This window comes from Caretta caretta, chromosome 8 (genome assembly GCF_965140235.1).
Source record: "Caretta caretta isolate rCarCar2 chromosome 8, rCarCar1.hap1, whole genome shotgun sequence".
NCBI classification, from domain to species: Eukaryota; Metazoa; Chordata; order Testudines; family Cheloniidae; genus Caretta; species Caretta caretta.
Window position 1 is genome coordinate 41,860,837 of NC_134213.1, and position 60,948 is coordinate 41,921,784.

Below are 60,948 nucleotides of genomic sequence, written 5' to 3' on the forward strand. Positions count from 1 at the left end.
GGCTCAGGGAAAGGCTGCCCCGGCTTGTCTTCTGTGGCCTTGTGCCAAAAGAGTGACTGTCAGGGTGACTTGGTTCCTGTGTGGTTTTCTGAAGCCCATTACACAACAGAGGAAGCATGTGCCCTGTAGGCTCTAGCCTCTGCCCTGCCGGCTGCATGCCCTAGCCAGCTTCAATCAGCCAGCACTCCAGGGAGAGCCACACAGGTGGCTCTAGCTGCTCCCACTGAGGACAGTAACTGCCAGAGAGAAGTAAACAGAGCATGCTTATGTGCCCCCTTCCCAGCACTGCTACCACTGAGTAGTGGCTCAGGGGTACTAGTGGGGTGGTCTGTGCTTCCTCTTTCTCCCCGGACAGCACCTGTGTCCGGGCTGCAGTGGCAAAGCCCTTTCCAGTTGAGCAAGTCACATAAGTTATTGCCTCCCGGTAGATTGCTCAATCCTGCCAGCTCCACCCTCCTTTCACTAGAAGACACATGTTGTGCTTTTCTGAGGCCCTTTCCTCCTCAGAGCTGCCCCTGAAACCCAGCTCCCAGGGCTCTTTATGTTCAGGTCGGCATGCCTCAGGGAGGGAGACTTTGCCAGCCACAGCCACGGAGCCAGACTCTTTGGCTAACCAGTAGCAGCACATGGAGGTCCCTGGTTTAACCCCAGGAGCTGGCCAAGATGGTAGCAGCTGGCCCGTTTTCCCAGCACTGGAGTGTCTCCAGCGTGCTGCTTGCTCAGCTCTGGGCACCTTGATGGTGCTAATGGCTGAGCTGCTCTCTGGCTGTTCTCCAGCCTGGGGGCAGGGAAGGGCTGGGATTTCCCAAGGGCGTTGGGCAGTTGGCTCCTGTGAAGATTTGCTGGGTTTGGGCACCTTGCTGGGCTGCTGGGGGATCCCCAGCCCTGCTGCGTTTGATGTTTTACTAGGCTGGATTGAAAAAGCACTGTGGCTAAAGTCAGGGGAGCCTGTCCCTGCCCAGCTCAGAGACTGACACCAGCCCCTCTGCAAGGAGCACCCAAATCGGACAACGGGACACACGTTCTTGCGGTGAAATGGGGATGGATGGTCTGCTCTACTGCAGCCATTTTACCACTATGTGGCACAAGTGGGCTTCCAGCTGTCCAAAACAGGCAGAGGCCTCCCCTGTGCAGAGCTGGAATAGCACCCCCTATGCCAGATCCCCCCGCCCTACCTAGTATAGGGGGAGGAGAGGAACTGGGGGCATCCCAAGCGGGGAGTGGAGTTTAGAGTGGTGCATGAGAGTTGGCAGTGTCCCAGAAGAGACTTATGCTTGAATCTCCTCTGCCACTGGATCCAATGCCAGCGGCACAGGTGAAAGTGGTTTTCTTGCAACGCTAACTTGTGCCAAGACTAGGCAGCTCAGGATCCTGGAGCTTTCTGACCGGTCCTCCTCCCTCACTGCATCCTCAGATGCAGTCAAGAGTCTGGCCCTGGGAGCCAGATATTTGCAGATCAGGCTTCCAGCTTAATTTCAAATGCTGGTTCTTGGTAGATTCAAAGATCCCAAGGCCAGAAGGGACCATTGTAATCATTTAGTCTGACCTCCAGTAGCACACAGGCCAGAGACTGCCCCACTATAATTCCTACAGCAGATCTATTAGGAAAACATCCAATCTTGATTTTAAAATTGTCAGTGATGGAGAATCCACCACGACTTTTGGTAGATTGGTCCCAAGATTAATTACCCTCACTGTTAAAAATGTACACCTTATTTCCAAGTCTGAATTTGTCTAGCTTCAGCTGGCAGCCATTGGATCATGTTCTACCTTCCTCTGCTAGTCTGCAGAGCCCATTATTAAATATTTGTTCCCCAGGTAGTTATAGACTGTGATCAAGTCACCTCTTAACCTTTTTGTTCAGCTAAACAGATTGAGCTCCTGGAGTCTCTCCTTATGAGGCAGGTTTTCCAATCATTGGATCATTCTGGTGGTTCTGAACCCTCTCCAATTTATCAGCATCCTTCTGGGCACCAGAACTGGACACAGGATTCCAGCAGCGGTTGCACAAGGGCCAAATACAGAGGCAAAATCACCTGTTGAGAACATGCCTCCGGTAGCCCTCAGAACATCAGTGCTGATGGCTGCTCACCGTGCAGTTCTGGAATGGACAGGCGCGTTGCTGAAGCCAGAAGCCTAAGGATACTACGGTTCCAGCACCAGCCATGCCTCAGCTGTCTCGCTGCACTCCCTACCTTTTGCTCTCAGGGAAGTGGTAGCCAGTCCTGGAAGGCAGACTGTCACACTGATTGTCCTGTTAAGGACTGCACCTTCAAGGGCTGAGCTTCCCAGTCTGGGCGGAGCCATGTGCAGCTCTTGTTCTTAGGCACAGACAGTTGGAACCGGACACAGAATAGAGCAGAGCTCTTGCAAAGTCCTTAAGCACTGAGTGATCACCAAAAATCTGATGGCCTCTGTGAAGGTGGAACCCCTTTTGGAAAGCTGCTCGTGGGACAGGACACAATGAGATAAGTCCCTCCCTTCACTGGACAAAGGGATGCAGGCCTGGTACATGGTCAAGCAGCACCTTCAGGGCTCCTCTCCCGCTCTGGTTCCCAGGGTAGCCCTTACTCCAGAAGCCCTTTCAGCAGGAACATCCAGAACAGGACTCAATAGACAAGCTCCCTCCAAAACCCGTTCACTGCTCGTCTGTCCAAGGACACGGGGGCAAGACTGATCTGCTTCCTGACCCCAGGGGTCATTTCTACTTTGGACAGATGGATAATGGCAGCTGTGGACCAAACCATTCCTGAAATTCCCTCACAAAGATTTCTACCTTCCCTGTCCACAACCAGCATCTTCCAGGTGGCCTATTCCTTGCCTAAACCAAACAGCCTGGGCCTAGGACTATTGCTGGGGATGTTGTAGACACAGGTTTGAATTGTTGCTCTGGATCTGGATCAGGGCCAGGGCCTGGGCTAGTGGCTATTCTGGGATGAGTAGCTCTCCTGCTGAGACTGTTCACTTGGCATAAAATGCTTGAATAGTGACTGGGTAAAGGGAGCAATAATGACTCTACAGCCCATTTCTTAGGGCACTCACCTGGGACGCGGAAGACCCCACTTCTACACCTTATTCCAGAGTTGCAATTTGAACCTGGGTCTCTGATATCAGAGAGCAGTAGTCCTAAACAGTGGGCTAAAGGTTACAAGGGAGGCGCCGCCTCCTCTGCCAGTCTGTGACTTTAGCTCTTCAAAAATGCTCAAAAATTAAATGATTTGGGTCAAAATGGAGTTTTTTGATTTGCCAAAAATTCTGAAAAATTTTGGATTCGTTCTACCGAAACTTCCCTGCCCCCCTCCCAAAATGGCTGCCAAACTGAAAAGTCAGTTATTCACCCAGCTCCACCTATGACTCCGGACAGGCGGCACTTAAAGGCAAGTCTCCTCTATGCTGCCTACTGACAGCATTGTTAGGGGGCTTATTCCTTCACCCGCTTACTTCCCTGGTCCTTCTCGCATGAACAGAGAGCAACAATACCCAAAGTCCAAAGGTGGAAACAATTCGATGTTTATTGGGGTAAACTTCCAGCAAGCATGATTTCAGTTTCCTTCCTTAGTGTCCCCCTTCCCAGCTCTGACACCACAGAGCCTTACACCTGTGTCCCTGTTCCCATTCCCCCCCCTTTGCAAAACATGATTCCAATTTCCCCACCCCCATTCCGTTCCCATTCCCTCCCTTAGCAAAACATGATTCCAATTCCCCACCCCCATTCCCTGTTTCCATTTCCCCCTTACTTCCTGACTGACTGCAGACTATATAGTAAAACTTGAGTTCTGCTTAGCTATACAGTGACACTTCTAGCAGCACAACCGATTTGTGCCCAGTCACTCTCTCCTTTGACTGCCCTGAGCCAGGCACTATTTACACTATTTACTATTTGCCTCATTTATTGGGAAGTCAGAGAGTCTGATGTGTGGAAACTTCTTTCAAGTATAGCCCTGACTGTGTGATCGTCAGCCTTGTTTTCTTTGACTCACAGAATCATAGAAGAATCATAGAAGATTAGGGTTGGAAGAGACCTCAGGAGATCATCTAGTCAAAGCAGGACCAACACCAACTAAATCATGCCAGCCAGGGCTTTCACAAGTTGGGCCTTAAAAACCTAGAAGGATGGAGATTCCACCACCTCCGAATCCACCACGACATTACCCTTGTAGCTCACACTTCTAAACTTAATCCAGAGATTCTCAGGTTTTTCTGCAGTTTCATCCCGGAGCTCTGTCCAAATTTCCACTTCTTGTAAGCTTCCTTTTTGAGTTTAAGATCACTGAGGATTTCACTGTTAAACCAAGCTGGTTGCCTGCCATATTTGCTATTCTTTCTGCACACAGAAAACTACCTGAACAACTGCCAAGTTGGCTTTGTGGCCTGCCAAACAATACTTGCATTTCTTTCCTTCTTTTAATCCCACACTCCCTATGCATTTGATGCCACCAAATTACTGGGAATTAACACAGCCTCTCAGGCCGGCCCCATTGGTGTATATTTACTCCACTAAAATATACAATTCTACCTAAAACATTTTGCAAAGGGAAGATAACCATCTGGCACACAACTCTAGGTTTGATTTACATTGGCCAAGTGCCTCTTAGTTTTTACTGGACTGCACTGCAGGTTCCTCCTTTTGTCTGGTATTCATTCTTCTGGAGCCAAGGGCAATTCTTTGGAATCAGAAATGTGTGTAGCTAAGGGTGTTCTTATTTTGCTTTTGGTTGGAAGTGGGCAGAGTAATTTCTGGCAAAAAAAAAATCCCTCCAGGGCTATTTCACCTGGAAGCAGGACAGAACAAAAGACTCCAACAGAGTACAGAGCAATCCTAGATGAGACAGAGACAATGGGACCTAGTTTTGAAGGTTTAATGAGAGATAAAAGAGGAAATTGGAAAACTTGAGGAAATGTATTCACTGTCCTACCATGAACCCTTCATTCTAATGGCTGTGGGAAGGGGGAGAAAAGGACACCCACATATCCTATTCCTCTCAAGTACAAGACAATAGTTATCTAACCCATCCTAAAAATGAACACCCTGTAATTAGCACAATATCAGACAATGCTTTCCATCCTGGGAGACTGCTCTGTTAAGTCATCATCTGATTAGGCTCCAGTCTCCTAGAGTAATAACACCTGGCTCTTATACAGTGTTTTCCACCAGATAATCTCCAGGAGCTGTGCAAAGGAGCTCAGTGTCCTTATTCCTATTTTACAGATTCAGCAGCTGAAGCACTGGGAGAGGAAGGGACTGTTAGAGCACTTTCCCTTCACCCGTTTTCCGAGTTCTTGTCACACAGACAGAAAGCAGAAGACCAGAAGTCCGAAGTGCAGGCAATGTGATGTTTATTGGGGTTAGTTCCAAGCAAACATATCCATAGCTCTATACACCAACAGAGTCTCTTCCCCAGTGTTCAGTTCCCAGCTCTGATGCTGCAGAGCATTTACCCCAGGTCCCCTTTCCCAGCTCTGACGCTGCAGAATGTTTACCCCATGTCTCCCTTCCCAGCTCTGATGCTGGAGAGGCTTGCCTGTATCCCCATTCCCTATTCCCATTTCCCATCCCCCACCTCTTCCTCATTAGCAGGCCCAAATATACCTGCAATGCATGCCCTCGGCCCCACCCCTTATTACTTATGGTCATGTTCCGTTTCGGAGGGTTGTGAGTCTAGGGTCTTCGTCCCACCTCTTTTGTATCCCATGGGAGGGGGGAGGAGTGAGGTTGTGCTCTGGCCAAAGCTAGGCATTTCTTTGGCCTTTTAGTGTTTCTTATGCCTCCCAGCCCCATCCCTCCTTGCCCCTCCTAACTGGTTGCTTGACCTTGGCTTGAGAAAGGAGCCAGGCAGCCTTTCAGTGTATGTTCATATATTACACTCCCACTATGCCCCATAACACTTTAGCTCCATCATTTATCTTTTCTCATTGTACTAAAAGCCCCATCTGGTTGTGGGAAATGCAATACACAGTGTCTTTGTTCATTGTTCTTCACACATATTAGATATAAGAGTATCAAAAAGTCAAATCCAAACTTCTATCTCAGGCTGACAAACAAACCTATATACTAACAGGGACTTGCCCAAGATCCCTCTGCAGCCTAGCCCAGGTCTCCTGAGTCCAGTCCTATGCTCTGTCCACTAGACCAGCTCAGACATATTTCATTTTGTCCATTCAATTTAACGTATCGCAGCCAGTGTGCCAGGGATAGCTGTTGTGGGTCTGCTTAAGCATTTCTAGTCTTGCCCCACTGTGCTCTGGCTTGGTGCTTTCTCTCACTCCCACCTTCTGGGACGATGTTTTTAGCCTGTCAACAAGACTGAGGAAGCTGGGTCCCAATGCCAAAAGTGACTGAGACACTGGGAGCCTGGGTCTGCTCTGGGTCCCCATGGACATCAGTGACTAAGGTACTAAGTCACTCAGGTGAGCCGGGCACAGTCCTTCATCTGGTAGGGTTCTGGGAGAACAGGGCTGGATGACTGTGTTCCTGGCATGGATGGGTGGGCCCATGATGGACTGGAAGGGGCAGCCTGTATTCTGAAGGGACTTGAGAGACTCTATTTCTGGGGCCAAGAGGCTACTTCACCCCATCTCAAGGTGTCACTTAGTCTAGGCAGGTTCTTATACTGCACTCATCTCGGAAGCATCCATGCAGCATCCAGTTGGGAATTAAGGACTGGGACTGACATCTGTCATGTGGTGTTTGTTCTCTCATGCTCTCCATGTGGCAAAAGCGTGTGGAGGGCGTGTCTTGTTTTGGTAAGGTTTTATACGTAGATAGTTACACGCACTGCTCTGTATTTCCAGTAGAGAAAGCAAGTCCAACCCAGGCTCCTGGTCCTTGCACCGGGAATGGGGACATTTGGGATGGGTCTGAGTTTTGTGGGGAGCTCGTTCCACTGTCTGGGGCCAGCCGCTGAGTAAATTCTGTCTCTTGCACAGCTGATGAGCTTTACCCTGGTGACAGAGAGAGTCCACTGGGCCAGAGCAGCAGAGCTGTCACCCACGGTCTCATCCCTGGGCCCAGGCCATGGAGCGCCTTGAAGATAAGGGCTGAGTTTCCACCCAGCCTGTCCTACTGGCTGGCACTTGGGGTCCTAGCAATAGATCCTCCCACTCCCTGCCCCATTGCACGTAGAGAGGGAGAATCAGAAGTGCAGCCCCTCTTCTCCACTTGTGCCGGGATCTGCACACTCTAGATGGCTGTGCAGGGGCTGGCCTTCCCCCCCCCACCCCACCCCGCTCCCACATCCCACTGTATAGAGGCCTTGGGACTAGGGACTCACAAAGGTAATTAGATGCTGTGACACTCAGGCCTCTTGGCAAAGGGGCCCTTGTTCTTTGCAAACAACTTTCATCTCAGACCTGACAAACTCACTATACCAATCATGTATTGCAGAGTATTTATCCATAAGGGGTAACATGTAAGGTATCTGCAGAAAGCTCGTAACTTGTCAAGGCTCAGAATCATTGTGAGATGTGGGTAAGGTAATATTTAAGGAATAATGTAACTATATTGACAGTTTGCTTGGCCTCAGAGTAAAAGTTAGTCCCCAAGGGGGTAATGTGCCTTAGTGATGGCTGTCACCTCTCCCTGGTTAGCTGGTGATGTAATGCCAGGCTAAGTTGTATAGTCTTGCTCCATCCCAAGACTTTCAATGGCAAACCCTCAGAGACAACTGCAAACAATCAAAACCACTTGGAAGTAAAAAAGGAACATTACAACAGACAAGGGATTGCCCTGCCTGGGAATAGAGACAAAAGACTTTTCAGTATAACATTGAAGGGGAGAGGCCCCCTGAATCCATTCATTGAGGAGACATCTTGCTGAATGGGGGTGTTTCATGAACGTTTGGATCCTGGTTCCTGTGACACTAGCCAATTCTGCAACAGACTGCACTCTTGCGGGGGGGGGGGGGGGGTATTTTGCCAGCTAGGAAAGAGAACTATTGATACGTGTGGCCCTAGTTTGCATTTTATGGTTTGGTTTTGTATCGTAACCACTGGTTTCAACTGCTCTCTTCTTTCTAGTGGAATTCCCTCTTAAATAAACCTTCTCTTGTTTCACTACAAGTGCTGTGTGGTTTACAGGAGCAATGATTTAAGGTGAAACTGGTAAAGTGGGATATGTTGTTCCTTTGGGGACAGAGGATCTGGGCTTTCTGGGAGTAGCCAGAATCAGGGGCTGGATATCACAGGGGAATGATTCAAAGGGACTGGGGGGTACCTGTGAGGCAGACAGGGCTGGCCTAACCCATAGGAGAGTGCTTGAGTGGCTGATGGGCTGGTGGGATTAGGGAGCTGACCCCAGCCACCACAGCAAGGCTTCCTCTGGCTAGAGGGTGACTCACAGTCCTGGGTACCCCAAGAATATCACAGGCACCTAAACCCCAGACTTCGGCGCCTAGGTCTGGGGTTTAGGTGCCTAAGTCTCACTTTAAGGCTTCACTGAGATCCACAAAACTCCCACTGGCCCATGTAGGCACCTAAACTCATTTGGCACGTACGTTTTCAGGGAAAAGTTCCCTCCACACCTAAGTTTGTGCCTCGAGGCATGTGCCCTGCTGCCTCCCTCTAGGCACCTGGGTACTTAGCTCCTGCCTAAACCCCAGTGCGATCTGTGAATCGGGAGAAGACAGGCCCCATCTGACTTGCATGCAGGGCCCGATCCAGTATGCATGCTCAAAGGCCACCTACTGGAGCAGGTCCCATCAGAGTCTGGCTGCCAGAGAAGGAGGTGACGGTGTCCACCATATGGCTTCTAGCCCACGGGTTAGCACACTCAGCTGGCCTGTGGGAACCCCAGGTTAATTCCCCCATTTGCTTGCAGTGGAGAAAGGATTTGCACAGGGGTCTCCCACCTCTCAGGAGAGGTTTCCTAACCACTGGGCTAAGGGCTATTCTGATGGAGGATCCCTCAGTTTCAGCTGTTGTATTCTGGATCAATATCAAATCATTGGAGCAGGGGGACTGGGCCCTGGATTTCCCACCTCCCAGGTCAGTCCCTACCCACCAGGCTTCACAGTCACTCTCTCTCTGGCCCAATGACTCTTGAAGCTGTGACTCAATGTGGGGGGAGGAATAGGAAAGGGATGAGGTTCTGCACACATGAAAGGAAGTGCTGCAACACACAGCTAAGCAGAGGGACGGCTTAAGTCGTCTCCGGTCCAAGGATTGAGCGAGAGGGGAGGAGAGTGGAGGCTGGCAGGTCGGCACTGGAGATGGTAGGTCTAGCACTTTCTTCTACCTGGGGACATGGTTGGCTTCACCTGTGCAGTGTTTAGGAAAGAGTGAGGCAGGCAGAGGAGCTGCTGCTCACAAGGGAGAGCTACAAGCTGGCTCCTTAGCGACAGCCCTCACCCTCCGCCCCAGACACCTCTGAGTGTGGGTACAGGGGACAGTGCCAGGAACAGAGACCCCAAATGGCCCCCAGAGCAAGACCCTGCATGGGCAACAGGGACGATGCCCTGACAGTGTCTCACAGACCTGTGCAGAAGGAAACTCCAGGTGGTGAGGAGGGTTGAGTTATCTCCTATGCTCAACTTTCCAATATTAATTGAAATGAGACCACCCAGCTTCAACCAGCAGAGCCCCACTGCCCAGCCCTGAGCTGTCAGGGGAGCTCCCCCACCCAGCTGCCCAGCCCTGAGCTGTCGGAGAGTCCCCCCTCGCTGCCCAGCCCTGACATACCCAGAGGAGCGCCCCCTCCAGCTCTGAGTGAGCAGAGGATCCCCGGCCCCCACTGCCCAGCCCTGAGCTGCCAAGGAGAGCCCCCCCCCACACCCCCACCCAGCCCTGGTCTGCCAGGGGAGCCCCCAACACCCAGCCCTGAGTAGCCAGAGAGAGCCCCCCCCCAGCCCTGCTGCCCGGCCCTGAGCAGCCATGGGAGCTCCCCCGCCCCAGCTCTGAGCTGCCAGGGGAGCCCCCGCTCCATTGCCCAGCCCTAAGCTGACAAGGAGAGCCCCACCCCCACCCCCCCACACTGAGCCCTGAGCTGCCAGGGGAGCCCCCACCATCCAGCACTGAATGGCCAGGGAGAGAACCTCCCCTGCACTGCCCAGCCCTGAGTGGCCAGGGAGAGGCCCCCCCACCCCACAGCCCAGTCCTGAGCTGATAAGGAGAGCCCCCATCCCCATTGCTGTGCAACTGGGATTTCACTCAGTCACCTGAGCTGGGCTGCTCTCTCTCCCCCAGTAAATCCATGAATATCCCCTGCACATCAGCTGGAGATCCCAACCTGGGAAGCAGAGCTAAAGGTTAAAAACCGCATGGGGGGGCACTCTTCCCCTGCTTTTCCCTTCCCTTCCTTTCTGCCGTCCCTCTAGAACTCCTACATTAATGACTTCACTGAATGCTAGCCAATGGCTCCCTGTGCCCCCCAATTCCAGCCAGGTGGCTGGTACAGCCGGGCTTTGTGGGCATCACTGGGAAGAGCTGGTGCACAGACGGTGGAATAGCAGCAACCCCAGCATGAGGATTGGTTGGGAAAGTGGTGATGGGCTACCATAGACGGCCTCATTCAAAGGCTCCTTGCCAGCCAAAAGACAACATGGAGCCTCTCAGGCCTGGGAGGCTGCTTGGGGAGCCAGCCAGCCCACCCCGGGAAGCTGAGACCTGGATCAGAGGAGCAGCCTACAACCCTTGCCACACCACCACCCTAACTTAACTGGCTCAGACCACACCCCTCCTTTCCCCCAGATCTCTGGGCAAGGCTGGGCTCAGCCCCTGTTGGTAAGATGCCAGAGGGTACATCTGCACTGTGTTTTAAATACACAGCAGTGCGTTTCACAGCCCAGGTCTACAGACTCAGGTTCACAGAGCTCACACTATGGCCCTACACACAGCTGTGTAGACATTCGGGCTGATGCTGGATCCCATCCTCTGAAGCCCAGGGAGAGGAGGGTCATGATGATGCAGCTTGCAGCATTTCAGGTTTAGACCCATGGGTGGTTACCATTTTTTCTAATTCTAATATAACTCTATTACACCTGAATATTGCTCTGATTGACTGAGATGCTCAGCTGTTTATCTAATTTATGGACAAAAACTGCCTCCATCCTCTGAGCTGAACTCATGACACTGACCAACAACATCTCACACTCATAGTCACCTTCTCCAGGACGTACATTAACAACCTGTTGTGGAGATGATGTTGCTGAATCAAATCACTTGCCTAAAATTCCAGCTGTTCCTTCTTCCCCTGTGGAGGCTGGCAGCTCTTGCCCTTTGAGATTTTGCATTTTATCTGCATTGTGAATATGAACTAATCAGAGATTGTGTCTGTGTCAGCCAGGTGTGTCCAACAGTATCTGTTTCAGCTCAGTGTGTCAAATATGCCTGGACCTGCCTGCTGTGAAGTACTGAGGGGTTTATGGACATGTTTTTCTGACCCCCAGGGCAGCGCTGTAGGACTCTGCTCCAGTCCAAGGGCTTGGGGATGTGACTGGAATATCGCCCGACTCCTGTGCTTTGCTGCCATTAGCTGGGGTAAGCCTTCCTGCAGCTCTCTGATGGCCTGCCGCTGACCTTGCCAGGGGAGAATTCACAGACGTATCCCTGGGAAAGCCCTGGGAGGGAAGTGGTATTGTTGTGGCACCAACAGTCACACCTGCTCTGCACAGGGACATTTCACTGGCAGGCACATTGAAACAATTTCATTTGGGCCAGAATTCCCATCCTGAAGTGATTATTTAGGGACCTAAATCCTATTCCTCTTAATCCCTTCTTTTGGCCCCTCCTGTATCCCAGAAACCAGTAGAGTCCCTAGAAATTATCTGAGAAACACAGCCCCCTGAGTCTGAGGGAGCCAGGCACTTCCACCCTAGTTACGTTGGAGAGGCCTTCTCGGCCTCCCAAGGCAGCTCACAGTTCCCCAGCCAGGCAGGTGCCGATGAACTCCTCTGCAGAGGCATGGTCCAGGCCAGCTCTCTCCTCTGACTGCATTTAAAATGTCTGGACCCCATTTCCGGCACCGGCACCAGCAGCAGTGCGAGTGTTGGGGCAGACAGAGTGCAAGGGGTTGGCACCTGTCGTGAATTAGAGGGTCTGGTCCAGGGGGGTAACCCCTTTAGTGTGCCAGACTTCCAAGGACACGCCACGTGACTATTACTGCAGGCCTGGGCCTTCAGATTCCAGCACCCCTATTTCTCACTGTGGCTAACTGCAGCAAATCCAGCCGAGTTTAGACACCTGAGAGAGCTTGTCCCATTTTAGGGAGCAATGCACCCATCAGATTATTTGGCAGCCTTTTCAAAACTAGGTAGCTTTGATTAATTACCTGGAATGCAGCATCAGTGAGTCCTCAGTCAGCATGAGACAGCCAAGCTTCAGAGTCCATATCAGGAGGAGCAATTGTTTTGCCATGCCCTGATTCTCCAGGGTCCTTCTTCACTCTCTCTGACCCTGTCTGTGTGAGTCCATCTGCTCATCGCAGCAACTTCTACAGACAGCCACTTGCCACCTCATCCATTTGTCTCCACATATAGCCTTTTCACTCTGATTCCCTGCAGAGGTTTGGAGGAAGTTAAGCATTAATGGCCCAATACTTGGCTCTTCCATTATCAATTCAGGGTCTCCAATTCCTGTGTGTAGATTCCAGCCAGTTCTTGCTAAGCTGTCTGGTTCCAAGGAGAAAAACCCTTTCTGCCCAGTGGGTAACAATACAAAGTGGAGACACGCCGAGGTTTATAACAATTGTACAAAAAGTCCCCACATTTCTCATAGCACCTCTCAGAAAAACTGCTTGACACTGTGACTGTATACAATTGTCTCCTTCCAAGTAGCCCCTCCAGTCATGCCATCTCCGGCTGGCACCCAGAACCCAGTTCAGGCAGCAGCTCCCTGGTGCACAAGATGATTGCTCCACACCTGGCCAGCTTGTGCTTGGAAAGCCCAGCTATCACATCTCCTCCAAGAACAGGTTGCTACTCGCCTCTCCTGTATGGATCCTTCCCTACCTGTTGCAGAGAAAGGAGAGCCCTCCCACTCTCAGCTCTGCTCTCAGGTACACAGGCGCAATCCGCATCAACTGAGTTGCACCTGTGAATTGGAGGCTAGACGTCAGCCCACAGCTCTCCTAGTGGCATTTCCAATGAGGAGATTAGCTGTGAAACATGGCACATGCTGTTGAAACATCGATGTGCTGTGTACATATCCGGGGCCAGTGGCATTAATTTCAATGGAGCAGTGCTGGTTTACACCAGGCACGGAGCTGTCCCAGAGTGGTATCTACAACGCAAGAAACAGGGCAAGGAAGAGAACATTGTTCTTGGGTGAGTTCCTTGGCGCAGGCTGGTCTGTGCTGGGTATCACTTTTGTCTTCTGCCTACTGCCTTGTCATCATTCAGACTGAAAAGTCTTTGATGTCTTTGATGTCTGTTCAGACCTGAGCATAGGGCCTGAGGAACTACTCTGCCTGGACCTCTGCACAAAGCTGACCCCGATCCCAGGCCATTCATAGAATCATAGAATCATAGAATATCAGGGTTGGAAGGGACCCCTGAAGGTCATCTAGTCCAACCCCCTGCTCGAAGCAGGACCAATTCCCAGTTAAATCATCCCAGCCAGGGCTTTGTCAAGCCTGACCTTAAAAACCTCTAAGGAAGGAGATTCTACCACCTCCCTAGGTAACGCATTCCAGGGTTTCACCACCCTCTTAGTGAAAAAGTTTTTCCTAATATCCAATCTAAACCTCCCCCACTGCAACTTGAGACCATTACTCCTCGTTCTGTCATCTGCTACCATTGAGAACAGTCTAGAGCCATCCTCTTTGGAACCCCCTTTCAGGTAGTTGAAAGCAGCTAGCAAATCCCCCCTCATTCTTCTCTTCTGCAGGCTAAACAATCCCAGTTCCCTCAGCCTCTCCTCATAAGTCATGTGTTCTAGACCCCTAATCATTTTTGTTGCCCTTCGCTGGACTCTCTCCAATTTATCCACATCCTTCTTGTAGTGTGGGGCCCAAAACTGGACACAGTACTCCAGATGAGGCCTCACCAATGTCGAATAGAGGGGAACGATCACATCCCTCGATCTGCTCGCTATGCCCCTACTTATACATCCCAAAATGCCATTGGCCTTCTTGGCAACAAGGGCACACTGTTGACTCAGATCCAACTTCTTGTCCACTGTAACCCCGAGGTCCTTTTCTGCAGAATTGCTGCCAAGCCATTCGATCCCTAGTCTGTAGCAGTGCATGGGATTCTTCTCTCCTAAGTGCAGGACTCTGCACTTGTCCTTCTTGAACCTCATCAGATTTCTTTTGGCCTAATCCTCTAATTTGTCTAGGGCCCTCTGTATCCTATCCCGACCCTCCAGCATATCTACCTCTCCTCCCAGTTTAGTTTCATGTGCAAACTTGCTGAGGGTGCAATCCACACCATCCTCCAGATCATTTTATGAAGATATTGAACAAAACCGGCCCCAGGACCGACCCTTGGGGCACTCCACTTGATACTGGCTGCCAACGAGACATGGAGCCATTGATCACTACCCGTTGAGCCCGACAATCTAGCCAACTTTCTATCCACCTTATAGTCCATTCATCCAGCCCTTACTTCTTTAACTTGCTGGCAAGAATACTGTGGGAGACAGTGTCAAAAGCTTTGCTAAAGTCAAGGTATAGCATGTCCACTGCTTTCCCCTCATCCACAGAGCCAGTTATCTCGTCATAGAAGGCAATTAGGTTGCTTATCTGAGCCCTTTGTTAGCTCCAAAATAGAAATGGGCACCCACTGCAGAATGGGGGGCCAGGTGTCCTGAGCCCCAGTGCTCCATGGAAATGGGAGTCTTGAGCTCTGGTTCACCCTATTATAGAGAAGAGAGAGGGGGAGGAGTTTGATTTTGGGGGGTTGTTTGGGCTTATCTTTACTGTAAAGCATTTGAGGTGCATCCTTCATAACATGGGTGTAATGTTCACCATGCACAACGGGAGTGAAAAGCAGAGCTTGGTGGGTTGGGGAGGCCTCAAACGGCATGAAGATTTTCATCAGATAAACACCAGATCCCAAACCGAATCCTCAGGACATCTTGTGTCAGCAACACTGTGCTTTAAATTTCCAGGGAGGAGTTCTCTTGTGAGATTTTGAGTCCTTCTTATTCCAACCAGGCCAGAAATACCACAAGAACAGCGCTGAGTACCATGATGCTTTGGCACTTCCACTTTCAGGCCCATCACTAGCAGATATGCAGAGGGCCTCAAGCACCACATGAAAAGTAATAGGAGGGGACAGCTTGCCAAGCTTCCTGAACTCCCAAAGGGCTCTGGCTTTGGCTCTTGTGCAAATAAACCAATCCATCATGTCAGCACTCCCATGGATTCTTATAAAACTTTAATCACAAGTCTGGCTCTTTTTTGCTCATCTAAATGGATGCCAAAGTGCTGGTGGTTTCTGGGAAATCTTTACGCCGCATGAGGCAATGTTAAAAGTGGAGCTAGTTGGGAAGTTTCCATCAAAATGTTTTGTTAAAGGAAAATGCAGATTCAGCAAAATCAAAATTTTCTACAGGAAAATTTTGATTTTGCTGAATTTTTTTGATTTTCCATTGGGGAAAATCTAAATCAAATCTTTTTGTTTCAGGTCAATTCAACCCATATCAAAATATTTCAGTTTGTTGAACTGAACTGTAACATTTCTTTTCAAAAAAAGAAAAGGAGTACTTGTGGCACCTTAGAGACTAACAAATTTATTTGAGCATAAGCTTTCGTGAGCTACAGCTCACATGCAAGTCAGTTTGCTATTAACCTGCATCTATCTTTGGTGACACGCTGTCTCATGGGAGTTGTAGTTTGGGTGTTTCATGTGCCCATTTTATCCAAAAGTCCAGGCTCCTTGGCCAGACTATATCCCCCATGATCCACTGTTGTCTTCCCTCTGATGGGACACATGGCTGCAGTTGTATCCTGGGAGATACAGACTAGCCAGGGATCATGAGCCAGAACTGCAGAGAAGAGAGGCTGTCTCTCCTAGGCTCTCAATGACCATCCTCTGAGCTCAAGCAGCGCGGAGCAGGAAGCTGCCTTATTTGAAGGCAGAGAGGCAAGAGCCAGACCTGCAGTGAGTGGGGATGGCAGGGGGTGTAGATTGGGAAAAGGAGTCCAGGGGGAAGACTGGGATTGGAGGTTTGCATCAGAGAGAAAAAAACTGGGATTGGGAATTGAGGAGAGGAGAGACTGGAACTGGCTGGGCAAGGAGACTGGGACTGGGATCCAGGGGAGACTGGGATTGCCTCTTCCCCAGAGCAAGTCACTTAAACCAAACATTTCCCAGGTGGCCACTGAATGTGCGTTCCTCACTTTCTTGGTGCTCAAATTGAGACCCTATGGTCTGATTTGCAGAAGTGCTGAGTACTCACTGCTGTAACTGAAGTCAATGGGAACAGTGGTCTGAACATAGAAAGTGCTTTATAATGCTAAATACTCCAGAAAATCAGGTCCTAGGGGTCTCAAATGTAGAGCCCAGCGTGGATACACAATTTATATCTGCAGATGTGAATATCTGTCCGTTTAAAGCGAATAGCCACAGATTTGCAGGACTCTAGTCACAACAAGTGAGACCAGCAGGGCCATAGCCAATGACTGGGCAAGGAACCGCAGCAACGAAAGAAGCAGCATGTTGGACTGCCACTCACAGGAGCTAGCACCCGGCCCTGGCAGCTCCTCCGGCATGGCTGTACCTCCTCCAGCACCCCCCCCCCCACTGGGGCAGGCACTAGACTCACTGGCAGCTGTCTCTGGTCACACTAGTGTGTGCAAGCAGCATCTCCTGACCCAGAACATGTGAGCCTGTCTCACTCGTTGTCACTAGAGCCCTGCAAGTCTGTGGATATCTGCTTTATATCCATGGATATCCGTATCTGTGAATATAAATTGTGTATCTGCGCAGGGTTCTACTCAAATGGGACACCCAAAATTACTTTCTGCCTTGATCTCTCTGGTCCAGCTCCTCAAAGATATTTAGGCACCTAACTTGCCATAAAATCAATGGCAGTTAGGTACGTAAATTCCTTTGAGAACCAGTGCCTATATGCCTTTGTTCCCATCTGTGAAATGGGAATAATACCACACTCTCATCTCCCAGGACTGTTGTGAGTATAAACTCATTGATGTTTGTGAAGCACTCAGATACTGCAATGATGAGCGCTATAGAAAAGCCTTTGGGGAAATGAATAATTCTGTCTTCAGAGCAGGGTTTGTACAGTAAATAAGGCTGGGGCGGCAGGTCAGCCACACATTGACCAGCGAGGAGAAAACAAACTATGGAATAGCTGCTCATTCAGTGAGTACCATCCATCCTCTGCACGGAGTGAGGCAGAGGACCTATGGAAAAATAGTATGTTATCATGCCATTAAAGACTATACCATCATGTATACGCACAAGGGGGCTGAACTCAGTTACATGGGCAACCTTAATTGTGGCATTTCCTAACATTTGAGCGCTTGACTTTGCAACCTAAATAATGTTCTTTTAATGGAGTTCTTTTGTGTGTGATATAAGATATAGTCTGGTGTCACCCGTAGATAATCAACCCATAGCTCTGTCACTGACTGTAACACAAGTTTGCCTGTTTTTACCCTTTCCAACAGTGCTCATGACTCAGATGGAGGTGGGAGCCTGGACCTACCATTATGGTGACAAATCTGATTACTCATGGGAGGTGGCCAGAAACTTTTGCAGGTCATTCTACACTGACCTCGTAGCAATCCAGAACCAGAGGGAAATTGCTTATCTCAACAGTGTCTTACCTCACCATAGCACATACTACTGGATTGGGATACGAAAGATAAACAAGGTCTGGACCTGGGTTGGTACCAGCAAGGCCTTGACGAAGGAAGCTGAGAACTGGGCGAGCAGGGAACCCAACAATAAAGGGAGGAACCAAGACTGTGTGGAGATGTACATAAAGCGGAAAGAGGATGCTGGAAAATGGAACGATGAGCGCTGCCAAAAGAAAAAGAGGGCGCTGTGTTACCAAGGTAATCACCCCACCGCTGTCATTCTCGGTGTAAGTGTGTGTGTCTGTCTAACATGTGTAGGACTGGGGAGAGTTGCTGGATTGACAGCTCTGGAGAATTACGTCCCTAATTGTTCACAGAAGAGTGTCAATGGGCTGGCCACCTCCCATGCCCCCTCGTGGTCTGAGCTTGCTCCGCAAGCCACTCTTGCCTCGCTTGGCTGGAGTCTTTCCTTACTTCTTGGAGTCTGTTCTCCCTGGCTCTCAGCCTTCTTCAGCCCTTTGGCTCGGGCTTCCTTCCAAGCCCAAACCCTGCCCCCAGTGAAGGGTTTCCTACAGAAGCCTCCTGGCTTGTCTCTCCCTGAGCATCCTCCTTCTCTGAAGGTTCCTGCCACTTGTCCAGGGACATCAGCTGACCCCCGCTCAGCTGTGCCTACCTAGTAACTAGCGTTGGCTGGCTCCAGGCCTCTAGCCCTTAAAAGGCCAGACACACTGTTACAAAGAGGCACTGTCTGGGCAGAGGAACTTAACCCACCCACCCAGCTAGAGTGCCTCAACCCTGATCTGCAGGGTCAGTCGATCTCCATAGCCCACTGAGTTCTGACTTCTCTATGGAGACAGCTACCAAGGGCCTGGTTAATGCTAGCTAGTGTTAGGCATTAGTGATATTGTCCCATGGCCAGCAGCACAGGCCTGCACCCACTTTGCATGTTAGCTGCTGTGAGCAACACCTGTGCCTGGGAGCACTCACTGCTGTGGTGCTCTCTGTGTCTCGCTGGTTCCTTTGGTTAGGAAGTTAAAGTCCTGCCTTCCAAGTTCTCCCCCACAAATGGTCCACACAGACGGGAGCTGAACCTGTGCTCTGAATGAGTCTTGCTTTGATCCCTACATTCTTCTCATCACAAAGTACCATTGTAAATTGACATGCCAGACACTTAGCCCCATGAGCACCTCTTCTGAGCTTTTGGGAGATGCAGTGCAGCCTCCTTGCCAAAGAGTTACTACCCTCTTCAGAGTGCAATCAGTGTGGGGGGAGGCAGGGAGGTTAAAGCACTGCCTGATAGCTAAACATGGCATATGCTGGCCTCTGATCAATGCATGAGTGTTTCCCCTGCAGGACCAGCTTGCAACACTCCATCTCAATCCAGAGGGCAGCCTACCCATCCAGGTCAGCGCTGTCCACAGGCAGCACCTCTAGGTCCAAAAGCAGTGTGACAATCTGTGCAAAGCAGCCACTGCCTCCAAGCTTCTGGCAAGGTGCCAATGCCACCTGGCTGGGCAAAGCTTGGGTGTCCTGGATGTTATCTAGGCCCCACGTGCTCTTGCAGGTCCTGAGCCAAGGCCTTTGAAGACAGGGGTTTTTTTTCCATGGCTTTAACAGGCTCTGAAAGAATCCTGCAATGAAGAAATGCAGCAGGGATGGAGTGCAGGATCCAGGCAGTGGGGTGGGTTATTTGTCTCTAAGGAGTTGTTAGGGTAGATTCTAACCCAGCTGTATCTCTTCAGCGTCTTGCCAGAGTTCCTCCTGCAGCCAGCGTGGTGATTGCATAGAGACCATCGGGAACTATACCTGTGATTGCTACCCTGGTTTCTACGGGCCTGAGTGTGAACACGGTGAGGACAGTCGAACAGGGACATTAGGGGAGGGAGCCCTGCTGCAGGGACTGCTACTGTCACTGCATTTACTTTCTGGAGGGTCTCCCCAGAGATGTCCTCTGGGATGATGGCCTGGACACCCATCAGTGCTGCTCCTAGATTCACCAAAGAGGGGAGCTAGCCCAGCCGGAGGAAAGGCCTTTGCTATTGCTCCAGAGTGGGGTGGGGTTGTAGCCTCCCAAGGGCCTGACTGCTTGAAATCCCACCCCCCCTGCCTCCCAGTTGCTCATGCTGCTGTATGTCCTTTTAGTTGTGAGGTGCAAAAACCTTGACCCTGGGCCTGACTGCAGTCATCCCCTGGGGGAATATAGCTACAACTCCACATGCAAGTTCCAGTGCCAGGAGGGGTTTGAACTGCAAGGGCTGGACATGCTGCAGTGCTTGGAGTCGGGGAACTGGACAGCAGAGGCTCCGGAGTGTGCAGGTGGGTGCCAGCAGCTGCTCCTGCCTCCTCCCCACTGATTGTACAAGGGGTTCTCAGAGCCTATGTGGGGAGCAACCCAGATCCACTGATGCTGATTGGAAGTTGGGCACCTCGCCCCTTTGAACAGCCCCAGCCTTAGCATTTAATACCTTTGGCTTCTCATGCGGTGTTTGCAACCAGTGGTTGGCCTGGAGCCCTCACTAATCTTTCTGTCTCTCTGGGGTTTATATCACACTCATCTCCATGTTATCTGTGCCTTTACCAGCTCTACATGTACAAGTATCATCTCTGGCTGGTTTCCCCATCTTTCCATGGTGGTTTGTTTTTAACTGTAAAATGTAGTTGAGCTCCAGATGAATGTAACTGATTTGATGTATTCAGCTTGGGAAGCTCAACAACAATCACAGGGACCACCCGAGTTTGCAGGCTGGATGAGGGTTGTCCACCGCCACACCTGTCAAACTTCAACAGTGTGTCCAAAGAGTCCCATACAGATATTGTAGGGCAGGGTGCATGGACTGGCCATTGGAGGGGGATCTCATACTCGAGTGATGTGGAGGAGAAATCCACTCTTTGTTGCATTATACCATGTTAGGGATACTCAACATGCATGAAGTCACAGGGCTTAGAGATGGGGGGAGACCAGCCAGCCCATCACGCTCATCCCCTGGCTGGAGGCATTGCAGCGGGAGTGAAGGAGTGACACAGGCTTCCATTAGTGGTGTCACCTGTGCTGTGTTTAGAGGCAAAATCCTTCTCTGCTTGCACTTGATATTCCCCTGTATCTGCTCAGATCAATTCTGGGCAGGGGCAGCAGGTCTGTATAATTTTTGGTGGTGCCCAGAGCAGGTCCAAGTCCCTCACCCCCACACCTGCCTTGTAAGCTGATATATATTTTTTTAAATAATGTAAAAATGCGAGGGCTCTTGGGTGGCGCTGGGGATGAGGGGTGTGGGGTGTGGGAGGGGCTCAGGCAGAGGGTTGGGGTGCAGGGGTGAGGGCTGTGGGGTGGGGCCGGGAATGAGGGGTTCATGAGGCAGGAGGGGGCTCAAGTCTAGGACAGAAGGTTAGGGTGCAGGGGGATGAGGGCTCTGGCTGGGGCTGGGGATGACAGGTTTGAGGTGTGGGAGGGGCTCAGGGCTAGGGCAGAGGGTTGGGGTGCAGGGGGGGTGAGGGCTCTGGCTGGGAGTGCGGGCTCTGGGGTGGGGCAGGGCTGGGGAGTTTGGGGTGCAGGCAGGCTGCCCTGGGGCTGGGGCCAGAGAGGAGGACTCCCCCCAGCCCTCTCCCTGCCAGCAGCAGTGAGCTCCAGGGCAGGGGCCCCCTGGCAGCACACTTACCTTGCACCATTGTCACTGCACGTGCTCCTAGGGCCCCTCTCAGGTCCAGGAAGCCCCCTTGGCTCCCCTGTGGTGCGTGCCAGAGGGGGGCTGCCATCACATGTGTACCTCCTCCCCTTCTGCCCTTCACTGTAGCCTCACTGGGGGTGGGGGATGGGACTGCCCCTTGCCCAGCATGGGGCAGGAGTGGTGACTGCGGATGGGGGTGCTCCCTAAGCTGGTGGAGAGGCCTCCCAGAAAAGGGAAGGGTCCGAGGCAGAAGGGCAGGGTCGGGGTCAGTCTGCCCTGGCACTAGTGGATGGGGGCACTAGGACCCTGCAGCAGCAGTTGATGCCAGGAGCCAGCAGAGCAGAGCACAGCATGGAGCTGCAGGGGGCAGCCACTGGCTTGAGGCAGGGATGTTCTGGGGCCCGGGGGAGGTGCACGGGGCCAGCAAGTGGGGACCAGGGGACACTCGGGGGAGGCGCACAGTGGCGGCAGGCGGGGCTCGGGGAGAGACCCAGCCCCAAACATTGGTGGATCCAGGCCCCCAGGCCCTGAATATCACTGGAGCCAGGGCACCATGGGCCCATATAACTGGCCGCCCCTGGTTCTGGGAGGGCATTCTACGCAAAGGGGTGATTCAGAAGAAAGCATGAAGATGCTTGTGGGAGCCAGCTAACCAGAGGCAGAGGCTGGCAGCGTGGGTAGAGCAGAGGGCCTGAGGGTGGAAACATGATAAAAACCAAGATCAGATAAGTAGGGAGAGGCAGAGTTGTGCAGGAACAGATATGTTTGGGGTGTAACCAGCTAACCCTCCCTCACATCCTCAGCTAGCCCTGTGCATAGCAGTCTGAGCATGGTAAACAACAGTCCCTTACAACTGGGGCTAGCAAAAATTGTTTTGCAGGGCTACTCAAATGCTAAGGCTGGCTTTGAAGTGCAGCTGTCAAAGAAATACTAGCAGATGCCACACATAGCCAGTCTGACTTAGAGGACTAGGAACTGACCGAGGAGTGACTACAGACCTCAGCCTTGACAAGCTTAATTCTAGTAGTGAATGGTCTGCAGCAGATATCCCCACACACTGGAGCTGCACTGTGCATTTCCTAGACCGTGCCCATGACTGTGGCCTCTGCAGCATGTTCTAACTGCTTGAAACCTCCCCTGCTCTAGAGTGAGTCCAGCAAGAGTCATGGGCTTTGTGAAGGTATCAGTAAGAACAGGAGCGGTCCAAAGCCTTAAGCCAAAGAGTCTGATGGATGATTTGCAACCAGAAAGGCCCCTCTGAACCCCTGTGTTTCCTGGGTTTCTGCTGCTGCAGACATTCACAATAGTCATAGTGTTTGGATTTAAAAGTACAAGCCATCATTGATGGGGCAGCCAGCTTTTCCAGGGGAGAAAGCAGCACCCTTGAGCTGGTAGGAGGGTTCCTACTGGCAGGCGGGGAGCCTAGTGGGACATGGGCAGGTAATGGAGGATTTGGCAACTGTGAGGTTATGGATGTGTATCTTATCCCACCCACCTCATTCGTGGAACTGAATGAGCTGCCCCCGCTGGCTACCTGGAACGCTACAATAGTTTGTCATGTTCCTTGGGGCTGTCATTAAGTAGCCCTTTCTATGCACTTTGTTTCTTTAATGTGACAGTAGAGTAATTCCTACCTCTGAAAGACTGGCAGGGTAACAGACAGACTATTGCTAGGTCCAGAACATTTCATCAGACCAAAACAAGTCATGCTAGGAAAGGAGCAGGTCTCTGACACAGGAGTGGGATGTCTATAAACAGAGCCCTAATAGGAAAGAGTAAATAATTTTATTGACTAAATAATCACATTTGATAAGACACATTTTGGCCCCGATCATGAAGAGCTCTCAACTGTGGGCAATTGGAATAAGTGAGCCCTGAATGTGTCTTGTTCAACCTGATCATTTAAATGATAATAAACACCTACTTCTGGTCTTCCCATCAGTAGCTCTCAAAGCTCTTTACAAAGCAGGTCAGTATCAATATCCCCATTCTACAGATGGGGGAAACAGAAAGAGAGTGGAAATGGCTCACCTAAGGTCACCCTCTGGGCCAGCAGCAGAACCCAGGTCTCTCCTGCAGAAGTAGGCCACACTGTCCCTTTTCTAAGGGGGCTCTTGAATATTTTATAGCTACATCTGTCCACAGCTGAATTCTTCTTTTTCTCTAGCTTGGCTTAAATGTTATATTTTTCATGGATTAAATTTATTCATTAATTGCACCCCTTGAAGTTTCTAACGATGCAGCTCCTTTAGGTGTTGCAGTTCAGTACTTTTACTCCAAGAATGCAATAAAAGATCATATCAAATGATTGCAAGTTACAGGGTGCATTGTGTAAGGTGCACAGTGACTGATATCTGGGCTCAGCGGCAGGACACTATGCATTACTTTCTGCAGGATTGGATGGCGGGTAGTCAGCATGGCAAGGGCACTGCAGGAACACATCTTTCACCCTGCATCTTACATTGAAATTATGTTCATGGACTCCATATACAGAGCAATACATGGTACTAAAAGATGCTCTGAGTGTCTAGCTAAGACTGTGATATTATTATTGTTTTATAAGAGAAGCAGTATGTGATCACATAACTGAAAACTGTACCGCAATATACAATCAAAAAGGAGCCGACTTGTCTAAGTTGTGCTTGCAGGTGTAACATCAGCATTTCTTGACTTCTGAGCACCTAGTGGTTCAAATTCAGTGTCCCGATAGCATCATTTTGGGGATGGAATTTCCCAAGTTGTTGTTTTAAAGAACAAAGTAATTGCACAGTCTGGAACTCTTTGGCTGGTACCTACAGGAAGCCCTGCACTGAGCACCATTCATGCTCAGTGAGACGACACCTCCTGAGGAGTCTTGCATTGCCGAATGAGCACTCAACTCGATGAGACAAGAACCTGCCTTGCTGAGTGTGCCCTATGATGAAGTGGGGATTTTCCCTTGTTATGTTGTGTGTGAGCCTATGTGAGTCTTACTGTTGAGCCTGTGTGAGTTTTACTGTTTTGCATGAATACAGTGTGTGCCTCAGTTTCCCTGTGTGCTGCACCAATACCTCGGTGGTGGGAATAGGAGTGTGTGACTTTGGCTGAGATCCTCTGGGGCAGTTGAGGCTCCTCCAGCTGTCTGCACGTATGCTATGTCCGGTCCCCTTTGTAACCTTAGACCCAGGAGGGGGATGCGACCAGGTGATGACCAGGTGACTCTTTGCCTTGGAAGCGAGACAAAGACGGGGAAGAGACGCAAAGGGGGTGTCTGAGGTCAGGTCACTGGAAGCTGGCAGTCTGCTTGGGGGGATTGGAAGAAGGGGAATCCAGGGCATCTGGCCTAGGACTCCCCAAGTTGGACTTGGCTGAAAGTCACTGTTTTCTGTCCTAACAAGTTCTGTTCCATGCTGTGTTCCTGTCAATTAATAAACCTTCTGTTTTAATGGGTGACTGAAAGTGGACTTGGGGTGCAGGGCCCTTTGGCTTCCCCAGGAGCCTTGCCAAGGTGGACTCGCTGCAGGAAGCATGCGGTAAGGAAGGGGATGCTGAATGTTCCGAGGTCAGACCCAGGAAGGTCAAAGCTGTGTAAGCTTCTTGCCCTGGTGCCAGTATGTCAGAGAGAGGAGGCATGCTCCCCCAGACTTCTGACTGGCCTCATATGGAGTAGTTCCAGAGCATGGCTCAGTGACTCTGTGACATGCCCCGACCCCTGTTAGAGCTCCTCATTCAACATGGCACTGAATTTTTGTTTTATACTGGGAAAAATGTATTTCTTCACATGTCTCATAATCAAAACTTAGTTTTGGCTTAATCTTTCCCAAAAATTTCACCTTTGCACAGATAAGCAATAACCCAATAAGCAAAAATGTTGGAAAAGTTGAGCAACTGAAAAACCAGGGGTTAGAATGGAAACATTTAGGCATCGTTAATTGTAGGTATCCCTGTTATGACTATTATCAGTTTGCCTCCCAGTCAGGCCTAAAGGCTCCAGTTGGGACTCTGTCACGTTGGACACTTGTAGAATAGAAGATGGCCCCTCCCCTGAAAAGCTGACAATCAGAAAGACACAGTGATACAGGCAAACTAGAAATAAGTACATGTCAAAAGAGCAGAGGGGGTGAGGAGTAGGAACTTCCTGTGCATGAAGCAGGTACTACAGCTGAGTGACTGAGTGCAGCTCCCAGCAGTGTTGGGGCTGTGAGGCCGTTGCCCTGGGTGTGGGTGACATCATTGTCCATGCGGCTGCTGATGCATCAGGATTAGCTCAGGGATCATGGCAACTGTGACAAGCATGGGGCTAACCCAGAATGCTTCAGGCTCCACGCATAGAACTGGGTGCAAGCTCCTGGGGTGGGATTGAAAGAATGAAGGCAGTGAGTTTATCCCTGTGACCCCTGTTGCCAATGCTTGGAAGCCAGGAGCCAGCACTTATCCAATCAGAGGGAACGGTTGGTTACCATGGTCCAAGTGGGTGGCAATGGAAGCCAGGCCTGCAAAGGGGTTGCTGGCAGGCCACTCTACTGGTAATTTAGGGAAACATTATTATAACTGCTCCCCACTATCGTGGCTTTACCTGGTGGTTGCCCTCACAGGTAACTGAGCCTCTCCGATTGTCTGTGACAGGTGACATTGGGGAGGAGGGCTGGAGCGCTGGATTCTTGCAATTCCAGAGAGTTACACAGCTCTGCAAAAGCAACTCAATCCTGATCCACATCCTGCCTCACTCCCTGCTATTCTGCTCTTGGGTATCTCCCAATTCCAGCTCTGCTAACACATCTCAGTCCAACTTGTGCATCATCTCCCACTAGTCAAGTTGTGTGGCCATACAGTGTTCTGTAGCAACTACTGGTATTCAAGGCTCAGGCCTTGACATAGAATCACAGAATTTACATCAACCACTGGTATTCCTGTCCTCCCCTCCAACCCCCCGAACTGTGCCAATACAGCTCCCACAAAACAAACAGCTCTCATGAAGTTGGCTCAATTACGGTCCCTCTTTTGCCCCCCACCATGACACCATCCCTGAACCTGGCTCTTCCACTTCCATGGGGATGGGGGGAGGAAAGAGAAGGGGCTGCTGCGAGGGCTGAGAACTGGGTGCAGAGGACCCCACCAAGAGCGAGAGGGGGTGCTTACATTGATTGTCCTTACTTTGCTTGTATTCTGACTGTCTGCAGCTGTCAAGTGCCCAGCGCTGGCCACGCCAGGCAGGGGCGGATTAAACTGCACTCACTGGCATGGAGACTTCACATATAACTCCACCTGTGCCTTCTCCTGTGAGATGGGGTTTGTGCGGAATGGATCTGAGACGCTGGAGTGCACGGCCCTGGGACAATGGACAGGGCTTCCCCCGCTCTGTGAAGGTAGAGACACACTGTTAACTGTGGGGTGTCCAGAGAATACACGGTGGAGCTGCTGTGATACAAGATGTCCTTTCCATCTTGTATCACAGGAGCCCAGATCTCTGCCCATTCTGGGGAGGAGAGCTATTGTGTATGATGGCTTGGGAGCCAGGGGACTAGATCCTTTGATATGGGGCACACATGCAATGCAACGCTGTACAGAGAGAAAGTTATGTAACAGGGAAAAAATGGACCTTGGTCGCCATTGCCCTGCCCCTTGGGCAGCCATTTACACCTGTGCCAAGTGGATGCCCCACAACCCCTGGCACTACTGTCCCATGGCTCCTCTTCCTGTCATCTTCCCCCAAACACAACCAGACACCTGCCTCCTGGCACCCACCAACCTGGCTATTCAGTAACTATCAGTCCCTGCCGCTGGCACCCCCCATCCAGACAGCTTGCCCCTCTAGCACTACGCCCCCGGCATCTAGCCATTCAACTCATGATGACACCTCATCCCCCTGGGGCATTAACACTCCAGCAACCTCATTCCAAACAGCATTGTTCCACCCAGTGACAAGAGACGCCACCCCCAGGATCTGAAACCCGCAGCAATGCATCACTTAACACATAGCAATGTAGGGCTGGAAGGGACCTCAAAAGGTCTTCAAGTCCAGCCCCCTACACTGAGCCAGGACCTAGTAAACCTAGACCACCCCAACAGGTGTTTGTCCAACCTATTCTTTAAAACCTCCAGTGACGGGGATTCCACAAACTCCCTTGGTAACCTGTTTCAGAGTTTAACTATCCTTATTGTTAGAAATTTTTTCCTAATATCTGACCTAAATTGCTATTGCTGCAGATTAAGCCCATTACTTCTTTTCCTATCTTCAGTGGACATGGAGAACAATTGATCACCGTCTTCTTTATAACAACCCTTAAACACACTTGAAGACCATTATCAGATATCCCCTCTTCTTTTCTCAAGACTAAATATGCACAGGTTTTTTTTAATCCTTTCTCAGAGGCCAGATTTTCTAAACATTTGATCATTTTTATTGCTTTTCTCTGGACTCTCTCCAGCTTGTCCACATCTTTCTTAAAGTGTGGCACCCAGAACTGGACACAGTACTCCTGCTGAGGCCCCACCAGTGCATGGGACAATTACCTCCCATGTCTTACATAAAACACACCTGTTAGTACACCCCAGAATGATATTAGCCTTTTTTGCAACTGTATCACATTGTTGGTTCATATTCAATTTGTAATCCACTAAACCCCACTATTCCGCAGTGCTACCACCTGGCCAGTTATTCCCCATTTTGTAGTTATGCATTTCAGTTTTCTTTCCTAAGTGAAGTACTTTGCTCTTGTCTTTATTGAATTTCATCTTGTTGATTTCAGACCAGTTCTCCAATTTGACAAGGTAGTTTTGAATGCTCATTCTGTCCTCCAAAGTGCTTACACACCCTCCCAGCTTGGTGTCATCTGCAAATTTTATAAGCATCGTCTCCACGCTATTCTCTGTCATTAATGAAAATACTGAATAGTACTGGACCCAGGACTGACCCCTGCGACACTCCACTAGATACGCCCTCCCAGTTTGACACAAATCATTGTAACTATGCTCTGAGGATGGTTTTTCAAGAAGTTGTGCACCCACCTTCTAGAAATTCAATCTAGACTACATTTCCCTGGTTTGCTTATGGGAATGTCATGTGGAGCATGATGCCTCTGGCATCACATCCCCCAGCACCCTCTGCCCCCAATACCTAACCTCATGTACCCATGCTCCCATGGCACTTCACACATACATCCATTAGCTAATTCTCCTGGCACTTCACCCCACAGCAACAAAGGACCACCCCCTGCCACCTCCAGATTTTTTCTTATACAGTTCTGCTCTGCTATTCCAGCCATCAAGTGCCCCGTGCTGGATTCCCTGAGCAGAGGCCAATTAAACTGCTCTCACTGGCATGGAGACTTCATGTATAACTCCACCTGCGCCTTCTCCTGCGAGACGGGGTTTGTGCGGATTGGATTGGAGACACTGGAGTGTACGGCCTTGGGACAATGGACAGGGAGTCCCCCACTCTGTGAAGGTACAGTACAGGCTACATACTGCAGGACTGGCTTGGGAAGCTGCTTCTGCTCACATGGTAGGAAGCACTACGGCCTTCGAATGTCTGAACTTACAGAACTGAAAAACAAATCAAGGAAATGTTAAACCCAGTTTTTAGAGCCTCTCTGAACACTGACAGGAAACTATGTAGCTGCTGTGATAATGTAATCTAAGGCCAGGATTTCCAGTGCTGTGGGCTGTTCAGACCTCGTGGAGCAATCAGTACAGACTAATGGAGGTCTTCAACATACCTCTACCAACCCATCTCTAGCAAGTACAGTAGCAACGTTAATATCTCATCAGCCATAGTAGCTACTGAGACAAGACCCTACAAGAATAGGGAACAGTGTCTTGCCTACTAGGTCGGGAACTGAGACTGCACACCATTTTAGCCTAAAGGCCAAAAGCAAATTTGCTTTAGTGTCTCAATGAGTCAAAAAGGGGGATATTTGTGGTGGCTAACTGCCATTTGGGATAATAAATTCATTAGGAGTTCATTAGTTTGGTGGAGACGCCTTTGGTTTGCTGATTTTAACATGTAACCTCAGTAAATAAACCTGAGTCATGTTATTGTAACCCAAGGATGTGAAATGGGATTACATGTTATATTGGATTCTTCTGGAATTATTTCCTTACTGTCCTTATCATTTAAACTGATCAATTTATTCCTGGGTATAATGTCCATTAATATTCCAACTGTCGAGTGCCCAGTGCTGGCTGTGAGTGGGTGGGGGGGAAGGGGCTGCTGTGAGGGCTGAGAGCTGGGTGCAAAGGGCCCCACCAAGAGCAAGAGGGGGTCCTTACACTGACTGTCCTTACTTTGCTTGTATTCTGACTGTCTGCAGCTGTCAAGTGCCCAGTACTGGCCACCCCGAGCAGGGGCCAATTAAACTGCACTCATTGGCATGGAGACTTCACATATAACTCCACCTGTGCCTTTTCCTGTGAGACGGGGTTTGTGCGGAATGGATCTGAGACGCTGGAGTGCACGGCCCTGGGACAATGGACAGGGCGTCCCCCGCGCTGTGAAGGTAGAGGAACAGCGTTAACTGTGGGGTGTGTGGAATGTACATTGCTGAGCTGGTGTGATCCCAGGTGACTTTCCATAGGAGCCCATTTCTTTGCCAGGTCTAGGGAATACAGCTATTGTATGTGGAGGTTTGGGAGCCAGGACTGGACTTTTTGATCTGGGGCAGCTGTGCAATATAAAGCTTCATTGAGAGAAAGTTGTGTAAAAGAGAGACAATGGGCCTGATTTGCTACTGTCCTGCTCCTTGAGCAGCCTTTTACACCAGTGCCAAGTGAATGCCCCCCCACCCCTAGCACTACTGTCCCCTGGCTCCTCTTCCTGTCACCTACCCTCAGATACAGCCAGCCACCTGCCTCCTGGCACCCCACTAACCTGGCAATTCAATAACCATCAGTCCCTGTCCCTGGTACCCACCCTCCAGACAGCTCACCCCTCAGGCACCACACCTCTGGCATCTAGCCATTGAACTCATGATGGCATCTCATCCACTGAAGGTCTTACACCCCAGCTCCTCCTTCCACATAGCATTTCACCACCCAGTTCCCTTGGCACACCACACCAAGGGTCTGAAATCCCCAGCATTGCCCCACCCAGCACATGATGCCTCTGACAGCACATCGCCCAAAACCCAGCACTCACCCTCATACATGGACACGCCCATGGCCCTTTCATCCCCTCATTGGCTGATTCCGTTGGCACTTCACCCTCCAGCACCAATGGACCTATCCCCTTATGCAGTTCTGCTTTGCAATTCCAGCTGTCAAGTGCCCAGTGCTGGATCCCCCAGACAGGGGCCAATTAAACTGCACTCATTGGCATGGAGACTTCACGTATAACTCCACCTGTGCCTTTTCCTGTGAGACGGGGTTTGTGCGGAATGGATCTGAGACGCTGGAGTGCACGGCCCTGGGACAATGGACAGGGCGTCCCCCGCGCTGTGAAGGTAGAGGAACAGCGTTAACTGTGGGGGGGTGTGGAATGTACATTGCTGAGCTGGCGTGATCCCAGGTGACTTTCCATAGGAGCCCATTTCTTTGCCAGGTCTAGGGAATACAGCTATAGTATGTGGAGGTTTGGGAGCCAGGACTGGACTTTTTGATCTGGGGCAGCTGTGCAATTGGGCTTCATTGAGAGAAAGTTGTGTAAAAGAGAGACAATGGGCCTGATTTGCTACTGTCCTGCTCCTTGAGCAGCCTTTTACACCAGTGCCAAGTGAATGCCCCCCAACCCCTAGCACTACTGTCCCCTGGCTCCTCTTCCTGTCACCTACCCTCAGATACAGCCAGCCACCTGCCTCCTGGCACCCCACTAACCTAGCAATTCAATAACCATCAGTCCCTGTCCCTGGTTCCCCACCTCCAGACATCTCACCCCTCTGGCACCTAGGCATTGAACTCGTAATTGTATCTAATCCCTCAGAGGTGCTAACATGCCAGCACCTCATTCCACATAGCATTTCACCCCCAGCACCCAGTTCCCTTGGCACGCTGCGCCAATTGTCTGAAATCCCCAGCACTGCACCACCCAGTACATGATGCCTCTGGCACCACATCACCCAGAACTCCATACTCCCAGCACTCACCCTCATCCACTGACACACCCATGGCACTTTCACGCCCTCACTGGCTGATTCTCTTGGCACTTCACCCTCCAGCACCAATGGACTTAACCCCTTATACAGTTCTGCTTTGCTATTCCATAGAGCATGTCCTTAAGGAATCAATTCTGAAGCACTTAGAGGAGAGGAAAGTGATCAGGAACAGTCAGCATGGATTCACCAAGGGCAAGTCTTGCCTGACTAATCTAATTGCCTTCTATGACAAGATAACTGGCTCTGTGGATGAGGGGAAAGCAGTCGACGTGTTATTCCTTGACTTTAGGAAAGCTTTTGATATGGTCTCCCACGGTATTCTTGTCAGCAAGTTAAAGAAGTATGGGATGGATGAGTGGACTATAAGGTGGATAGAAAGCTGGCTAGATCGTTGGGTTCAGTGGGTAGTGATCAATGGCTCCAAGTCTAGTTGGCAGCCGGTATCAAGCGGAGTGTCCCAAGGGTCGGTCCTGGGGCCAGTTTTGTTCAATATCTTCATTAATGATCTGGAGGATGGCGTGAATTGTACCCTCAGCAAGTTTGCAGATGACACTAAACTGGGAGGAGTGGTATATAGCTCAGTGGTTTGAGCATTGGCCTGCTAAACCCAGGGTTCTAAGATCAATCCTTGAGGGGGCCATTTAGAGATCTGGGGCAAAAATTGGGGATTGGTCCTGCTTTGAACAGGGGGTTGGACTAGATGACCTCCTGAGGTCCCTTCCAACCCTGATAGTGTATGAAATGATATGCTGGAGGATAGGGATAGGATACAGAGGGATCTAGACAAATTAGAGGATTGGGCCAAAAGAAATCTGATGAGGTTCAACAAGGACAAGTGCAGAGTCCTGCACTTAGGATGGAAGAATCCCATGCACCGTTACAGACTAGGGACCGAATGGCTAGGCAGCAGTTCTGCAGAAAAGGACCTAGGGGTTACAGTGGACGAGAAGCTGGAGATGAGTCAACAGCGTGCCCTTATTGCCAAGAAGGCTAACAGCATTTTGGGCTGTATAAGTAGGGGCATTGCCAGCAGATCGAGGGACGTGATCATTCCCCTCTATTCGACATTGGTGAGGCCTCATCTGGAGTACTGTGTCCAGTTTTGGGTACCACACGACAAGAAGGATGTGGAAAAATTGGAAAGCGTCCAGCAGAGGGCAACAAAAATTATTAGGGGACTGAAGCACATGACTTATGAGGAGAGGCTGAGGGAACTGGGATTGTTTAGTCTGCAGAAGAGAAGAATGAGGGGGGATTTGATAGCTGCTTTCAACTACCTGAAAGGGGGTTCCAAAGAGGATGACTCTAGACTGTTCTCAGTGGTAGCAGATGACAGAACAAGGAGTAATGGTCTCAAGTTACTGTGCAGGAGGTTTAGGTTGGATATTAGGAAAGACTTTTTTACTAGGAGAGTGGTGAAGCACTGGAATGCGTTACCTAGGGAGGTGGTGGAATCTCCTTCCTTAGATATTTTTAAGGTCAGGCTTGACAAAGCCCTGGCTGGGATGATTTAGTTGGGGTTGGTCCTGCTTTTAGCAGGGGGTTGGACTAGATGACCTCCTGAGGTTCCTTCCAACCCTGATATTCTATGATTCTATGATTCCAGCCGTCAAGTGCCCAGTGCTGGATTCTCCGGGCAGGGGCCAATTAAACTGCACTCATTGGCATGGAGACTTCACGTATAACTCCACCTGTGCCTTCTCCTGTGAGATGGGGTTTGTGCGGAATGGATCGGAGATGCTGGAATGCACAGCCCTGGGACAATGGTCAGATAGTCCCCCGCACTGTGGAGGTAAGGTACAGGCTATATGCTTCAGGACGGTCTTGGGAAGCTGCTTCTGCTCACCTGGTAGGAAGCTCTGGGGCAAATTATACTGAGTTGACCTTAGAAAGTCTGAACTTACAGAACTGGAAAGCAAATTAAGGAAATCTTAAACCCAGGATTTAGAGCCTGTCAGGGTTCCCTCCCCACTCTGAACTCTAGGGTACATATGTGGAGACCCGCATGAAAGACCTCCAAAGCTTATTTCTACCAACTTAGGCTAAAACTTCCCCACGGCACAAATTCTTTGCCCTTGGAGGGTACGCTGCCACCAGCAAGTGATTTAACAAAGAATCAGGGAAAGGACCACTTGGAGTTCCTATTCCCCCAAAATATCTCCCCCTAGCCCTCACACCCCCTTTCCTGGGGAGGCTTGAGAATAATATCCTAACCAATTGGTTACAAAGTGATCACAGACCCAAACCCCTGGGTCTTAGGACAATAGAGAATTCAGTCAGGTTCTTAAAAGAAGGATTTTATTTTAAAAAAGGTAAAAATCACCTCTGTAAAATCAGGATGGAAAATAACTTTACAGGGTAACAAAAGATTCAAAAACACAGCAGAACTTCTCTAGGCTTGGTTTCAAAGTTACAAAGAATAGGAATAAACCTCCCTCCAGCAAAGGAAAAATTCACAAGCAGAACAACAGATAATCTAACATGCCTTGCCTGGCTTTTACTTACAATTTTTGTAATATGAGAGACTTTTAGGATGGTTTATAGGAGAAGTAGTTTGCTGACCTGATGCTTCTCTGCTTCCCAAGAGAAAACACACAACAAAGCCTCCCCCCAAGATTTGAAAGTATCTTTTTTCCCCATTGGTCCTTTGGGTCAGGTGCCAACCAGGTTATTTGAGCTTCTTAACCCCTTACAGGTAAGGAGGAATTCTAGGCTATCTTTAGCTGTATGGTTAGGACAGAGCCTCTTTGAACACTAACAGGAAACTCTGTAACTGCTGTGATTATGTAAGCTAAGGCCAGGATTTCCAGTGCTGTGGGCTGCTGCAGATCTCGTGGAGCAATCAGTACTATTCTGCTTTGCTATTTCAGCTGTCATGTGCCCAGGTTTGGCCGCCCCTGGCAGAGGCCAATTAAACTGCACTCACTGGCATGGAGACTTTGCATATAACTCTACCTGCGCCTTCTCCTGTGAAACGGGGTTTGTGCAGAATGGATCGGAGACAGTGGAGTGCACAGCCCTGGGACAATGGACAGGGAGTCCCCCACTCTGTGAAGGTAGAGGCCCAGTGATAACTGTGTGGTGTGTGTGGAATATACATTGCTGAGCTGGTGTGATCCCAGGTGACTTTCCATAGGAGCCCATTTCTTTGCCAGTTCTAGGGAAGAGAGCTATTGTGTACAATAGTTTGGGAGCCAGGGGACTGGACCTTTTGATCTGGGGCAGCTGTGCCATGTAAAGCTTCATTGGGAGAAAGTTGTAATAGGGAGACAATGGTTCTGGGTCACCATTGCCCCGCGCCTTGTTCAGCCATTTAAAGCAGTGCAAAGTTAGAAGATGGATGTTACACTCCCTAGCAAACACCTCTCCTAACTTATCCCCGTAGCACCTTACTTTTTAGCACACGCATGGCACCTTCCTCCTGACACTGCACAACTCATCAGCCCATATTCCTGGCATCCCACCTACCAGCACCATCTCTCCTATAGACCGCACTACTCCAGCTCAACTGCCGTGGAGTGGGGCAAAAGGGGCAGTTTGCCCCAGGCCCTCCATTTGAAAGGGCCCCCAAACCAAATGGTCTTGCAACCTGGTGGATGGGGTAGCAGTGCCACTCAACTCTGGTGCTGCAACCCTGTGTGGTCACAATACCGAGAGCAGGAAGCCAGGCCCAGCTCTGGGAGAAAAGCCACCGCTGGGTGTGAGCTTGCTTGATCTTCACTGCTGTCAGCCTCCCTCCATCCCCACCCCATTGGCCTCCAGTCAGTCAGTGTTTTTCACCCTTGGATTTTTTGGAAGGGGTGGTCTCAGTTGCAGATTTTTCCCTTGGCCCCCAAAAACCTCTCTGTGACCCTGCCCTCTGGCACCATAACACTTAACCAGTCCACGCACAGTATCACTCACTCCCATGTCACCCACTCCCCACAAGCCCCCAGCAACCCAGCCCTGCAGCAACACCCCAGTAACCATTCCCTGGTTCCCACCCTCCAGCACCCCCCATCCCGCTGTGCCACTTCACCTGGCACCCCATCACCCTCTCATTTCACCACTCAGTACTTTACTCCTGACTCCACTTCTCCTGGAATTCCATATCTGAAGCACCCCCACAACCCTCCCTGCACCCACACACCCTTGGCACTTCCCTACCCATCAGCCCATTCCCCTGGCACTTCACCCACCAGCACCTACCCCTCACACATCTAGGCTTCTGCCTTAAGACTTGTGTTTTGTTATTCCAGCTGTCAAGTGCCCAGCGCTGGACACCCCGGGCAGGGGCCAATTAAACTGTTCTAACTGGCATGGAAATTTTGCATATAATTCTACCTGTACCTTCTCCTGCGAGACAGGGTTTGTGCAAATTGCACGGCCCTGGGAGAATGGACAAGGCGCCCCCCACACTGTGAAGGTAGAGGCACAACATTAACTTTGGTTGTTTAGTGAGGATGTGGTGGAGCTGGTGTGATATGAGATGTCCTTTCCATAGAAGCCCAGATCTCTGCCTATTCTGGGGAGGAGAGCTATTGTGTAGGATGGTTTGGGAGCCAGGGGAGAGGATCCTTTGATATGGGGCAGCCATGAAATTAAAACCTTTACAAAGAGAAAGTTGTGTAATAGGGAGACAAAGGCCTGGATCATCATAGCTCTGCCCCTTGTTCAGCCTTTTACACCAGTGCCAAGTGAATACCCTACAATCCCTGGCACTACTATCCCCTAGCTCTTCTTTCCATCACCTTCCCCCAGACACAATCAGCCACCTGCCTCCTGGCACCCCACTAACCTGGCAATTCAATAACCATCTGTCCCTGTTCCTGATCCCCCCCCCCCCTCCAGACAGCTTGCCCCTCTGGCACCACACCTCTGGCACCTAGCCATGGAACTCATGATGGCATCTCATCCCCCAGAGGTGCTAACACATCAGCACTTCATTCCACATAGCATTTCACCCCCAGCACCCAGTTCCCTCGTCATGCCGCGCCAATGGTCTGAAATCCCCAGCATTGCATCACTCAGTACATGATGCTTCTGGCATCACATCCCCCAGAACTCCATACCTACAGCACTCACCCTCATACACTGACACACCCATGGCACTTTCACCCCCTCATTGGCTGATTCCCTTGGCACTTCACTCTCCAGCACCAATGGACCTATCCCCTCATGCAGTTCTGCTTTGCTATTCCAGCCATCAAGTGCCCAGTGCTGGATTCCCCAGACAGGGGCCAATTAAACTGCACTCATTGGCATGGAGACTTCACGTATAACTCCACCTGTGCCTTTTCCTGTGAGACGGGGTTTGTGCGGAATGGATCAGAAATTCTGGAATGCACGGCCCTGGGACAATGGACAGGGCGTCCCCCGCGCTGTGAAGGTACGGTACAAGCTATATGTTTCAGGACTGTCTTGGGAAGCTGCTTCTGCTCACCTGGTAGGAAGCTCTGGGGCGAATTACTCTGAGTTGACCTTAGAAAGTCTGAACTTACAGAACTGAAAAGCAAATCAAGGAAATCTTAAACCCAGGATTTAGAGCCTCTGTGAACACTAACAGGAAACTCTGTAGCCGCTGTGATTATGTAAGCCAGGATTTCCAGTGCTGTGGGTTGCTGCAGAGCTCCTGGAGCAATCAGAACCGTTCAGCTTTGCTATTTCAGCTGTCCCGTGCCCAGGTTTGGCCACTCCTGGCAGAGGCCAATTAAACTGAACTCAGCCTTTGTCTCCAGGCCTGGACTAAATGAGGCCCACTAGCTCTTTCCCATCTCCCAGGCATGCATGCATTTATGTATTCACTCATTGTCTGGTATTATGTACAGCTTGGTGTTTTACCCAATATTGGGGGTCCTTGGCAGAGGTCTCTTTGCTGTCAGTTTTCCTTCTCATTTTTAAGTGAATAGCTGTGAATTCCATGTTTTTCCTAGCTATTGGGTGTCAACTTCACATGTCTATTACCTGACTAAAAGTCCTATTTCTGGTTGAAACACAGATTGAAAGCTTTCAGAGAGGGAGCAAGTTCTTTCTTTTTTCCCTTCAAACTGAAAATAAAATCAAGCTTATTATTTTTAAGGCACTAGAACTATCCAAAATCCTGGCCCATTTTGGTGTCAGATGCTGCTCAGAACCTGCACCATGGTGTTCCTGAGCAATCTTATAGATGCATAGATTCCAAGGCTAGAGGGGACCACTGCAATCATCTAGTCTGACCTCCTGTATAGCACAGGCCAGAGAACTGCCCCCAAATAATTCCTACAGCAGATCTTTTAGAAAAATATCCAGTCTTGATTTAAAAATTGTCAGTGTTGGACAATCCACCACAACCCTTGGTAAATTGTTCCAGTGGTTAATTACTCTCATTATTAAAAATGTATGCCTTATTTCCCATCAGAATTTGTCTAGCTTCAACTTTCAGCCATTGGATTGTATTAGACCTTTCTCTGCTAGATTGAAGATCACACTATCAAACAGCTGTTGCTGTCATCGGGGGCAGAGGGGTCATGCAGGGCCTCCTGCCTAATGGCTACTTTTCAGATATGGCGGCAGTCCCGCCTAAGGGCTAAAGTTCAAGTATGGTGGGAGTCCTGCCCAATAGCAATAGTTCAAATGTGGCAGTAGTCCAACCAAGTGGCAACAGTCAATGGCAATGGCGCAGATGTGGCAGAAGTCCCGCCTACTGGTCACTGCTCGAGTGGGAGTAGGGGAACCCAGGCCCACTGTACTCCACTGGGTTCCAACCCAGGACCTTGAGAGACTGGTTCAGCTGCTCACCTTTCTCCCTTTGGTGTCAGCCTCCAGTCAGCTTCCTAGGCCACTTTCTACTCCCATCTACATCCCATCCAGTTGCCGCCCATCTCTGGTAGACTTCTCCTTCTGGGCTTCCAGCCCTCATCATGGCCACTGGGTGCTATGGCTCCCCTGCTCGATGCTGGGTCAGCTCCGGTCCTGCCTGGGAGCTCCCAAGGCACAGCCCCAGACTGAGCTGCCTGGCTGGCTTTTAAACCATGCCTCCAGGCTGAACATGCTCGGCAACGGCATGGGGCAAGGCTTCCTTAGCCCTTAACTCTTACTTAACCCCCTCCTGGCCAGTGAGGGGTTTATACCTCCCATCAGAGTTGCCCATATGGGTATCATAGAATCATAGAATATAAGGGTTGGAAGGGACCCCAAAAGGTCATCTAGTCCAACCCCCTGCTCGAAGTAGGACCAAATCCCAGTTAAATCATCCCAGCCAGGGCTTTGTCAAGCCTGACCTTAAAAACCTCTAAGGAAGGAGATTCTACCACCTCCATAGGTAACGCATTCCAGTGTTTCACCACCCTCTTAGTGAAAAAGTTTTTCCTAATATCCAATCTAAACCTCCCCCACTGCAACTTGAGACCATTACTCCTCGTTCTGTCATCTGCTACCATTGAGAACAGTCTAGAGCCATCCTCTTTGGAACCCCCTTTCAGGTAGTTGAAAGCAGCTATCAAATCCCCCCTCATTCTTCTCTTCTGCAGGCTAAACAATCCCAGCTCCCTCAGCCTCTCCTCATAAGTCATGTGTTCCAGACCCCTAATCATTTTTGTTGCCCTTCGCTGGACTCTCTCCAATTTATCCACATCCTTCTTGAATTGTGGGGCCCAAAACTGGACACAGTACTCCAGATGAGGCCTCACCAATGTCGAATAGAGGGGAACGATCACGTCCCTCGATCTGCTCGCTATGCCCCTACTTATACATCCCAAAATGCCATTGGCCTTCTTGGCAACAAGGGCACACTGCTGACTCATATCCAGCTTCTCGTCCACTGTCATACCTAGGTCCTTTTCCGCAGAACTGCTGCCTAGCCATTCGGTCCCTAGTCTGTAGCTGTGCATTGGGTTCTTCCGTCCTAAGGGCAGGACCCTGCACTTATCCTTATTGAACCTCATCAGATTTCTTTTGGCCCAATCCTCCAATTTGTCTAGGTCCTTCTGTATCCTATCCCTCCCCTCCAGCGTATCTACCACTCCTCCCAGTTTAGTATCATCCGCAAATTTGCTGAGAGTGCAATCCACACCATCCTCCAGATCATTAATGAAGATATTGAACAAAACCGGCCCCAGGACCGACCCTTGGGGCACTCCACTTGATACCAGCTGCCAACTAGACATGGAACCATTGATAACTACCCGTTGAGCCCGACAATCTAGCCAGCTTTCTACCCACCTTATAGTGCATTCATCCAGCCCATACTTCCTTAACTTGCTGACAAGAATACTGTGGGAGACCGTGTCAAAAGCTTTGCTAAAGTCAAGAAACAATACATCCACTGCTTTCCCTTCATCCACAGAACCAGTAATCTCATCATAAAAGGCGATTAGATTAGTCAGGCATGACCTTCCCTTGGTGAATCCATGCTGGCTGTTCCTGATCACTTTCCTCTCATGCAAGTGCTTCAGGATTGATTCTTTGAGGACCTGCTCCATGATTTTTCCAGGGACTGAGGTGAGGCTGACTGGCCTGTAGTTCCCAGGATCCTCCTTCTTCCCTTTTTTAAAGATTGGCACTACATTAGCCTTTTTCCAGTCATCCGGGACTTCCCCCATTCACCACGAGTTTTCAAAGATAATGGCCAATGGCTGTGCAATCACAGCCGCCAATTCCTTCAGCACTCTCGGATGCAACTCGTCCGGCCCCATGGACTTGTGCACGTCCAGCTTTTCTAAATAGTCCCTAACCACCTCTATCTCCACAGAGGGCTGGCCATCTCTTCCCCATTTTGCGATGCCCAGCGCAGCAGTCTGGGAGCTGACCTTGTTAGTGAAAACAGAGGCAAAAAAAGCATTGAGTACATTAGCTTTTTCCACATCCTCTGTCACTAGGTTGCCTCCCTCATTCAGTAAGGGGCCCACACTTTCCTTGGCTTTCTTCTTGTTGCCAACATACCTGAAGAAACCCTTCTTGTTACTCTTGACATCTCTGGCTAGCTGCAGCTCCAGGTGCGATTTGGCCCTCCTGATATCATTCCTACATGCCCGAGCAATATTTTTATACTCTTCCCTTACTTATAGACTGTGATCAAACCACTTCTTAACCTTCTCCCTGTTAAGATAAATAGATTGAGCTCTTTGAATCTGTCACTATAAGGCAGGTTTTCTAATCCTTTAATCATTCTCATGGCTCTTCTCTGAACCTTCTCCAATTTATCAACATCCTTCTTGAATTATGTACTCTAGAACTTGACACAGGATTCCAGCAATGGTCACACTAGTGCCAAAACCCGAGGTAAAATAACCTCTCTGCTCCTCCTCAGGATTCCCCTTTTTGTGCATCCAAGGATCACACTAGCTCTTCTGGCCACAGTGTTACACTGGGTGCTCATATTCAGCTGATTATCCCCATGACCCCCCAATCCTTGTCAGAGTCACTGCTTCCCAGGATAGAGTCCCCCATCCTGTAAGTATGATTTGTTTCTGGATGTATTAGATTAGATTAAATCTCAGGAAAAACTTCCTAACCGTCAGAACAGTCGGACACTGGAATAGACTGCCTTGGGAAGTTGTGGAAGCTGCTTCACTGGAGGTTTTCAAAAGGAGGCCAGATAGCCATCCATCTTGGATGGTTTAGCCACAACAAATCCTGCATCTTGGCAGGGGGTTAGACTAGATGACCCTTGTGGTCCCTTCTAACCCTGTGATTCTATGGTTCTCTGATTCTCCATTTAGCTGTTTTCAATTGCACATTGTTTTCTTGCACCCAACTGACCAACAGATCCAGATCGCTCTGTGTCAATGACCTGTCCTCATCATTATTTACCACTCCCCCCATTGTTGTGTCATCTGAAAAATTTATCAGTGATGATTTTATGTTGGGCCAAAAACGAATCCCTGAAGGACCCCACTAGAAATACCCACTCAGTGAGGAATCCTATTTACAATTACATTTTGAGACCTATCAATTGGCCATCTTTTAATCTGTTTAATGTGTGCCATAATTTTATATTGTTCTAGTTTTTTAACCAAAATGTTGTGCGGTACCAAGACAAACATCTTACAGTGTATTACAGAGTATGTGTATTACAGTGTATATGTATTACATCAACACTATTGCCTTTGTCAACCAAACCTTTAATCTCATCAAACAAAGATATTGTTAGTTTGATCTATTTTCCATAAACCCATGTTAATTAGCATTAATTATATTACCTTCTTTTAATTCTTTATTAATCGAGCCCCGTATCAGCTGCTCCATTATGTTTCCTAGTATCAGTGTCAGATTGACAGGTCTATAATTTTCCAGGTCATCTTGTAACACAGCTCTGAACAGGCCTCAGGCATGGCTGTTAATGTGTGCCTGCAAAGCAGCTGTCAGTGCCAAATGGAGCTATCATAGGAAAAATGGGGTTGGTATGAATTGTATTAAAAGGTTCCAAATTCTGTGTCGTAATCCACAGACTTCCATACCACAGGCTCTTCAGTCTCACCTATTGAACTAGAGGCTCAAGGCAAGGCTCCCCTTTCCCCATTATTATGATTTAGGCTCTCTAGGCCCCATGACAGTTGCACTTGCTTTCTGTAACGAGGGGTAGCACAGCTGTCCGAGCTGCTCCCTGGAGAGGAAGCACACTGCTCGTGTAGCTGCAGGCTGGTGTTCAACACCAGCGATGTTCCACACAAAGAGTATGTTTGCATTGCAGTCAGATGTGGGATTGCAACATGTGTAGACATACCTGAGCTGGGAATGTTTACACAGCAACTAGATACCTGCACCTGGCCTGTGTCATCAACTTGGGCTCGCAGAGCTCAGGCTACAGGGTTATTTGATTGCTGTGTAGACTTCCAGGCTTGGGCTGGAGCCTGATCTAGGTATGCTCCAGTCACGCTTCTGATTGCGGTGCAGACAGACCTTAAGAGGTGCTTAGCCAATGTCTCTAGTTACAGTTTCCTAGCAGGAGGTATACACTGCATGCTCCCAGTTACATTGTGAGAGCTATCAGTGACCCACTTCCTCTGAGCTCTTTATCCATCCATCCCTGCTGCATTCCATGCTCCACTGGGGTGTACTGAGGTCAGGGTGTCTTCCCAGGTTGGCAATGGCTGCATTGTGTACTGTAATATTTAAGGCTGAACTTTGCAAGATGGGTCTGAACTAGGGCTGTCAAGCGATTTAAAAAATTAATCACTATTAATCACGATTAAAAAATTCTTTGCAATTAATAGCTTGATTAATCGCGCTGTTAAATAATAATAGAATATTATTTAAATATTTTTGGATGTTTTGCACATTTTCAAATATATTGATTTCAATTTCAACATAGAATACAAAGTGCACAGTACTCACTTTATATTTATTTTTTATTATAAATAGTTGCACTGTAAAAATAAAAGAAATAGTATTTTTCAGTTCACTTAATACAAGTACTGTAGTGCAATCTCTTAATCATGAAAGTTGAACTTACAAATGTAGAATTATGCACAAAAAATAATTGCATTCAAAAATAAAAGAATGTCAAACTTTAGAGCCTAAACTCCACTCAGTCCTACTTCTCGTTCAGCCAATCGCTCAGACAAACAAGTTTGTGTACATGTGCAGGAGATAATGCTGCCCGTTTCTTGTTTACAATGTCATCTGAAAGTGAGAACAGGCATTTGCATGACATTGTTGTAGCCGGTGTTCCAAAATATTTACATGCCAGATGCGCTAAGGATTCATATGTCCCTTCATGCATCCATGCTGATGATGGGTTCTGCTTGATAACGATCTGAAGCAGTGCAGACCGACGCACGTTCATTTTCATCATCTGAGTCAGGTGCCACCAGGAGAAGGTTGGTTTTCTTTTTTGGCGGTTCGGGTTCTATAGTTTCTGAATCAGCGTGTTGCTCTTTTAAGACTTCTGAAAGCATGCTCCACACATCGTCCCTCTCAGATTTTGGAAGGCACTTCATATTCTAAAACCTTGGGTCGAATGCTGTACCTATCTTTAGAAATCTCACATTGGTACCTTCTTTGCGTTTTTTTAAATCTGCTGTGAAAGTGTTCTTAAAACGAACAACATGTGCTGGGACACCATCCAAGATGGCTATAACATGAAATATATGGCAGAATGCGGGTAAAACACAGAGCAGGAGGCATACAACTCTCCCCCAAGGAGTTCAGTCACAAATTTAATTAATGCATCATTTTTTAATGAGTGTCATCAGCATGGAAGCATGTCTTCTGGAACGGTGGCTGAAGCATGAAGGGGCATACGAATGTTCAGCATATCTGGAATGTAAATACCTTGCAAAGCCTGCTACAAAAGTGCCATGGGAACGCCTGTTCTCACCTTCAGGTGACATTGTAAATAAGAAGCGGGCAGCTTTATCTCCCTTAAATGTAAACAAACATCTGATGAAGTGGGATGTAGCCCATGAAAGCTTATGCTCAAATAAATTTGTTAGTTTCTAAGGTGCCACAAGTACTCCTGCTCTTTTTGTTTGTCTGAGTGATTGGCTGAACAAGAAATAGGACTGAGTGGACTTGTAGGCTCTAAAGTTTTACATTGTTTTGTTTTTGAATGCAGTTATATAACAAACAAAAATCTACACTTATAAGTTACACTTTCACGACAAAGAGATTGCATTATGGTACTTGTATGAGGTGAATTGAAAAATATTATTTCTTTTGTTTATCATTTTTACTGTGCAAATATTTGTAATAAAAATCATAATATAAAGTGAGCACTGTACACTCTATATTCTGTGTTGTAATTGAAATCAATATATTTGAAAATGTAGAAAAACACCCAAAATATTTAATAAATTTCAATTGGTATTCTATTGTTTAACAGAGCGATTAAGATTGCGATTAATCACAATTAATTTTTTTTAGTTAATCACTTGAGTTAACTACAATTAATCAACAGCCCTAGTCTGAACATTTCATCATTTGTTTTCTTTATTCCAGTCATGAGATGCCCCAAGCTGAGGGGCCTAGAGCCAATTCTTATGAATTGCTCCCACCCTCTGGGATCCTTCAGCTATGGGTCAGTGTGTCGCTTCCACTGCACTCAGGGCTACTTCCTCAATGGGACGAGCAGGGTGCAGTGCCAGCCTGATGCGCACTGGTCAGACAAGATGCCTACCTGCCAAGGTACGTTGTTTTGCCATGTTCTAGCTTCCACGTGGAGCAGTGCTTTTCCCTTGCAAGCTCTTTGCCAGAGAGAGACAAGAGGGTGAACGTGGAGATGCTCAGGTGGGGACTGAGCATTCCCAATGTGGAGAAGGAGATGTAGGGGCTGCCAAATGAGGCTGGGCTCGGTGACAGGAAGAGCAGGGCCCTTTGAGGTATATACTTATAGTTACATCCCTTTGCAAAGCTTCATACTTGGGTGAAACCAGCAAGCACTAGAGAGTGGAACACAGGGGTGGCCAGTGGGCAGCAGACATTATGTCCATGTAGCTCAGCCCAGTATCCTGTCTCTGGCAGGAGCCAGCACCAGATGCTGCTGGGGAAGGTGCAAGAAGCCCCACAGCAGGCAGATGTGGGATGATATGCTCCACTAGTTAGCGATTGACTCAAGCAAGAGGGTGTCTGTCCCTCCAAGACTCTGTATTTAGTGTTTTCTGTTACAACTCCAGATCCTCTTGTAATCTGTATAAACAGCAAATGCCTTGCTGGGCCTTGAGAAGCTCCTGCCCTGGTATCTGTGAGAGTACCACCAGCACATTGGTGCACTATGTGATCATGTATCGGATTTGAATTTGCCACCTTTCGTTTTCACTGAATGTCCCATTATGCTATGAGACTGGGAGAACACTCTCCAGTACCTTCTCCAGGTCACTTTTATCAGGTCCTCATTTATCCATCCCCTCTCTATGGCAACAATCCCAGTCTCTCTCCTTGTCTCTCTAGCCACCCTGCTCTGATCCTGCGATGTCACTTTTGAGGGGGGTGAGCAGCACTTCACATAGTATCCCATGCAAGGGCATCCCATTCCTTTCTATAATGCTGCTCTATATTTTCCATATTATGCTCCATCCAGTTTCATTTGCACCCTAACAATTTGTTTGGTTTGTTGACCGCCACTGCACATAAAGCAGAACAGCACTCTCCATTGAATTGTCCCTAGTGATGCCCAAGTCTATTTCCTTAGGTCACACAGCTTATTTATAACTCAGTATGATGGATGGGGTAGATGGATGGATGGATGGATTTATTCCCTCCAGCTAAGGGTGCCAGAACCGGCTATATCCACCCACTTTTTACATGGACATAGTTGTGGGGGCAGGGGGCCACGTTGTACCCCCAAACTGCAAGCCCAGGCAGGCACAGAGTGGCGGAGGTAGGGGCTGCGTTTCACAGTGAGCAGCTGATGATCAGTTCCCCAACTGCAAAGCTCAGCCCCTGCCCACAGCACCAGCCTCTTCCCAGTGGGGGACTGAGGTGGGCCTTAGCTCCCCCTCACCACTAGTCCTGGCCACTCTCCATGGCCCCGCCCCCTGCTCCTCCTTTTCCCCCCAAGGCCCTGCTAGAAGCCTGAGCTGGGCCGTGGTAAGTAGGGTGACCAGATAGCAAGTGTGAAAAATCAGGACAGGGTTTGCGGGGTAATACGCGCTAATATAAGAAAAAGCCCCGAATATCAGGACTGTACCTATAAAATCAGGACAACTGGTCACTTAGTGATAAGAGCCATCCAAGGAGCACGCCCACTGTGGAGAGCCCTGGACCCTCCACCACAGGGGAGGCGGGGCCGTGGGGGAAGAAGAAGGCAGGGGTGAGGCCATGGAGGAAGCAAGGCCTTGCAGGTCCCCCACTTCTACCTAGGTTCCAGCACTCCTCCGTCCAGAATGTATTACTTTGCATTTATCAACTCTTAATTTCATCTGATTTAGGAGCAGGGGTCCCAGTAACTTTCAATGGGATTCAAGAGTGTAAAGCTCAGTTTTTTAAAGGTATTTACGTGTTGCTTCATTCAGCATTGCAAGGTTTAAGTGACTTAGACAGCTAAGTCCCATTAAGTGCCTACGTCACTTTTGAAAAGGGACCTAGCTATCCAAGTCACTTAGGGCCAGATTTTTAAAAGTATCAAGGCACCTAAAGACACAGACAGGGTCCTAGTGGGAATGTCAGAGGCATACAACTCCCAGAGTTCAGCACCTCACCTTCTTAGGTGCTTTTGTCAATCCCACTAGGGCCTGTTTGTCTCACTAGGGACCTAAATACCTTTGAAAATCTGGCCCTAAGACGCTTAGGTTCTTTTGAAAATTTTACACCCAGTGATCTGAATCCTAACACATTGGCCTGGGAATTTATTTCAGAAGAGGCAGCTCCCTATTTCAAGCAAGTCCTGCTTTACATGGGTGGTGGAGCTGTGGCCCTTGTGGCCCTATTGCTGACAGGAATGCTCATAGCTCTGCTAATCAAGCGTCTCAGTGACAAAGGTAAGAAATACATGGCTTTTTTTGTGCCTTTGGTCATTACTGCTGTGGGCATTTGCCTGGAAACAGGTGATTTATCCCTTGAAGAAGTGCAGTTAAGGTCAGAAAAATGATTCAAGATGGCCCCTTATTAGTCTATGTGGTTCATCCCTGCGTGCCTATTTATGGACAAAAGTACACCCTCTCCTCAGCCCTGCAGACCCAGCATAGCTGAGGTAGGAGCTGGATTCTATTCTGCCTCACATGGCTGAGGGCAGCAGCATCTTTGTCCCTGATGAGGCTTGGTGAGATGAAGGGGCTGAGCCAACCCCCACCGAAGTCAACAGAACCAGTGTGGCTGCTGCCACTATTTTCAGGGAGGTCCAAAGGTCTGAAATACAGAAGGCTGGCATGCTGGAACCCTTTCTGAGGGTAACCAATGCCATCCCTTTTCCTCAGGAGGTAAACAAAGCCCCAACAGAGAGATAGGAGCCCTGTCAGCTGCACCTTGCTCTGCTGGGCCCTCCTAATAATAATCTCACCTGTCCCAGAGGCCTTGTATCCATGCCCCTTGGCTCAGATCGCATCATTAAGGTGGTCCCAGTTCTCTTCCCTCTGCTCAGGCATGGAGTCTAGCCATGTGGGGTGTGACTTCCCTTGGTGTTATCTGGACTGGTGATCTGCTAGGTCACTCCAATCCTTACCCTGCTCTGCTGTGGGAACCCCACACCCTGGTTGTTCCCGCACAGCCTCTGGCACTTAAGCTGCTCCCAGCTATGTGAGTGAGTACTTTTGGCCAGCCGCTGCTTTGATTGTGCAACCAAACGACGCTAGCCAATATCTAGGCGGTGAGTCAGTTATGCCCCTGGACGCTGCAAGTTTATATGAGTTCATCAATTTAACAAAAAAATTGATATGTACCAGGCTTGTTATCCCAAGGGGAGTCTCTGACACGCTTCAAACTAAATGCACTACTTCAGGTAGAGTAAACAAAGAAATGTATTAACTACTGTAACGATGAGGCCTCTGGCGCGACACAACTGAGAGTGTCAATTCAGGACAAATTGCTTAGAGCAGGGCAGTTACAGCCTAAGACTGGGTTTTCTCCACTTCTAAGGCACACCAAACCAACCAAGCAGAGAAGACTTTGGTCTCACCCCACTGGCTAACCAAAAGTCATACAAGCAATTCCCTTAGACACTCCAGTTTCCCAGTATCACCACCAGCAGCCACTCCTTACGGGGATGAAGGGTTATGAAAACCAATACCCCAGTAAAAGAAAAAAGGTTCTCCTGGTCCCAAAAGACCAAGCCCCAGACCCAGGTCAATACACAGGTCAGATCTTACCCACAAATCACGCTGTTGCCTGTCCTTTAGAATCTAAAATCTAAAGGCTTATTCGTAAAAGAAAGAAATATAGATGAGAGTTAAAATTGGTTAAACGGAATCAATTACATACAGTAATGGCAAAGTTCTTGGTTCAGGTTTATAGCAGTGCTGGAATAAACTGCAGGTTCAAATGAAATCTCTGGAGTACATCCACAGCTGGGATGGGTCATTCAGTCCTTTGTTCAGAGCTTCAGTTTGTAGCAAGATTCCTCCAGAAGTAAGAAGCAGGATTGAAGACAAAATGGAGGGGTATCCAGGGCCTTTTACGTTCTTTCCCTTGTGGGCGGAAACTCCTTTGTTCTCCAGTGCAAAATCACAGCAACAAGATGGAGTTTGTAGCTACCTGGGCAAGTCACATGTTCATGCATGACTCAGTTTGCAGGCAGCAGCCATTGCTCACATGCTATCTTGAATGTCCCAGAAGACTTTTCATATATGGATTGCAGTTTCCCAAGTTCCATTGTCAGTTAAGTGTTTTTTGACTGGGCACTTAATCTGCAAATTCTTCTCAAGAAGCTGACCAAATGCTTTACTAATGTTACTTAGAATCAAAGACATTGAGATACAAGTACATAGCCAATATTCATAACTTCAACTACAAAAATGATACACCCATACAGATAGCATAATAATAACCATCAAATCATAACCTTTTCATAGACACCTCACACAACAACCTTTGTACAATATTTGGTGCAACTATAGGATCTTGGTTGCAACAATGATCTATATGGTCACAGTTTATGTCAATAACATCACAACTACAAAAGATAGATTTTAAGTGATTATAAGTCAAAGCACAAGAAGTTAGGTTTGGCCAAATGAAATAAAAGCAAAATGCATTCTAAGCTGATCTTAACACTTTCAGTGCCCTTACAAACTTCGATGCTTCTCACCACAGGCTGGGTGGTTGCCCTTCAGCCAGGCTCTACCCTTTGATCAGCGCTTCAGTCACTTGGTGGTGGTGTCTGTAGATGATGGTGGAAGAGAGAGCCAGCATGGCAAACGTCTCTCCCTTTTATCATGTTCTTTCTTACCCCTTGGCTTCACCCCCACCCCTTTAGGATCAGGTGAGCATTACCTGATGAGCATTACCTGATGAGGTTCAATAAGGATAAGTGCAGGGTCCTGCACTTAGGACGGAAGAACCCTATGCACATCTACAGACTAGGGACCGAATGGCTAGGCAGCAGTTCTGCGGAAAAGGACCTAGGGGTGACAGTGGACGAGAAGCTGGATATGAGTCAGCAGTGTGCCCTTGTTGCCAAGAAGGCCAATGGCATTTTGGGATGTATAAGTAGGGGCATAGCGAGCAGATCGAGAGACGTGATCGTTCCCCTCTATTCGACATTGGTGAGGCCTCATCTGGAGTACTGTGTCCAGTTTTGGGCCCCACACTTCAAGAAGGATGTGGATAAATTGGAGAGAGTCCAGCGAAGGGCAACAAAAATGATTAGGGGTCTGGAACACATGAGTTATGAGGAGAGGCTGAAGGAGCTGGGATTGTTTAGCCTGCAGAAGAGAAGAATGAGGGGGGATTTGATAGCTGCTTTCAACTACCTGAAAGGGGGTTCCAAAGAGGATGGCTCTAGACTGTTCTCAATGGTAGCAGATGACAGAACGAGGAGTAATGGTCTCAAGTTGCAGTGGGGGAGGTTTAGATTGTATATTAGGAAAAACTTTTTCACTAAGAGGGTGGTGAAACACTGGAATGCGTTACCTAGGGAGGTGGTAGAATCTCCTTCCTTAGAGGTTTTTAAGGTCAGGCTTGACAAAGCCCCGGCTGGGATGATTTAACTGGGAATTGGTCCTGCTTCGAGCAGGGGGTTGGACTAGATGACCTTCTGGGGTCCCTTCCAACCCTGATATTCTATGATTCTATGATACCTCATCGTAGTCCCAAACTGACCAAAGGAAGGGGGGTGACTCACTGCAGAGTCCAACAGATACTTTGTTGTTGCCTCAGTGTCCTTTGTTCCTGTGAGGCTGGGCTGGGTTTGTTCCATACATGCCTTGACGAGGTGTGAACTGCCCCTCTGTTCCTGGAGAGTTTTGCCTGGGCTTGTTTTAAGCCATGAGGATATATTTTCAGCCTCATAACTATATACATGAAATTACAACCTATAATGTTACTATACTATAACAACAATGCTCAGTGCATCATGAGGCTTCCGAAGACATGACAAACTTTGGATACCACGCAATCATATTATAAGGATGAACATGGGGGTATAGGGTGTTCCCCCGAGATATATAACGTTACATGGGGGGCATATGTACCTGAGCACAGTTTATCTCCACTAACCATCTCAGAATTTGCTCTCGGAAGCCATGGTGAGAAGTTAGTCTGTCAGAGACTGCTTTATCCCACATGCTTACCATACCCTTCACTGATGAGATCTGTTTTGTTGTTGTTGTTTCTGCACCATCCCATGGATGTTTCAACTCCATCATCAGAGGAAGAAAAAACACTGCTGAATCCCACCAGGTAAGACAATGTGCTCTGTGTGCTGATCACTCTAACTTGTACCATGGCTTTCATGAGCATTGCAGCTACCATGGAGCTTGCCAGTCCCCTGTTTTTCCTCACCCAGCCCTTCCAAAAATTTTAGCCTTTTGGGGTGAAACATTCGTGCCCAACCCCAAAAGTGAATTTTTTTGAAAGTCTGAACAGGAATGGTTTATGGTATCAAGCACAAGGTGTGTAGGGCACTTTCCCTCATCATAAAACGTCATATAGTCCTTACATCAATAACTCTAGTGCTGATCCAGCTGAGGCTAGAAAGCTGAAGTCTAGCAGGGACATAGACACCTTCTCAACATGGGCTTTGAGATTTACAATGAAAACTGGTTTTGATTAGACCAAATGATGAGCCTTTGGAAGTCACACTTTGTGCATACACAGAGGCATGATAGGTGCATTTTTAACAATGATTTGCCAGTGTTCCAAACAAAGGCAGGGTGCACTGTTTTGCATGTGTTGCTAATGGAACTGCATACACATTGTAAACAACTAGTCAGTAGATGCCAACAGAATGAGCTAGGGCTCTATAGGAGTCCTGTCCTGGTCAATGGGATTGTCTTGCCTGTTACATATACCATGATTTTTTATTACTAAATTCCAGTATTTAAAATAATAACACAGAGAGCCATTTCTTTCATTGGGTCCTTTAAAAATTGCAGTTTTAACAGGGGTCTCTGTTATAATCCACGCTGTGAGAATTTAAAGTGTGTTCCACCATGAAGCCAAAAACATCGTGGCATGGAGTCCCTGAGGATGACCCACGTATAGTGTTGTTTTGTTAGACCCTGGCTTTCTGTGAAGTGCAGGCTTAGGCCTGGAAGGGCAGTAAAGGTTTTGTAAACAATAGTCATGAGAATGGCTCACAAGATGGGGGCATTAAGTTCATTGCTGTTTACTTGTAATATGGATCCATATGAACACAGGTACAAAATTTATGTGCAATCATGACTGGTTACAGCACCACATTCAGGGGATAAAGAGACTCTGATAACACATCCTCCCAGACACAGATGCAGTGGCTCATTCAGGAAAATGTGTGAGTCTTCAGGAGCTGCCACATCTGTGCCCCAATTCTTACTTTGCCTAGGGTGGAAGAACTAGCTCCTTAAGAGAGAAAAGGGCTTTTTTGACCTATGGTGGAGTTCTCTCATTTCCTATCACTCCAGGTTTATACCAGTGTGTTTCTGTTGTTGTCTAGTGACCTGGGAGTAACTGGTGTCTTTACAAATGCAACGTTTGACTCCAACTTGTAAGGTAAACTGTCAGAGAAATCAGTCTTGAAATGCTTATTTATTTCTATGAGACAGAGTGGGTAAGGTAATATCTTTTATTGGACCAACTTCTGTTGGTGAGAGAGACAAGATTTCGAGCACACAGAGCTCTTCTTCAGGTCTGGGAAATATACTCCAAGCCTCTAAATGCAAGATGGAACAGATTATTTAGCATAAGTAATTAGCACATATTCTAAGGGACCATTCAAGGTAAAGTGGCCCATTAACACATATGCAGTCATAGGACAAAAAGAGGGGGTTAGTGGGTAGTAGATTGTTGTAATGAGCCATAAATCTAGTGTCTCTGTTCAGTCCATGATTTTTAGTGTCTAGCAGAGTTATGAATTTAAGCTGCCAGGCTCATCTTTTGAAAGTGTTGTGTAGGTTTCTTTTGTGGATGAGGACTGATAGGTCAGATATAGCGATCACTTTGTGAAAAGTGTTCACCCACACATGATGTGATATTTTTGTCTTTTATCATTTTACTGTGTGACTCATTCAAGAGCTTAGTGACTGTCTGGTTTCACCCCATAGTTTTTATTGGGGCATTTAGTACACTGGATGAGGTATACCACCTGTTGTGATAGGCATGAGTAGGATCCATGGATCTTGAAAGGTGTGTTGTGAGGGCGTTGATCATTTTAGCAGTGGATTTATGTCTACAAGTTTTATATCTGTTGTTCTGGCAGGGGCTGGTGCCATTTTCAGTTGGTGTCTCTTTGTCTGCGGGGAGCTTGCTTCCAGTGATGCACTTGGAGAGGTTGGGCCTTGATTGAAGGCCAGAAGAGGGAGTTCAGAAAAAGTTTATTTCAGGATGGGGACCCCATCAATTATGGGTTGTATTTGTTTGATGATACCCCATATGGGTTCCAGTGTGGGGTAGTAGGTGACAACCAGGCATGTGCAGTCGGAGGGGGTTATATTTCTGTATTGATGCAGGTTTTCTTCGGGTATTTGGGTGGTGCATGATGCAATCTATTTCTCTGGTGGAGTTCCTTGTTTGATGAAGTCACTTTTAATGTGTTAAGTTGTATATCCCAGTGTTAAGTTGTATATCCCAGTCTTTCTCCTCAGAGCATATTCTGTGGTATCTGAATGTGTAGGGGTAGATAACAGATTTTTTGGTGTGTTTGGGGTGGTTACTGGATCTATGAAGGTAGGAGTGGTGATTAATGGATTTCTTATATTTAGCCCTGGTCTACACTGAAGGCGGGGGGAGGGGGGATATCTCTCTTCAGCTACACAAATAGTGTAGCTGAAGTCGGCGTATCTTAGGTTGACTTACCTGGCCGTGAAGATGGCGGCGAATCTATCGCTGCCACTCCCCTGTTGACTCTGCTTCCGCCTCTCGCGAGCTGGAGTTCCGGAGTTGACAGGGAGCACGTTCAAGGATCGAGTTATCTGCAGGTAGTGAAGACCTGCCCACAGTTGTCTGTAGGGTTCCACTGTTAAAGCTGATTGTGGTGTCCACCAAGTTGATATTAGTGTGGGAGTGTTCCAGAGAGAGTTTAATGGAAGGTGTTTTTAGGTCACTCCACCTTGAATGGTCCCTTAAAATACGTGCTAACTATTTATGCTAAACAGTCTGTTCCATCTTGCATTTAGTTGTGAGTCTTCAACTACCTTTTCCAGACCTGAAGAGCTCTGTGTGGCTCAAAATCTTGTCTCTCTCACCAACAGAAGTTGGTCCAATAAAAGATATTACCTCACCCTCCTTGTCTCTCTAATATCCTGGGACTGCCACAGCTGCAACACTGCATATATGTATTTCTGTGGTATATACAAAGCCCTGCTCCTGACTCTGTTAAAACAATCTCACATTGGAATGAAATTTATGTGACTGGAATACACTAGCCAAGTGGGTTTTTGTCTTCTCTTGTGGCTGGGGTTCATGTTTGTGAATATGAGTCAGTGACTGCTAGAGAAGTTAGTCCTTTAGCTCAGATGGGAGAAGCTCATGCTTTTGGTGCTGGTTTTAATCCCCAGGGACAACTCAAGGTGAGGGAACATGGGCTAAAGGAGTCCAGTTAGCTGGTGGCAGCAGCTTACCTTCTGTTACAGCCCTGGCTAAGTTTCCACTCTGGATAGTCATTAGTCTGCTGTATGGGACTCAGCCTTCGGTTTCCTTCGTGGGCACTACAGTTTTTAATTTAGCTCTTTAGGGACCACATGACAGTTAAATCAAGGAACACAGAGTCTTTGCAAAGGAACTTTATAAACACACACACTTTACTTTTAGACAGCACAAGAGTTACAGATCTAAGCCAAAACAAGAAACATTTGCATGCAATTCTCTCCCTCCAAGTCCTCATCACTCGTTTGAGTCCTCTGGTGTTTTCATCAGGGTCCTGGTGGGAAGACAAGCCCCTCCTGCGCACTCCTCCAGCATGTCTTCTTTTTCTGGCAGTGGTCTGGAGCCCTTGTGCAGCCAGTATGTCTCTGTCAGGTGGTCAGCTGGAGGAAAATAGCAGTTCAACCAGGGAGGGAATTCCAGCATCTCCCCTCCCCACACAGGTTTCTGTGGCCTGGTCTACACCTAAAAGTTGATCTAAGCCGTGGTGTAGACACCAATATGTCAATAGAAGAATTCTTCAATTGGCCTAGTTACCGCCTTTCAAGGGGGTGGATTAATCACAGTGATAGAAAAACCCACGTGTCTACACTAGCAAGTGTCTACACTACAGAGCAACAAGCAGCACAGCTGCCATGCAATACCTATGCCCCCATCACACCTTTCCAGACACAATCTGTTCACTAAATGCCAGGATCCTGTTAGCAAACAGCTGAGCTCATTCACAGTGACTGTTATAATTACATATGATATTGCACATAGCAAAATGGAATTTTTAAATTAACCCGACATAGTTGCCAAATGGTCATATGTGAACTGGCCACTAGAGACAGACAAAGACACTCTTCTACAGCTTGTTACATGAAAATCCAACATGGTTCAATGTGTGTTTGTTTTACTGTCTAAACAACATGCACTACTGCAAAGGTTCTCAACCTGTGCATCATGGCCACCCCCCTTTCTCTTAGGGTAGATGGGAGGAGTATCATGAAACACTTTTCTATTGTGACATGGGATCATGACATGGAAAAGGATGAGAACCCCTGTGCTAGAGGAGCTGTTTTGGATACATGCACAAGCTCTACAAGTTGGTACACCATGCAAAATGTAGTAGAAAGTCCTAGCCTAGTCCTAAAAAGGTGTCTGGAAACTCTTCAGTAAATGAGAACAACTCCCCTCCCCATCCCCCATTCACCCCACCAGCATGTCAATAACTCAGAAATGAATAAAATGAACTTTACCAAACTCTGAAAGAAATTTTCCTTTGGGTCATTTCTTATTTATATTCATTATAGCTAAAGCAGAAGATGCCCCCAGGAGAGAAGATCACTGGAAGTGAAAGGACCTGAAGATGGTACTCATGCCTCAATCCTTTTAGAAGCTGTTTTTATACCTTACTCCTCAGCTCAGCTCTGCCATCATCCAGCCCAAGAACTCACAGTCAGGGATTAAACTAACTCTGGTGCACACATCCCGGCCTGATCTGAAATCCTGGCTTGTTTTTTCTCTGACACTGGGCTTTGGTTCACAATCCAGTTATATCATGTAAAGGTCCCCAAGCATGGGTGGCAGGTGAATCACTGGCTCGGGGAGGTTAGCCCACCTGTCCCGACCCTTCTACCTGAAACCCTGCACCTTCCACGCCCGCCAGAGCCCAGAGACCCCCCACAGTGGCCGCTGGCCCCTGCCCCAGGCTAGCACCCCTAGCTGCCACCCCTCAGCCCCAGAGCACAGGGAGGCCAGGCAGCATGGCAACCGCTCCACCCCGCATCAGCCCCAGAGTGCTGGGAGGCCAAGCAATGCGGCCCCAGCCCCAGCCCCACCCCCGGCACACCAGAAGGCCCAGCAGCATGACCCCAGCTCCCCACCCCCAGGCCCAGAATGCCGGAAGCCAGGCAGCACAGTCCCCCCACCCCCCAGCCCTGGATCACCAGGAGGCCCTGCAGCGTGGCCCCAGCCTCCCTAGCCCCAGAGCACCAGGAAGGTGGGCAGCACGACCCCAGCACCAACCCCAGCTGGGGCCATGATGGCACAGGGGAAGCAGGAAGGGACTGGGGACGGAGTGTGGTTGGGGCCACACCTGGCTGTTTGGGGAGGCTCAGCCTCCCCCAGCCTATCATACCTGCTGCCCATGTCCTCAAGCCACTTGTTCCTTCATCCATCTGCCTATTGGACGCTTGAAAAGGTCCTCCAGACCTGGGCCCTAGTGTCTACACCCTCAATCACTTTCTAGTCCAGGGGTGGGCAAACTTTTTGGCCTGGGGGCCACATCTGGGAATAGAAATTGTATGGTGGGCCATGAATGCTCACAAAATTGGGGTTGGGGTGCGGGAGGGGTTGAAGGCTCTGGTTGGGGGTGTGGGCTCTGGGGTGGGGCTGGGGATAAGGAGTTTGGGGTGTAGGAGGGTGCTCTGGTCAGGCAAGATTTTTTCTTTTTAAAAATGAAAGGGTTTTTTTGGGGCAGGTGAAGTATTTCACTTCTGGGTTTTCACCCTGTAGGGTTTATCCTCCTCCACCCCGCTCCCCCAGTAACCCCCCCCCACACCCCCAAAAGCCCGGTCTACCTTCTGATTTCTCTCAATGTGTTGTGCAACAAATAATAAAGAACGTTTTTTAAACAATTGTGACTTTATTTCCTTTCATATATATAGGGGGCGGGTAACTTCAAGAGAAACAAACACAACTGTCACACCGTACCCTGGCCAGTCATAAAACTGCTTTCAAAGCTTCTCTGATGCACAGCGCACCCTGCTGCGCTCCTCTACTGTTTTCTGGCTATGCGAAATTGGCCTCCAGGTGAGTTGCCTCAACCTCCCACTCATAGGCGTCCGTATGGGGTGTGTCGGGTGTGCCCAGGCACACCCCAATGAAGGAGTGGGCAAGCTCGTCCTGCCCGGCCCACCTGAGCTCCCAGCCAGGGAGGCTCCCCCCACGCAGCCCCGTCCCCGCCTTCCCCCAGTCCCCGGCGTCTCAGAGCGCCGCGTCCAGGACTGGTCCTGCCAGAGCCACACCGCTGCAGCGCTGTCCAGGGCCGCTCCTGGACGTGGCACGCTGAGGCTCTGGAGGAGGGGGAGGCGGGGGTAAGCAGCATGGTAAGGGGGCTGGGGCCAGGTGTGGGGGTTGGATAAGGGGCAGGGAGTCCTGGGGACAGTCAGGGGACAGGGAGGGGGGGGTTGGATGGGGCAGAGGTTCGGGGGGGGTCAGGGGACAGAGAACGGGGGGTAGGATCGTGGGAGTTCCGGGGATCTGTCAGGAGGTGGGGGGGTGTGTGTGGATAGGGGTTGGGGCAGTCAGGGGACAGGGAGCAGGGGGTGTTGGTGAGGGGTGGGGTCCCGGGGTGGTGGTTGAGGGGGGGTCTTTGGGGGGGTGTCTGGGGACAAGGAGCAGGATGGGTCGGGGATTCTGAGGGGGGCAGTCAGGGGGCAGGAAGTGGGTGGGGGTTGGATAGAGGGCAGGGCCAGGCTGTTTGGGGAGGCACAGCCTTCCCTACCTGGCCCTTCATACAATTTTGGAACTTTGATGTGGCCCTCAGGCCAAAAAGTTTGCCCATGCCTGCCCTAATGTCTCAAAAAAAAAAAAAGTGGCTTTGCGTTTTAATTTAATCGCATGATACACTCTATATAGAAAGCCTGCATTTGCTCACAGCATGCATCCCCACTACTGCGGCGCCGCGTTACCATTGGTCCTCCCCTCCCCTCCAACTACTATTCTAGAAAATTCTTTGATCTATGTAAGCGGCCGCATCAGGCATGCCCAGCGCAGTGTCTGCAGTGTTTGTAATCTTTGTTGCGTGTACGCTACTGAAATAGCATAACAAGCCCGTGGCTTTACGTTTTAATTCAATCGCATGATACCCCCTTTTAATTTTAAAATATGGATCAGCTCATTGTTAAGATAAGAAAAGGAGCAGACAAGCTGTTCATGTGAAAGAGCCTTTTCGAAACTAGCACATGTAAAAAACAAACTAAGAGGGACAATGTCCCAACAGCGCATCGACTCACTCATGATTTTGTGCACTGAACAAGAATTGGCTTCGTCAGTTAATTACAATGATGTGATTGAGGAATTTAAGTCCACAACACCTGGTGAGCGATATCTCATTCTCTAGGACAGAAAGATGAAGAAAGCTTAATCTGTTTTGGTCAATTTGGGTTAGCTCATTATCTGGTTAAAGATAAAGATCATGAAAATTGACTGTATCTTTGTATACGCCTGGTTATCACTACAGCAAAAATTTGGTATTTTGTGTCTCATTTTTTAAGTAAAGTTTAGTTGTTAATTTTTAAAAAAATAAGTTTAGTTAAGTTTTAGTTTCTTTAGTTAGTTTGATGAATAAAAATGTCCTTTATGATTGAGTATTCAATAAATGTTCGCCTTTAAAAAAAAAATTCCCTGGGTGCACACCCTAATGAAATGTGCTGCACACGCCTATGCTCCCACCCCGCCATAAACGTCTCCCCCTTACTCTCACACATATTGTGGAGCACACAACAAGCAGCAATTACAATTGGAATATTGGTTGTGCTGAGATCTAACCTAGTCAGCAAACAGAGCCAGAGAGCTTTTAAAAGTCCAAAAGCACATTCTACCACCATTCTGCACTTGCTCAGCCTATAGTTGAACTGCTCCTTACTATTGTCCAGGGTGCCTGTGTCTGGCTTCATGAGCCATGGCATTAAGGGGTAGGCTGGGTCCCCGAGGATAACTATAGGCATTTCAACATCCCCAACAGTAATTTTCTGGTCTGGGAATAAAGTCCCTTCCTGCAGCTTTTGAAACAGACCAGAGTTCCTGAAGATGCGAGCGTCATGTACCTTTCCCGGCCATCCCACGTTGATGTCGGTGAAATGTCCCTTGTGATCCACCAATGCTTGCAGCACCATGGAAAAGTACCCCTTGCAGTTTACGCCCTGCAGTTTACACCAGAACGCCCTGGTGTTCCGGGGCCAAGTTAGGGATATGTGTTCCGTCTATTGCCCCGCCGCAGTTAGGGAACCCCAGCGCATTAAAGCCATCCACAATGGTCTGCACATATCCCAAAGTCACTACCCTTGATAGCAGCTGGTCAATGGTTGCGTTGGCTACTTGCAGCACAGCAGCCCCCACAGTAGATTTGCCCACTCCAAACTGATTCCTGACTGACCAGTAGCTGTCAGGTGTTGCAAGCTTCCACAGGGCTATGACCACTCACTTCTCAACTGTGAGGGCTGCTCTCATTTTGGTGTCTTTGTGCTTCAGGGCAGGGGACAGCAAGTCACAAAGTTCCATGAAAGTGGCCCTACACATATGAAAGTTTTGCAGCCGCTGGGAATCATCCCACACTGGCAACACTATGCGGTCCCACCAGTCTGTACTTGTTTCCCGGGCCCAGAATCGGCATTCCACGGCATGAACCTGGCCCAATGCCACCATGATCTCCCAAACGCCACATGCCATGCTTCTAGGAACGTCTGTGTCCATGTCCTCATCATGTCCTCATCAGGAGAGCAGAGTGGCAGCGGAAGAGGCGCTGTTTGGTTCACGACAGCTGAAAAAAGGTGGGAAATGGTTGTCTTCTGTAGCTTTCACGGAAGCGGGAGCCCAGGACAGACAACATGGAGAAGCTCAGTAGCGTGGCAAGAGTGGGAGAGCAGAGTTGGTGGTAGAAGTGGTCGATGAGGAAGAGAAAGAGTAGATACTTACAGAGATTACATAGAAAGACAAGAGGAAATGCGAGGTGGATTCATAGTACTAGGAGAGAAGCGGAGCACCGTACTGCACCATCTGCTGAAAGCAGTATGGCATCTACACACCAAAAAGGTGCAAAACGATTGTCTGCCATAGCTTTCATGGCAGGAGGAGCAACTGACGACACACACCCAGAAACACCTGCGAGAATGTTTCTGCCCCATCATGCATTGGGAGCTTAACTCAGAATTCCAATGGGCGGCGGGGACTGTGGGAACTGTGGGATAGCTACCCACAGTGCACCACTCCGAGATTCGATGCTAGCCTCAGTACTGTGGATGCACTCCGCCGAATTCACGCACTTTTGTGGGGACACACAAGACCGAATGTATAAAATAGCTTCTGAAAATTCGAATAGAATAATTTCGAAATAATTTCGTACTGTAGATGTACACAGTGTTTGATGACTTCTCCATATTTGCCTTTCTCCTCCAAAGTTTCCTGGCAAGACTGTCCCAACTCCCGCCTCCTCCCCCAAACCTCCACTTTTTTGCACAAAATATTTGGAGGAGAACTGAACCCAGTTTACAACAGTCTATGAATGTTGAATAATAACTTTGTAGAATGCCAGGCTTGCTGCCCACCCTTGCTCCTTCTGAAGCTACTATGCAGTCATGGTGAGGAATCTCTTGTATTGCCAATGCCACCCTAGTACTTCCTCAATAATCAGTACAGGAGACGGAAAAATATAAATATGGACATGGAGCATTAGTACTTTATTGGCTATCTTGTAATTTACTTTTTTTTGTCTTTCAGAAGTGGGTCCAATAAAGTAGAATTCAATAACAAAAGTGTGAATGTGAAACCTGGTTTTTGCTCATCTTACTTTTGAGCACTATGGAAGAAGCAAGGCAAAATCAATACCTTGAATTAAATAGCAGATAAAACAGGCCTTCAAATGGGATTCAAATGATCATCTACTCTGAGATATTTGCATAAAAAAGGCCAAAGAATACACCAACTGATTCCTGCCTATTTCTAGCCATTAACTAGTTGAACAAGAGTATATCTTTAAGAAACGTAACCAGTCCTGATTTAAAGATTTAAAATGGAGAATTTATCACATTCCTTTGTAATCTGTTGCAATGCTTAATTACCCTCAGTGTGAATTTAGCTGACTTCAATTTCATGGCACAAGGGACCATTAGAACATATTGCAAGCCATGTTAGACGGTTGAAATCTTTATTG

At 48.7% G+C, this 60,948-nt stretch overlaps 1 protein-coding gene across 3 annotated transcripts; it reads left to right on the plus strand.

Annotated features, from left to right (window-relative positions):
* The first annotated feature begins 9,113 nt into the window (after window positions 1–9,113).
* LOC125640773 (P-selectin) lies at window positions 9,114–55,503 on the plus strand. 3 transcript variants are annotated; one of them, XM_048859660.2, is made up of 17 exons: window positions 9,114–9,209; window positions 11,382–11,472; window positions 17,567–17,956; window positions 19,441–19,548; window positions 19,841–20,014; window positions 26,520–26,705; window positions 28,601–28,786; window positions 29,652–29,837; window positions 30,594–30,779; window positions 33,034–33,219; window positions 34,298–34,483; window positions 36,610–36,795; window positions 44,325–44,510; window positions 46,679–46,801; window positions 50,624–50,654; window positions 51,889–51,944; window positions 55,328–55,503. In XM_048859660.2, the coding sequence occupies exons 1-16, from the start codon at window positions 9,207–9,209 to the stop codon at window positions 51,941–51,943; spliced, it is 2,463 nt and encodes an 820-aa protein (XP_048715617.1). In that variant the 5' UTR covers window positions 9,114–9,206; the 3' UTR covers window position 51,944; window positions 55,328–55,503. The 3 variants fall into 3 exon arrangements, with proteins under 3 accessions (XP_048715617.1, XP_048715618.1, XP_048715622.1); XM_048859661.2 differs by lacking the exon at window positions 51,889–51,944; XM_048859665.2 differs by lacking the exon at window positions 34,298–34,483.
* The last annotated feature ends 5,445 nt before the right edge of the window (window positions 55,504–60,948 follow it).

What these genes read in the sequence shown, in the direction of transcription:
- LOC125640773 (XM_048859660.2), top strand. An exon ending in CGGGCCTGAGTGTGAACACG is followed by an intron (nt 19,549 to 19,840) that starts GTGAGGACAGTC and finishes ATGTCCTTTTAG; the next exon opens with TTGTGAGGTGCAAAAACCTT. An exon ending in GAGTCCCCCACTCTGTGAAG is followed by an intron (nt 28,787 to 29,651) that starts GTACAGTACAGG and finishes GACTGTCTGCAG; the next exon opens with CTGTCAAGTGCCCAGTACTG.